The sequence below is a fragment of the Oryx dammah genome, unplaced genomic scaffold, assembly GCF_014754425.2.
Source record: "Oryx dammah isolate SB20612 unplaced genomic scaffold, SCBI_Odam_1.1 HiC_scaffold_5, whole genome shotgun sequence".
Classification (NCBI taxonomy): Eukaryota; Metazoa; Chordata; class Mammalia; order Artiodactyla; family Bovidae; genus Oryx; species Oryx dammah.
This window is the reverse complement of record NW_024070189.1, coordinates 94275187-94340182: the sequence shown is the minus strand read 5'-3', so window position 1 is coordinate 94340182 and position 64996 is coordinate 94275187. Positions and strand designations below refer to the sequence as shown.

The 64996-nt window shown below is 49.3% G+C and overlaps 2 protein-coding genes across 9 annotated transcripts in view; both read left to right on the top strand.

The window, feature by feature from the left end:
* The first annotated feature begins 4293 nt into the window (after window positions 1-4293).
* Window positions 4294-38283, top strand: SLC44A2 (solute carrier family 44 member 2). Of its 4 annotated transcripts, none has more exons than XM_040240711.1 (22): window positions 4294-4432; window positions 23756-23804; window positions 27133-27206; window positions 27328-27412; window positions 27957-28041; window positions 28238-28348; window positions 28436-28496; window positions 28584-28707; window positions 28841-28924; window positions 29009-29121; window positions 31623-31754; window positions 31846-31945; window positions 32031-32123; window positions 32300-32384; window positions 32987-33249; window positions 33336-33430; window positions 34018-34121; window positions 34228-34301; window positions 34391-34461; window positions 34626-34714; window positions 36111-36195; window positions 37070-38283. In XM_040240711.1, the coding sequence occupies exons 1-22, from the start codon at window positions 4402-4404 to the stop codon at window positions 37174-37176; spliced, it is 2115 nt and encodes a 704-aa protein (XP_040096645.1). In that variant the 5' UTR covers window positions 4294-4401; the 3' UTR covers window positions 37177-38283. The 4 variants fall into 4 exon arrangements, with proteins under 4 accessions (XP_040096645.1, XP_040096643.1, XP_040096642.1 ...); XM_040240709.1 differs by having other exon boundaries at window positions 36661-38283; XM_040240708.1 differs by lacking the exon at window positions 4294-4432 and adding an exon at window positions 23197-23296 and having other exon boundaries at window positions 36661-38283.
* Window positions 38284-43850: 5567 nt separating this feature from the next.
* The window catches only part of ILF3 (interleukin enhancer binding factor 3), a 26881-nt gene continuing 5735 nt past the window's right edge, over window positions 43851-64996 (top strand). For 2 of the 5 annotated variants that reach the window (XM_040240703.1, XM_040240706.1), the window contains exons 1-16: window positions 43851-44115; window positions 54958-55057; window positions 55606-55835; window positions 55990-56167; window positions 58286-58433; window positions 59834-59925; window positions 60326-60421; window positions 61147-61258; window positions 61687-61784; window positions 62337-62448; window positions 62552-62662; window positions 63212-63411; window positions 63759-63926; window positions 64289-64426; window positions 64530-64706; window positions 64801-64954. In XM_040240703.1, coding sequence (XP_040096637.1) covers window positions 55055-55057; window positions 55606-55835; window positions 55990-56167; window positions 58286-58433; window positions 59834-59925; window positions 60326-60421; window positions 61147-61258; window positions 61687-61784; window positions 62337-62448; window positions 62552-62662; window positions 63212-63411; window positions 63759-63926; window positions 64289-64426; window positions 64530-64706; window positions 64801-64954 — 2017 coding nt within the window. In that variant the 5' untranslated portion in view covers window positions 43851-44115; window positions 54958-55054. Of the gene's footprint in view, window positions 44116-54850; window positions 55058-55605; window positions 55836-55989; window positions 56168-58285; window positions 58434-59833; window positions 59926-60325; window positions 60422-61146; window positions 61259-61686; window positions 61785-62336; window positions 62449-62551; window positions 62663-63211; window positions 63412-63758; window positions 63927-64288; window positions 64427-64529; window positions 64707-64800; window positions 64955-64996 lie in introns of all 5 variants that reach the window. The other 3 variants (XM_040240707.1, XM_040240704.1, XM_040240705.1) reach the window with 3 other exon arrangements.

Here is a 64996-nt window from a genome sequence, read left to right as displayed (position 1 = left end):
TTTGGCCCTCCCTCACCCTTGCATCAGCCATGGCTCCCCATTGCCCTCAAGCTGTCCTGCGTGGTAAGGTTTGACCCCTATTGACCTCTCCCACGAAGCATGCTTGAACTCACAGACTCAGACACACTGACGTCCTTAATTTCATTTCCCCTCTTTCTTTGTCTTCCTCTAGCCCGTGACAGCTTAATGCATGATGCCTACTGATCTTGCTTTCTCCACTTAGTTCTCACGCAGCTCTTAGGTCTTCCCTTCAGAAGCCCTTCCTGACCTTCTCCCCTAACCCCATCCAGGTCAAGTTCCTCCCTTGCACTTTTCCAAGTCTCCTGTGACTCTCCCAGCATAGCTGTGTCACACTGTATTCTTAACATCTGTTTAAAAACTTTTATTGTGGGGCTTCCCTGGTGGCTCGGTGGTAAAGAATCCACCTGTCAATGCAGGAGACGTGGGTTCCATCCCTGATTCAGGAAGACCCCACATGCGAAGAGCAACTAATCCAGCATCCCAGGGCTATTGAGCCTGTGCTTCAGAGTCTGGAGCCATAAGAAACCACCACAATGAGAAGCCCCATGTGTGAAATAAGAGCAAACCCCGGCTCGCCACAAGCCCATACAGCCAAAATAAATAAGTAAATAAATGAAATAATTTTAAAAACTTCTATGGTGGTTTTATATATATATATACACACATACATATACATATATACATATATATATATCACATAACATCTCATACCTTCTGATTCCACCTACAGGCTGTTGCAAGAGGAGTCAAATTCTTAGAGACAGAAAGTAGAATGGTGAGTGCCAGGGGCAGCTGAAGTGGGTGGGGAGTTATTGCTTATGGATCAGGTGGGGGAGGGTAGAGTTTCCATTTCAAAAAAGAGAAAAAGAGCTCAGGAAATGGATGGCGGTGATGTTGTTGCAACATGTGAATATACTTAATCTCACTGAACTGGACACTTCAAATGATAGATCAGGAAAAAAATCCCTTTGCCTCCTCCCTCCCATCCTGATCCTTCTGATAACCTCTATCTTGTTGAAATCTCTTTCTGTTATTGCCTGCATGTGTATCTGTTTGAGGTGTCTCTATCTCTTTCTCCTCCACATACCATACTAAACACAACTTGGTATTTATACTCTCTGATAGGACCTGAAACCCTCCCCAGCTACTCTGCAGGTTTACAGCTGAGGGGTGTGGAGTGTGTGGACTGAAATTCTTTTCAGCTCAGGGCTCACTAACTTTGTGTCTGTGGGTAAATTACTTACCCTCTCTGTGTCATTTTCTGCAACTGGAAAATGGCTGCTGCTGCTGCTGCTGCTGCTAAGTTGCTTCAGTCGTGTCCGACTCTGTGCGACCCCATAGACGAGAGCCCACCAGGCTCTGCCATCCTTGGGATTCTCCAGGCAAGAACACTGGAGTGGGTTGCCATTTCCTTCTCCAATGGTTGCAAGGAGTAACAAAACACTTCATAAACAGATTGATCTCTCTCTGTCATTTTCTCCTGTCACCCTTCCACCAGGTTTCCCTAATGGTTCAGATGGTAAGGCGTCCTCCTACAATGCAGGAGACCCGGGTTTGACCCCTGGGTTGGGAGGATCCCCTGCAGAAGGCAATGGCAACTCACTCCAGTACTCGTGCCTGTAAAATCCCATGGACAAAGGAGCCTGGTAGGTTACAGTCCATGGGATCGCAAAGAGTCAGACCTGAGTGAGCGTGGGTCACTTTCCCCGGCTGGGGAAAGGTAATAAAGATTTCATGTACATAATACCATGCCTTATACTGACTAAGCTCCACTCTTGTACTAATCTGCAGGGCCACCTCCTTCTTTCTTAAACTGCTGAGATATTTTCCACTTTTAAAATGTAACATCTATTAAGAAAGGGCAAATGTCAAGTAACTGTGAAGAACTGAACCCACCTGGTAAACCTTAGTCCGCAGTCCTGTTTCTGACTCACTCTTTGACCCTTTCTGCCAGTCACTAACAACCACAAAGGCCACCTCTGGTCCATGTTCTGTAGCCATAGGTCGATTAGCTGTGCCTGTCCTAGGACTTCATAGCAAAGTCTCTGGCCTTTTTCACTGGAGCATAATGGTTTTATATGTGTGTGTGTGTGTATTATGTATACATATAATTCTATTCATCTATTTATTTTTGGTTGTTTGGGGTCTTCTTCGCTGTGCAGACTTTTCTCTAGTTGTGGCAAGCAGGAGCTACTCCCCAGTTGTGGTGCCTGGGTTTCTCATTGTGGTGGCTTCTCTTGCTGTGGAACACAGGCTCTAGGTGCACAGGCTTCAGTAGTTGGGGCACATGGGCTCAGTAGTTGTGGCTCCCCAGCTATAGAACACAGGCTTAGTAGTTGAGGCGCACAGGCTTTGTTGCTTCACAGCATGTGGGGTATTCCCCGACCAGAGATCGAACCTGTGTCTCTTGCATTGGCAGGCGAATTCTTTACCACTGAGCCACCAGGAAAGCCTCTCTCCCTCGCCCTTTTTAAAATTCATCCATGATGTTGCACTTTCCAATAATAATTCATTCCTTTTGCTTGCTGAGGAGTCTTCTGTGGTATGGACCATTGGGCTGCTTTAAGCTAGGGGCCAATATGAATAAAGCTATTACAGAGCTCCTGTGAACATTTGCATACACATTTTTGCAGGTCTAGCCTTTCTTTTGTGAGTGGTTTCAGTTTTATTTTTCTTGGGTAAATACTTAGGAGTAGAATAAGTGGATCATACTGTAGGTGCTCATTTATAAGAAACCACCAGGTTTTTTCCCAAGTGGTTGTGCCATTTTACATCCCCACCAGTAGTGCAGGAGAGCCACCGTTTGCTTCAGATACTCACCAACACTTGGTACCATCTCTTTGAGTTTTAGCTATTCTGGTGGGTGTGTAGTTGTGTATTATCAAGTTTTAATTTGCATTTCCCTGACGACCTGTTTCCTTTTCTTTGCTGCCTTTTTTTTTTTAGATCTATTTATTTATTTTTGACTGTGCTGGTTCATGGCTGCTGCACGCAGGCTTTCTCTAGTTGCCCCACACAGGCTTCACGTGAGGTGGATTCTCTTGTTGCAGAGCACGGGCTCTAAATGCTCAGGCTTTAGCAGTTGCAGCGTGTGGGCTCAGTAGTTGTGGTTCCAGGGCTCTAGAGCACTGGCTCAGTAGTTGTGGTGCCCGGGAATGGCTGCTCCAAAACACGTGGGACCTTCCAGGACCAGGGATAGAACTGGGTGTCCCTTGCATTGCAAGGTGGATTCTTAACCACTTGGGAAGCCCGACTGCATTGTTTGTATCCGTTGAATGCTGCCCGCTTCTGTGAGCACACCGCTGGGTTTGCATGCTCTGCTCTACTGGTGGACACACACATTCTCCCCCATTTTATACAAGAATGTTCAAAGCTGCAGGTAATACCTTCCGGCACTAACTGCCTGTGCACATACATGCTATGGTTTCTCTAGGGTCAGTGACAGAGAGGAATTGTACAGGGTGAGCACAGTTTGGATTTAATCTTTTTGCTAGAGCACATTCAGACCCACAGCATCAGATCACCTCCCTTGACGTTGTTGTCGCTCAGTTGTGTCTGACTCTTTTCGACCCCATGGACGCCAGGCTTCCCTGTCCTTCTCGGTCCCTGGGAGCTTGCTCAAACTCATGTCCACTGAGTCTGTGATGCTGTCCAGCCATCTTGTCCCCTTCTCCTCCTGCCCTCAATCTTTCCCAGCATCAGGGTCTTTTCCAATGAGTCGGCTCTTCACATCAGGTGGCCAAAGTATTGGAGCTTCAGCTTCAGCATCAGTCCTTCCAAAGAATAGTCAGTGTTGATTTCCTTTAGGATGGACTGGTTAGATCTCCTTGCAGTCCAAGGGACTCTCAAGAGTCTTCTCTAACACCACAGTTCAAAAGCATCAATTCTTCGGCTCTCAGCCTTCTTGATGGTCCAACTCTCACATCCATACACGACTAGTGGAAAAAGCACAGCTTTGTCTACACACTTGATGTTATCAAACTCTAAAGTTCTTGCCAATCTGATGTATGAAAAACATGCATCTTTTCGTCTGTTCACTGGCACACAGTTGATGTTCAGTATCTATTTGGCGACTGAATGGTTGGATAGGTGATTGCATGAATGACGTCTGCCCCTAGCCCACTAAAGGGACCAAGAGGGTCTCGCAGGATCCCAGATGGAAAACAAAGGTTGGGGCCCCACCCCTTCTCGAGCCCGCCCCCGCCCCGCCCCGGGCCCCGCCCCTCCCTCTCGGGGCTCCTATTGGTGGGAGTGCGAGGGGGGGGCCCGATGGGAGGGGCGGGGCCGGGCCCTGGGCGGGGAGCTGCAGCCAGCGGAGCCTCCAGCCCGACCGGGCTGGGGTCGCGCTGGCCCGGACACCCCTCCCCGCCCGCCGCGGCCATGGTGGACGAGCGGAAGGACGGATCCTATGGTAGGAGTTGTCTCTGGGCCGCGTCCGCTTCTGATGAGTTGGGGGGCCTTGGGAAAGGGACATCCGAGATCTTAAACACCCGCGCTGCAGCTAAGGGCCTCCTCCTGCTTCCCGGCCTTGCATCCTGCTCTGCGCCGAGCCCACACCCCCTCCTCCCGCCTGGTCGCCCCGTGTCCCCTCTCGGGAGCCCCTGCTACCCCTCCGGGTGATCGGCGGGGACGCATGGCGCATGCTCCGCTTGGGGAGGTCCCGTTATCTGGGCGGCTCGGATGCAGGGCGGGGGAGGGGAGGCACGGCGATCGGGGCTCAGAAAAGGACCAGGGCCCCAGCCTCCCCCTAGATCCTCCTCCTCTTCCAATTCCCTTTCTCCACTTCTTCCTCCGGCTCACAGCGCCCTTAGAAGTAACCGTTCTGGGCTTTCTGTCAGATGGGGAAACTGAGGCAGGTCTCGGCGGACCAAGTCCTGGGATGGGAACCCATCGGGTCTCGCCCGCCGTCTGGGAAGGGCGGAAATAGGGGCGCCACCGGCGAAGGGGCAGGAAGGAAGCAGGAAACAATTGAGAAACTTTCCCTGCCCTGTGCCAGCAGCCGGGGGCCTTGCTCGCCTTTGGAAGGGGTCCCCGCTCCCGCCAGCTTCTGAGGGTGGCCTTAGCCTCTGGGTCCGTGGAATGGGGCAATGATGAGGCTTCCTCCGCGCCCACGCCCTGTGGTGCTTCTCTTCCCCGGGTTCCCACGGAGGGGTGTGTAGTCCTCTGTTTCTCTTTTCTCTTCTCCATTTTTGGGTCCCCAGAGCCCAGCTGGTCGCACGCCCCACGTGGCACTGCCCGGGGTAAAGGGGCTCTGCTATCTCTCTTGTGTAACCGAAACTTCCTGGAAACTGAGAGACCCAGGGGCCTTGGGGAGGGGTCCGGAAACCACTTAAAAATAATCGAGAAAAACAAGCCCTGTAGAGCTGTGCCTCCCTCCCCTCAGGGACTGCGGCCTCCAGAGGCTGCACAGACAGACAGATAGACAAGCCTCTCCCTGCCCAGCCCAGCCAAGAGCCTGGCAACTGCCCAGCCACTCCCTTCCCTGCTTGAAGCTGGCAGCCCCGACCTCCTGAGGGGCCCCCTCACTCTTGGTTTTGGCCCAAGCCCCAGACCCCGTGGCTGCCCAGTGCTGTCTGTCCCTTGGGTGTGGCTGGCTTTCTCTGATCTGGAATTCTCCACCTGGGGTCCTGCCTGTCTGTGGGCAGCACCTTTGGTATCTTTGGTCTCTGGGAGGCAAGCCTGGGGACAGAGGGGACAGTAATGTGATTCACCCGGTATTTGGTCAAAGGGAGCCAGCCATAGACCTGCCAGGACCACACGGGAGACAGGGCACTTATGTGTCCAACAGACCTTGTGCTGGGCATCAGAAACACATTCCATCGACAAGTATGTGTTGAGCATCCTTTTTCAGGCAGTGTCTAGACACAGAATACAGCAGTGAACAGAGTGGAAAAATTCTTGAATAAATAAGTAATTTTAGGTTGTTGTATGCTTTGTGAGGCAATGAACAGGACATTGTGGGTATGTCTGTCTTTGTGTGTGTGTCTGTTTGTGTGTGTGTGTTTGTGTGTATCTGGGGCAGAATCATCTGGGATTATTTTAGGTGACCAATGGCTGGAGATTGAGCTAGCCATGGGAAGATTTAAGCAAAGTGTGGTCCAGGCAGAGGGAACAGCAAATTAACCACACAGTTGCTTCATGATTTCTCTCTATGAAGTCCAGGGAAGTGTGAGATGGAGACTTCAGAGTGAGAGACAGGTCTTGCAGCCAGGCCTGCACCTCCTCCAGAGGGGCCACAGGGTTTGACTCCTTGAAGTGGCTGCGAAGGGTGGGCATGATGATGAGGATATCTTGCTTAGTTTGTAAGTCGTTCATTCTCATCAGAACCAAAAATCTAGGGTTCTCGCACTGCCCGGTGAAGTCCCGGCCAGAAAACAGGGAGATTTCCCTTGGGAAATTGTGCTTTGGAAAGAGTGGGTCCCCTATACTTCCCTTGTACTCTGGCATCTTCCTATCAGTCACTGTGAATTTAGGGGGTGATGTCAGACTGATAGAGGCTCAAATCCTGGTTGGTTCTGATACATACAAGCTGTGTGACTGTAGGTGAGTTGGTGACCTCTCTGGGACTCGGTATTTTCATCAGTAGGGCTGGGCAGACTGTATTGGCAGGTGAAAAGTGCTTTGCACAGTGCCTGGTTATCTGGAGACACTCGGGAGGCCTCTGGGACTGGTGATCCTGAGGACGTGGATTTTTCTAGGAGCTGATGTGGAAGCAGCCCTCTTTGTCAGGATGTATACTTAGATAAGACTGGGCAGGACAGAAAGCTTCCTCCCTATTACACATCATACCTAGAGGAAGGCAGCATCTCTGAGGAAGCCAGGAAATGGCTCCTGTCCCGGACGGATGTCAACAAGGCTCACTGCCATCCTTTCCAACCCACCCTTGGCATGAGCAGCATGGAAAAATATTCTAGAACCTAAAACAATAGACTCTGATGGGGGTGCGGGACTAAGAAAGAAGTCACAGTGCTTGTTTGTTTGTTTGTTTGTTTTGTTTGGCCGAGCTGCAAGGCAGGTGGGATTTTAGTTCCTTGACCAGGGATTGAACCTATTCCCCCTGCTTTGGAAGCACAGAGTTTTGACCACTGGACTGCCAGGGAAGGCTGCCCATGGCACTTGTTTTAAAAACAGATTCCAAGGCCCCATTCGCTAAAGAGTTCAACTCAGCCAGTAGGAGGGCTCTGGCATCTGAGCTTTTAAAAATATTGTTGGGAGAGGTTATTGTTAATTATACCTTTTTTGGAAGAAGTGATAATACATTCACGTGGTTCGAAAGACAAAAGATGCAAGCTTTACTAAGAAAATATTCTTCTCCATCCCCCACGTCACACTTCCTTCATGCATCTGTGTTACAAAATCTTGTGTTTTCTTCCAGACAGAGTCTAGGCTTAGGACTTCACATGCAATTATATACAAATTCTTTATTTAGTGATTTTGTTTTAAATGCCTTTTTACAAAAATGTCAGCTAGCTTCATGAGTCAGGAAGACATGTCTGTTTGGTTTGAAAGTATCCACGGTGTCTGGCACATAGCACATAGTAGGTGCTCAACAAATATTTGTTGAATGAAAGGTATTTAACACTGTGTTCCTGTTCTATATCGTGTTCTTAGAAATCCTGCTTAATTGTTGTTGATGGTTGCAATAAGTTGTGTATTTGTGGGTAGACCCCTTATATTAATCAAGGGGACTGTTCTAAACTTTTTTTTTTAAGATGAAATTTTATTTTTATTTCTTTATATTTGGGCCATGTTTACAGCTTGAAGGATCTCAGTTCCTGGACCATGGACTGAAATTGGGCCATGGCAATGACAGCACTGAATCCTAACCACTAGGACACCAGGGCACTCCCTAAAATTTTATTGAGGTTGAAAATCCATACCTAATAGGGTACAGATCCTAAATGTATGAGGCTCGAGGAGTCTTCACAGGTAACCAGCACCCAGATCAGGTGAAAAATGTGACCATCTCACAGAATCTCCTCATGCCCAAGGAAGGCTTATCATTATTAATTAAAAAAAATTTTTTTGGTAAAATACATAGCATGAAATTTAAAATCAAAACCATTTTTAAGGGTTCAGCTCAGTAGTGTTAAGTATTGTTATTGATATTGTTGTCTGTAACCTGTTTTTGTAAAGCCAGTGGACTAAGAAAGGTGGTGGTTCAGTCTCTAAGTTGTGTCCAGCTCTTGCAACCCCATAGACTATAGCCTGCCAGCCTCCTCTGTCCATGGGATTCTCCAGGCAAGAATACTGAAGTGGGGACTTTCCTGGTGGTCCAGTGGCTAAGACTCCATGTTCCCAGTTTAGGATGTCTGGGTTCAATCCCTGGTCAGGGAACTAGATCCCACATGCTGCAACTAAGAGTTCAGAAAGTGAAAGTGAAGTCTGTCAGTCATATCCGACTCTTTGCGACCCCATGGACTGTAGACCGCCAGGCTCCTCTGTCCATTGGATTCTCCAGGCAAGAATACTGGAGTATGGAGTGGGTTGCCATTTCCTTCTCCAGGGGATCTTCCCAACCCAGGGATCGAACCTGGGTCTCCCGCATTGCAGGCAGATGCTTTATCCTCTGAGCCACCAGGGAAGCTGGTTCATAAGCCCCAACTAAAGATCTTGCCTGCGGCAATGAAGATCAAAGATCCTGCAACTAAGAGCCAGCACAACCAAATAAATAAATAAATATTTAAAAAAAAAAAAAGAATACTGGAGTGGATGCCATTTCCTTCTCCAGGGTATCTGCCCAACCCAGGAATCAAACCCTGCCTTGCAGGCAGATTCTTTACCCACTGAGCTACAAGGGAAGCCCAAGGACTAAGAATGGCTCTTATATTTTTAAATAGTTCCCTGGAGAATCCCAGGGACGGCAGAGCCTGGTGGGCTGCCGTCTATGGGGTCGCACAGAGTCGGACACGACTGAAGTGACTTAGCAGCAGCAGCAGCAGCAGCAGAAAGAAGAAGAATCTGTGAGAGAGGCAATATACTAACGAGAAAGACTAAAATCTTTAACACCTTGCCCTTAGGGAAAAATGTGCAGATCTCTGATAAGACTCTTCTTTCCTGATAAGGAAGGTATCTCCTGCCCCTTCCCAGTCAGTCCCCAATGGGAGAATTTTCATTATTTTGACCATACCAGGTGGCCTGTGGGATCTTAGTTCCCTGACCAGGGAATAGAACGTAGGTCCCTGCAGTGAAAGTGCCAAGTCCTAACCACTGGACCCGCCAGGAAAGTCCCAAGGAAAATTATGTTAAAATAAGATTTAAAACTCATATAAGAAAATTAATGTATTCTCTCTACTGGGGTGGGGAGGGCTGAAAATTAAAAATTAGCCCTCAACCACACAGATGATTTTAGGTTTCTGAGTGAAAGAACTCTTCATATGCTCTCAGCTCACTGTCCTTGCCCGGGAGGTAAGGCAGCCAGAAAGACTTTCCAGAGCTTAGACTGTTTATTTCTGTGTGTATATGTGGCATCTGTATCTTTTTAAAGCTCCTCAGGTTGGTTTCATGAGAAAAGGCACTGTTCCTAGAATGGGCTACTATGTTGCCTTGTAAGATGAAGTAGGTCTAACCTTGCTGATGGGGAAACAGTGTCTAATTATGTTAGGCTGTGAAACAGCAAAGTAGGGAATGGAGTGTTTAAGGAAACAAGGGGAGTGAAGAATAAGGGATAAATATAGCTGGAAATCTGCTTGGGTATGCGACCTGTGGACAATGTTCAGAAGGGAAACCAGTGAGAGGAACTGCCCTCTGCACCCCAGAGAGGAAGCAGTGGCTCTAGGCCAGGGGTGAGAGGGAGAGTGGTTTTCCTTTTGTATTTTTTTAATGATTTATTTATTTTAAAAAAATTGTGCTAGGTCTTCATTGCTGCGCACTGGCTTTCTCTAGTTGCATCAAATGGGGACTACTCCTTGTTGTGGTGCGTGGCTTTCTCAAGGCAGTGGCTTCTGCTGCGGAGCACAGGCTTCAGTAGTTGCAGCACGTGGGCTCAGTAGTTGTGGCACCGGGCTTAGTTGCTCGGAGGCATGTGGGATATTCCCGGACCAGGGATCAAACCTGTGTCTACTGCATTGGCAGGTGGGTTCTAATCCACTGTACCACGAGGGAAGAGTGATTTTTCTTAGTCTCAAGGCTCCTGAAGTTTTGTTTTTTTAATCTTGATAAGCATACAGGTTCCTAGCTGTTTCAAATCCTGAAAGATGATGCTGTGAAAGTGCTGCACTCAATATGCCAACAAATTTGGAAAACTCAGCAGTGGCCACAGGACTGGAAAAGGTCAGTTTTCATTCCAATCCCAAAGAAAGGCAATGCCAAAGAATGCTCAAACTACCACCCAGTTGCACTCATCTCACATGCTAGTAAAGTAATGCTCAAAATTCTCCAAGCCAGGCTTCAGCAATACGTGAACCATTAACTTCCTGATGTTCAAGCTGGTTTTAGAAAAGGCAGAGGAACCAGAGATCAAATTGCCAACATCCGCTGGATCATGAAAAAAGCAAGAGAGTTCCAGAAAAACATCTATTTCTGCTTTATTGACTATGCCAAAGCCTTTGACTGTGTGGATCACAATAAACTGTGGAAAATTCTGAAAGAGATGGGAATACCAGACCACCTAACCTGCCTCTTGAGAAATCTGTATGCAGGTCAGGAAGCAACAGTTAGAACTGGACATGGAACAACAGACTGGTTCCAAATAGGAAAAGGAGTCCGTCAAAGCTGTATATTGTCACCCTGCTTATTTAACTATATGCAGAGTACATCATGAGAAACGCTGGACTGGAAGAAACACAAGCTGGAATCAAGATTGTGGAGAGAAATATCAATAACCTCAGATATGCAGATGACACCACCCTTATGGCAGAAAGTGAAGAGGAGCTAAAAAGCCTCTTGATGAAAGTGAAAGAGGAGAGTGAAAAAGTTGGCCTAAAGCTCAACATTCAGAAAACGAAGATCATGGCATCCAGTCCCATCACTTCATGGGAAATAGATGGGGAAACAGTGGAAACAGTGTCAGACTTTATTTTTTTGGGCTCCAGAATCACTGCAGATGGTGACTGTAGCCATGAAATTAAAAGACGCTTACTCCTTGGAAGAAAAGTTATGACCAACCTAGATAGCATATTCAAAAGCAGAGACATTACTTTGCCAACAAAGGTCCATCTAGTCAAGGCTATGGTTTTTCCTGTGGTCATGTATGGATGTGAGAGTTGGACTGTGGAGAAGGCTGAGCGCCAAAGAATTGATGCTTTTGAACTGTGGTATTGGAGAAGACTCTTGAGAGTCCCTTGGACTGCAAGGAGATCCAACCAGTCCATTCTGAAGGAGATCAACCCTGGGATTTCTTTGGAAGGAATGATGCTAAAGCTGAAACTCCAGTACTTTGGCCACCTCATGAGAAGAGTTGACTCATTGGAAAAAACTCTGATGCTGGGAGGGATTTGGGGCAGGAGGAGAAAGGGACGACCGAGGATGAGATGGCTGGATGGCATCACGGACTCAATGGACGTGAGTCTGAGTGAACTCCGGGAGATGGTGATGGACAGGGAGGCCTGGTGTGCTGCGATTCATGGGGTCACAGAGAGTCGGACACGACTGAGTGACTGAACTGAACTGAACTTCCTTCAGCAAACATTTATTGTGCAGGGACCATGGGCCAGGTTTTGTCCTAGACTCTGGAGACCCAGCCCTTGTCCAGCTGACCTTGTCAAGGGATCCCCAGATAAGATACTAAGGCTAAGAGAAGGGCTCTGGAGAAAAGTTTATCAGGAAGAAGGGAGGGCAGTGATCTATTGGGCCTGGAGGCAAGGTTTAATTTCAAATAGAAACAGGTCACTCTTCAGAGGTCACCAGAGGCATAGGAAAGGGAGCCCTGTAGAACTTCTCAGGCGGTAGGCAAGGCTTGTGCAAAGGCCCAGGGGCAGGGTCATGTCTCAAGTTTCTAGAAGGAGCAGTCAGGAGGGCCTGTGGCTGGAGTGAATAGATAAAAGGGTAGACTAGGAAGAGGTGGAGGAAGAGAGGGAGTGGGCAGATTGTATAGGGCTTTGTGCACCGTGGGAGGAGCTGGGCCTCTGTTTTCATTTGTTTGTTTTTATTTATCTATTCGTGGCTGTGCTGGGTCTTTGCTGCTGTGTGGGCTTTTCTCTAGTTGCCGTACAGGGGCTTCTCACTGCAACGGCTTCTTCTATTGCAGAATACAGGCTCTAGGGCTCAGATTTCAGTAGTTGTGGCCTATGGGCTCATTAGTTGCAGTTTCTGGGCTATAGAGCACAGGCTCGGTAGTTTTGGCTCTCGGGCTCAGTTGCTGTGTGGCTTGTACGATCCTCCTGAATCAGGGAATGAACTCGTGTCTCCTGCACTGGCAGGCGAATTCTTCACTGCGGAGCCACCGGGGAAGCCCTGTTTGTTTCTGTTGTTACTGTTGTTTTTGGATGCACAGCATGACTTGAGGGCTTCCCGGTGGCTCCATGGTGAAGAATCCACCTGCCAATGCAGAAGACGCAGGTTCAGTCCCTGGGTTGGGAGGATCCCCTGGAGAAGGAAATGCAACCCACTCCAGTATTCTTGCCTGGGAAATCCCACGGGCAGAGAAGCCTGGCGGGCTACAGTCCACGGGGTCACAAAGAGTCAGACATGACTTAGCTGATTAAACCATATATGTACAACTGAATCACTCTGCTGTACACCTAAAATTAACACAACATTGTAAATCAACTCTACTCCGATGCAAAATAAAAATTGAGGGAATTGCTTGGTACTGTTGTTGTGGATGGAGCACAGGCTGTAAGCGCACAGGCTTCAGGGGTTACAGCACATAGGCTCAATAGTTAGGACTCCACATTTTTACGGCCAAGGGCCTGGTTTCCATTCCCTGGTCAGGGAACTAAGATCCCACCAGCCTCGAGGTGCGACCAAAAAAAAAAAAATTGAAAAAGGTTTGAAGGAAAAAAAAGAAGAGCATGGTATCAGGAGAAGAGTTCAAAATTTCAGCTCCTGCTGGCTCTGTGTCCCTCAGGCAAGTCAGGAAGCATCATTGGGTCTCTGCTTCATTGTGCAATATGCCCTCAGGTCAGGAAGATTCCCCTAGAGGAAGGCACAGCAACCCATTCCAGTAGTCTTGCCTGGAGAATCCCGTGATCAGAGGAGCCTGGTCTGTGGGATCGCAAAACAGTCAGAGACAATTGAGCAACTAAGCACAGCATAGACATGCCCTCAGAGCCTCAATATAAGGATTGTTTTTGTTTTAGGCATGTGGGATCCTAGTTCCCCTATCAGGGATCGAACCCACACCTCCTGCAGTGGAAGCACAAAGTCTTAACCAATGAGCCTCCAGGGAAATCCTTCATCATAAGGATTACATGAGTTCCTAAGGCTTTGCTGGTGGCTCACTGGTAAAGAATTCACCTGTCAGTGCAGGAGACACAGGTTCAATCCCTGATCCGGAAAGACCGCACGGACTGAGGAGCACCTCAACCCGTGTATCACAGCTGTTGAGCCTGTGCTCCAGTCCCCGGGAGGCACAACTACTGAAGCCTGCGCTCCACAAGAGAAGCCACGGAAATGAGAAGCCCACAGCAGCTAGAGAGTAGCTCCCACTCACTGCAGCTAGAGAAAAACCCATGCAGCGATGAAGACTCAGCACAGCTAACAACAAATAAATAAAATAAAATAATAAAGCGAGTTCCTAGAAGGAAATTTCTGTTTTGACGCCTAGCACACAGTAGGCACTCAGTCTTTTGCTCCTAGCCTTTTGGTCAGGAGAATCACTTCTAGTTTTCTTACCCAGCTGCTGTCCTGAAATATTTGTCAAGGGGACTTGTCTGGGCAGCTGGGATGTCCATTACCCAGGCAGAGGTTTCTGGGAAGGCAGGGGAGGGCTGGGCTGGCTGTGTCGGGGAGGCCTTGGGGACTTGGCTTGTCTCCAGAAGCTACAAGGGCTGGGTGGCACTTGATGTCCTGACCACTGGAATTGTGGCTGGGCAGCCTGTTCCCTTATCTCCTACACCCACTGAACTGGGCGGGCTGGCCCTCATGCCCAGCAAGGGAGGGACCCAACAGCCACCTCTCCTCCTGGAGCCTGATCTAACGGTTTGACTCCCCATGCCTTCTCCCCGACCACCGTCACATTTTTAGCTCTGCCTATCCCAGTACTTGCCCCTAAAAGGCCTGGGTTGGAGCCAGAGGACCCTCGGTTTGATTCAGAGCTCCTTCCCTCATCAGCTATGTGGTCTGAGCATGTGGCCTCTGTTTGCCTCCTCTGTCATATGGTACCATGTTCCTGGTTAGCAACTTTTTCGGGCCATGTGGCATGTGGGATTTTAGTCCCCTGACCAGAGATTGAATCTCTGCCCCCCTGCAGTGGAAGCTCAGAATCTTAACCACTGGGCCACCAGGCAAATCCCTAGTTAGCATTTCTTTTCTTTTTTTTTTTTAATGTAAATGTCTTTAGTTATTTTTGGCTGTCCTGGGTCCTCATTACTGCGTGGGCCTTCTCTAGCTGTGGTGAGCGGGGTCCACTGTGTTGTGGTGCTGTGACTTCTTATTACAGTGACTTTTCCTGCTGCGGAGCACAGGCCTGTAGCCAAGAGGGCTTCAGTAGCTATGGTACACGGACTTAGTTGCTCTGCAACATGTGGGATCCTCCTGGATCAGAAATCAAACCCGTGTCTCCTGCGTTGGCAGGTAGATTCTTTACCACTGAGCCACCAGGGAAGCCCCTGCTAAGTGCTTTCTGAGCATCAAGCCCTGGCAACACGTATCAGCAAATGCAAGTATGAGCCCCATTCTCAACACAGGAAAACAGCAGACTGCAAAGGGAAAGGGCTTGTCAATTTCCCCACCTGTATTGCTGGGGAATGAATGGCGTGCCTTTACCACTGTTTTCCATTATAAGCAGAGCACACACAACACGCTGGCACAGACTTGGGCCCAACACCTGTTGGTTCATGGCCTAGAGATCAGGGGGCAGTGAACTTCTGTAAAGGTCCAGAGAGTGGATGTTTTCACATACAATCTATGCCTGCTACTCTAGTCTGCCACAGATAACAGACAACATGAAAGCAAGCAGCCACTGGCCGTATGAAAACGAATGAGAATGGCCGTGTGCCAAGCAAACTTGATTTGTAGTTGGTGACGTTTTAATTTTTAAACATTTTCTTTCTTCCTTTATGTTTGGTTGCGCTGGGTCTTTGTAGCTGCACTTGGGCTTTCTCTAACGGTGACCACTGGGGGCTACTCTTCTGTGTGGTGTTCGGGCTTCTCGTCGTGATGGCTCCTCTTGTTTCAGAGTCGGGGCTTTAGAGGTGGGGGGCTTCAGTAGTTGTGGCTCCCAGGCTCTAGAGCACAGGTTCAGTAGTTGTGGCGCTCGGGCTTGGGTGCTCTGAGGCATGTGAGGTCTTCGCTGACCAGGGATCACACTTGTGTCCCCTGCATTGGCAGATGGATTCTTATCCACCATACCACCAGGGAAGTCTGCTGATATTCAAATTTAATGTGACAAAGTAGTCTCCTTGTGATGTTTGTCAGCTGCTTGAAAACAGAAAGACCGTTCTTAGCCCTGAACCATATCAAAACATGGTGGACTGATTTGCCCAATGGGGAACGGATGGTTTGACAACTCCTGCCCTAAATGGTTAAGACATGAGGACTTCCCTGGCAGTCCAGTGGTTAAGACTCCACGCTTCCACCAGAGGGGGCTTGGGTTCAATCCTTGGTTGGGGAACGCAGATCCTGCATGCGGCATGGTGTGACCAGAAGATAGTAAAAATTATCCTTTTTAAAGTGTGAAAAAAATGGTTAAGACGCCATAGTAGACAGAATAATAGCCCCCCACCCCCACCCCTGAAGATGTCCATGGGCTTCCCAGGATGCTCTAGTGGTAAAGAACCCACCTACCAATGCCAGAACCCTGAGGTGGGGAAGATCCCCTGGAAAAGGAAATGACAACCCTCCCTAGTATTCTTGCCTGGAGGATCCCATGGACAGTGGAGTATGGTGGGCTATAGTCCAGGGGGTCGCAAAGGACTGGACATGTCTGAAGCAACCTGGCACACATGCAAAGATGTCCATGTCCTAATTCCTGGAACCCTGTGGACTTCCCTGGTGGCTCAGTGGTAAAGAGTCTGCTTGCCAATGCAGGAGACTCGGGTTCGATCCCTGGGCCAGGAAGATTCCCCCTTGAGAAGGGAATGGCAACCCTCTCTAGTATTGTTGCCTGAAGAATCCCATGCCCAGAGCAGTCTGGGCAGGCTACAGTACATAGGGTCCCAAAGAGTCTGACCTGACTGAGCAACTAAACAATGTGAATGTGTTACCTTTCACAGCAACAGGGACTTTGCAGATGGGATTAAGTTTAGGATCTTCAGATGGGGAGATTATTCTCAGTTATCCAAATGGGCCCAAGGACAAGAGTCCTCATAAAGAAAAGATGGAGGTAGGGGAGTCAGAGAAGGAGCCGCAGCAATGGAAGCAGATGTAGGCTTGATGGGAATGCTGGCTTTGAGGATGGAGGAGGAGGACATGAGCCAAAAAGCTGGAAAGAGGCGAGGAAACAGATTCTGAGAAACTGCAGAAGGAACATAGCCTGGCCGACTCCCTGATTTTAGCTTAGTGAGATGCACTTTGAACATCTGATCTCTAGAACTGTGATAATAAATTTGTGTGTGTTTTGTTTTCAAAACAAATGAAACAAATGATCCAAATAATGAAGAAACAAACAAATGATCCAAAAAATGTGGATCATTTTTAAAGTCCTTATTAAATTTATTACAATATTGCTTCTGTTTTATGTTTTGGTTTTTTTGGCTGTGAAGCCTGTAGGGTCCTAGCTCCCCAACCAGGGATCAAACCTGTACTCGCTGCACCTGAAGGTGACGTCTTAACCAATAGACCACCAGGAAAGTCCCATAAATTTGTGTCTTGAGCCACCAAGTTGGTGGTAATTGCTTACAGCATCCAAAGGAAACACTAACTCAGGGGCTGGGTGGCCCAGCTCTGTTGCTCGTCATTTTTGTGGCCACTGGCATGTTGTTTTTCTCTGGGCCTCAGTTTCTGCATCTGTCAAATGCGAGCAGTGATGGAATCAACCTCACAGAATTGCTATAAGGGTGAACCAAGGTACACCATGTAACGTTTTAGAAGACTCTCGGGCACACAGTAATATGGGGGCACTGGGGCGTTCTACTGTTCGTATTATCTTGCATCATCGTTGCAAAGATTCACCAAGTTTTTGTCTTGCAGTGTTTGAACCAGGCTCAATTATCAAACCATTAGTATTCGCCTTGCCCCTGCCTCCACCCCACTTGGCTAATGTTAAAACAGAAGCTAATGGAACAGATCAGATGACACTACCAATTGTGCGTGCTCCGTTGCTTGTGTTGTGTCTGACTCTTTGTGACCTCATGGTCTGTGGCCCACCAGGCTCCTCTGTCCATGGAATTTTTCAGGCAAGAATACTGGAGTAGGTTGCCGTTTCCTTCTCCAGAGGATCTTCCCGATCCAAGGACTGAACCCACGTCTCCTGCATTTCCTGCCTTGCAGCTGGATTCTTTACTGCTGAGCCATGGGGGAAGCCCCACAGTACCCATGTTCCTTCTTTTATTTCCTGAGCCACCCACAAGGCAAGGCCCTGAGCCAAGGCTAAACCAGGTGCCTCTCTCTGCATCTTTAATTCCATCTTATGGAAGGATAACTCAAGTTGACACTGCAAGGCTATAGCCCACCTGTCCCATCCATGGCTACCAATTTCCCTGAGAGCTGAGACTTGCCCGCCCATGCATCTTTCCCTCCCTAGCTTGGCCTCATAATGCTCAAACACCCTCAGTGGCTCCCACTCGCCCTTCAAAACTGGAGTAGGAACTGACCACTTGCTTCCTCCCCGTAAAGTGGGTTTTATATATATATATATATGAATGGCACTAGTGGTAAAGAATCGACCTGGCAGTGAAGGAGATGCAAGAAATGTGGGTTCTATCCCTGAGTCAGGAAGATCCCATGGAGTAGGAAATGGCAACCTGATCCAGCATGCTTGCTTGGAAAATTTTATGGACAGAGGAACCTGGCAGGCTACCATCCATGGGGCCACAGACAGTCGGACATGACTGAGCCACTGAACAGCAACATTATATATATATATATATATTTTTTTTTTTTGGCTGCTTCAGGTCTTAGTTGCAGCATGCAGGATCTTCTTTGTATCATGCTGGATCTATTCCTTGTAACTCATGGACTCTCTAGTTGTGGCTCTCAGACTTAGTTGCATGTGGGATCTTAGTTCCCTGACCAGGGATGGAAACCATGTCCTTTGCATTGCAAAGCAGATTCTTAACCACTGGACCACCAGGGAAGTCCTATTTACATATATATATATATATATATATATATATATATATATATATTTTTTTTTTTTTTTTTTGGCTGCGCCAGGTGGCTTGTGGGATCTTAGTTCCCTGACCAGGAATTGAACCTGTGCCCCCTACAGTGGAAGTATGCAGTCTTAGTCACTGGACTGCCAGGGAAGTCCCAGCACCAGCTGTTCTTATCTGACTGTTTCCACTCTGCCGTTCAGGCTGCCATTTGGCTGACATGAGAAAATTCCAGTGCTCCTTTCTCTCTCTCCCACCCACCTTACCAGTTTCACCTGCTTTCAGATGGTAGAAATATGCTCTTTGGTCTTCCCATCATACTTGTTGAAGTTTTGAGTTTTATATATTTGTATGCATGAGTAATCTGTGTGGAATTTGTTTTGCTGTGTGGTGGGAGTGGAATTAACTATTTTCTCCCTAACGCATAGTCAAGGCAATTGACTGATTCATCTTTTCCCTGCCCACTGGATATTTATCATGTATTCAGTTCTTCTATGTGTAAAATTAATGCAAATTAATTTAAAAAAATACATGCATCTGGAAAACTCTAAGCTGCATTTTTTATTTCCAGTCTTAGCTATATATACGTGAATAATATATTGCGGTTGTTCATTGAACAAATCCTGACTAAGTGCCCGTTCCATGTCAGGTACAATGCTGAGTGCTGGGGACAGTGTTACGAAAAAAACAGAAATCCTTGCCCTTGTGCAGCCAACAGACATGGGGAGAGACAGTGAACTGTCAATGTGTAAATAAGTGATGTGGCAGGTGGTAAGACACAAAATAAAATAGGGTAACAGGAGCGGGGGAAAGGGTGCTGTTTTAGATAGGATCATCGGAGAAAGCCTCTCTAAGGAGGTGATGTTTGAGGTTGAAAGAGGTGGAGCAGGACTTTCACTGTGGTCCAGTGGCTAAGACTCCACACTCCCAATGCAGGGATCCTGGGTTTGATCCCTGGTCAGGGAACTAGATCCCACATGCTGCAACTAAGAGTTCACATGCCTCAACCAAGACCTGGCACAGCCAAGTAAATAAATACAAAAAAAGAAATGTGGAGCCAAGTGGCTTTCTCAGGGAAGAGATCTCTAGGGAAAAGGAATAGCCCGTGCAAAGGTCTGATGTAAGAACCATGCCTGGTGTGTTTACAATATAATCAGGGGGACGAGGGCTCATGGTGGCCACTCCACCATCCTCGGCAGGAGATACCCAGCCCAACTTCCCTTGGTTTTTTGTTGTTGTTGTTACTGTTGTTTTGCTGGAATATTTGGGGGGTTGAAATTCAAAAAGGGAACAAATATATATATATATGTCAATCTTTTCTCAAAAAAATTTAACTTTCCACATAAAAGCAATTGCTGTACCAGTGTCTGTCTCCTATTTAGAAGTAGACAGTTCAATAGCAAATAGAGTTTTGTGACATTTTATGAATCCCTCATAGTCACAACCATTGATAAAAGTGAAAAAGTTTTTTAAAAACAGTGTATAGTATAACAGAGTATAGTATAGTATCATGCTCAGTCGCTCTGCTGCTGCTGCTGCTAAGTCACTTCAGTCATGTCTGACTCTGTGCAACCCCAGAGACGGCCACCCACCAGGCTCCCCCGTCCCTGGGATTCTCCAGGCAAGGACACTGGAGTGGGTTGCCATTTCCTTCTCCAATGCATGAAATGAAAAGTGAAAGTGAAGTCACTCAGTCGTATCCGACTCTTAGCGACTCCATAGACTGCAGCCCACCAGGCTCCTCCGTCCATAGGGTTTTCCAGGCTCAGTCGCTCAGTCATGTCCGACTTGCGATCCTGTGGACTATATAGCCCACCAGGCGCCTCTGTCCGTGGGATTTTCCAGGCAAGAATATGGGAGTGGATTGCCATTTGCCATTTCCTCCTCCAGGGGATCTTCCCGACCCAGGAATTGAACCTGCGTCTCCTGCATTGACAGGCGGCTTCTTTACTGCTGAGCCACCTGGAAAGCTGTAACCAGTATAACCTACAGTATAGCCAGGAGGCCAGTGAATGGAATGGAGAAGGAAAGGGGAGCATGAGAGGGGCTGAGGGCAGGGATGGGACAGGGCAGGGTGGGCACAGCCTTGTGGGCCATGGGGAGGACTTGGGCTTTGGCTCAGAGTGAGGTGGGAGCCATAGAGGGTTCAGGGCAGAGGAGGGACATACCCTGAATCGGGTGATCACTGCCTCCGCTGGGCCCTACCAGGGAAACAGACTGGAGTACAAGTGTGAGAGCTCAGAAACCAGGGTGGAGACACCTGCACTCTTCAGGCAGGAAATGACAGCCACGTGACAAGATGGGGGGCCGAGGAGGGGGTGAGAAGCTGTTGGATCCTGGAAGAGAACTGCAAGGTTTCTGGCCTGAGCACCAGGAGGGCAGAGCAGCCTGGGGGACCATGGTGGTTTGATATAGCCGTGCTGAATGGGAGGTGCGCCGTGAGGCCCCTATGTGGGGTGCTGAGGGGGGCACGTGCCACAGGGCCGTGCCACTCAGGGTGAGGCCTTCCCCAGAGACCCACATTTGAGCATCATCAGGGTGGAGCTAGAGTCTGCAGAAGTGTCCCCAGGCGACCTACACATCTGAAAGAGAAGAAGCTTCAGCCTGGGCACCGCTTGCCCTGGGCAGGGTGGGACCAGTTTGCCTTTGAGTTGGCAGGGACCACGAGAACCACAAGGCTCCTTTGAGAGGCCTGGTCACCCAAGGGCATGGCTTGGAGCCTTGGGCCTCGCCTGTTTGCTGAAGGTTGTGGGCCAGGGGGCAAGTGGGGCCTTGACAGCTAGAAGCCACTGGGGAGGAGGTGACATTTCTTTCTTTTTTTTTTCATTGTGTGTTTATTTTTGGCTCTGCTGGGTCTTTGTTGCTGCGCAGGTTTTCTCTAGTTGTGGCAGGCGGGGGCTGCTCTCTAGTTGCATTGTGTGGGCTTCTCATTGTGGTGACTTCTCTTGTTCTAGAGCATGGGCTCTAGGGTGCATGGTAGTTGCGGCTTCAGTAGTTGCCGCTCCTGGGCTCTGGAGCACAGGCTCAGAAGTTGTGGCACTCGGCTTAGTTGCTCGAGGGGTGATCTTCCCAGATCGGGAATCCAACCTGCATCTCTCTCATCGGCAGGGGGATTCTTTACCTCTGAGCCACCTGGGAGTTCCAGGAGGTGATGTTTCTCTAGGGACAAGCTGAGCTGGTGACCAGACTCCCACCAGGGGTTACCTGAACTTGGAGCAACAATTGTTGAACACCAACTGTATATGACCACATTGATAACCCTGTGCTGACTGTGTGCCCCACCCTGGATATCTCTTCCTGTTGCCTACACTCCCATACCAATTGTATCAGGCCATGTCACCTGTAGAGTTGAATGTGGTGTGACGTATGCAACTGGCCTAAGGGCTGTTGGGAGAAGCAGTTTGAACAGGAGCATGATTAAAGGAGCATACTGCTGATGTGGGGGTGGATAGCTGGGGCAGGGGGATGTACCCTACCAGCTTTACAACTCCATGCTGGCCCTATACCCTCCTAATTGTATAGCTCTTGATGGGCTATATACCCCATACCACCAGTACCCCATACCTACTGTATACCTCCACATCAGTTGAATACCCCTGTACTGGCAATACAGTACATCTATGCCAACTGTATACTTGGTGTCTATCCCATGCCTGGTCTTTGGCTGGTTTTTGTTTTATTTATTTGGCTGTATAGGGTTTTAGTTGCAGCACTCAGGATCTTTCACTGAGGCACACAGACTCTCTAGCTATGGCTCAAGGATTCAGTAGTTGCAGCCAGTGGGCTTAGTTGCCCCGAGGCATGTGGGATCTTAGTTCTCTGACCAGGGATCAAATCCACGTCCCTTGCATTGCAAGGCAGATTCTTAACATCTGGACCACCAGGGAAGTCCCCACTGTGGCTGGTTTTGGTTTTACACTTTAGTCCTATTTCACAGATGAGGAAGTTGCGGCTCAGAGAAGATAAGGCACTGACTGAGTATCCTCTGGCTCAGATGGGGCAGGATCATTTGAGTCCAGGCTTACCCTGTAGATGTCAGCTCCCCAAGACTGGGTTTCACAAATGCCACTGTACCCAGGAGGTGCTCAATAAATGCATGTTCTTCAAAGCAAATGCTTCAGGATTATCAATTGTAAGAGGGTGCAAGGATGGTAAGCTGAGGTGTGTAGCCTTGGGGGCCACAAAGGAACCAGCGGGGAGCAGTGCCAGACAGGGATGTGGCATGGGGTAGGGGAAGGGGCTGTCATTTCTAATTTGGGAGTTCTCAGGAGACAGGGGTGTGGATTTTTATATGGACTGTCTCAATATTTAACTGTTGGCACTTATTCTTTAAAAAATGCACCCACAGGTTGGAGAGCATTCACCCAAATGTGCTGAATAATTGGTTGTTTGGGTTCAGTCGTCTGCCTGTTTTGGGGTGCCTGGCCAGACACTGATGCCTCAGTTTCCGTATCTGCAGAATGGGACAATTATTAGGTGCCTTCCAGGGTTGAGAGATGTTTTAGGGCTGTGTCGCCTCGTTGCGGGGCGGGGGGGAGGCTAGCCCAGGCCATTGGGTGAAGCCAGAGTTCCCTGGGTGGCGGGGAGGCGGAGAGGGCTAAATTGGGCGGCGGGTGAGTGGCGGGAGCAGCTGCCGCCCCGCCCTGCTCTCTCCTCCCTCTCTCCCTCCCTCCGTTTCTGGGTCCAGTAGGTCCGAGGCAGCCGCTCCGCTAGGGCCGGTTTGACCGGTTTGGGCCGTCCCGCCTGGCTCTTTGCTGGGAGGAGCCGCCGCCAGTCGGTCCCTCGGTCCCTCCGCTGGGGACGCCCGCGCGTCCGGACCGGAGGGCAGAGGGGAGGCGGCAGCGGGAGCAGGCAGGCGCCGTCGGGCCGGGCGCCCGCAGGGATGGGGAAGGAGCAGCAGCTTTATTACGGGAAGCACGGTAGGCAGCGCCCCCCTCCGCGCACGCGGGCCTGGCAACTTGGAGGGAGCAGCGGGAGGACCCGGGGTAGGGGGGATGAGGGGAGCGCGGAACGGCAGATCTCAGCCTGTACCAGCCTCCCCTCCGCATCACCTGCCAGCACCCCTCAGTCCCTAGGCCCACCCGGAGGTCCCTCCAAAACTCCCGCATCCCAGAGGTCTGGGCTCGTAGCCTGCTTCTCCAGATCCCGTTTTTGGGTCCTACCCCTTCCACCGGACTCCCGGGCAGCCCCTTTTTTAGCCCCGCTCCTAGTCCTTCCAGTGAGTGGTAGCCAGGTGATAAATTGTGCAGTTCACGGAAAATCCAGTTATCTCTGAATCTTACTCCTCTGTGGCTAGAGACATCCCTGGGGACATCTTGGGGAAGGGTGGTCTGCCAACTTCATTTTGGACCACCCGGTTCAATCTTTCTGATTTTCAGGAACACCACAGAAGTATGACCCCGCCTTCAGAGGACCCATTTACAACAGGTAAGGGGTCTGGGTTCCTGGGAGGGGCGGAGTGTCAGCTAACATTGCTTCCACCCCTGTTTCTTTACACCCACACCCACATCTGTTCTCCAACAAACTGGTGATACATATTTGCAACTTAGAGATAAAAGAGTGGTAAAAGAATGATAAAGGAATTTTCTTCATCTATAGAGAGTCTTTACAAATGCATTTTTTTCAATTCAGGCAAAAGACTGGAACAAACCATTTAATAGAACCAGAAATACTATAGACAGTGGAGTTATGGAGAAATGTTCAAACTCACTGGAAAGTAAAGGAATGTAACGTAAAACAGGAACCAAATAGAGTTCCCCCCTCACAGGTTAGCAGAGGTTAAAAACAGACACACTAAAAAAAAAAAAAAAAAGACACACTAGGGTATACACAAGTAGGCATATAATATTGTACACATGAAAATTACATAATGTTATAAAACAATGTTACTTCAATTAAAAATGATTGACACATATTCTGCTCTGAAACTAATTGATACAGTCTTTTTTGGAGGGAATTAGGAAATATGACATTTAAAAAAATGTATAGCTCTTCGTTCCAGAAATTAAAATTATGTGAAAAAATTTCTCTCAGTAAACCTTGCCTGTGCTGTGCTGTGCTTAGTCGCTCAGTCGTGTCTGACTCTTTTCCACCTCATGGAGTGTAGCCCGCCAGGCTTCTCTATCCATGGGGATTCTCCAGGCCAGAAGACTGGAGTGGGTTGCCATGCCTTCCTCCAGGGGGTCTTTAGAACCTAGGGATCAAACCCAGGTCTTCTGAATTGCAGGCAGATTCTTTACCAGCTGAGCTACCAGGGAAGCCCAGACTTTACCTGTGTGTGTTAGTCTCTCAGTAGTGTCCGACTTTTTGTGATCCTGTGGACTGGGTCTCACCAGGCTCTTCTGTCCACGGGATTCTCCAGGTAAGAATCCTGGAGTAAGTTGCCATTTCCTTCTCCACAAACCTTGCCTAGATGGGCAAAAACCAACAATCTGAGTTGCATGTCTGGGAACTAGTTAGATACATTACAGTGCATCCTTAGGTTATTTTATTACACAGCTGCTAAAATGTACAAGCCTGGAGAAGGAAATGGCAACCCACTTGCCTGGAGAATCCCATGGACAGAGGAGCCTGGCGGGCTACTGTCCATGGGGTCACAAGAGTCAGACACGACTGAGTAACTAAACCACCACAACCAAAATGTACAAGAGCCCTTCTGAGTCCTCACATGGATCCCTCTCAATATAATAGTGAAAAAAGCAAGACACAAACTGTGGGTGTATCATAATCATACCTGGGTTAACCAAAAAAACTTTTTTTGGAAAACATTTGTACCAGTAAATTAAAAACTCACAAGAAATCATTAACAGAGGTTTCTCAGGGAGAGGAGGATTATGTGGAAGGTAGTTCTTAATTAAGTAAATCCCTGTATGGTTTACATTTTATCATATTCATATTTAACCTTATGATATTAAAAAATAGTTTAAGGTCTACTCTCTTAACAATTTTCATAATTTATCATGCAACATTATATTTACCGTGTTGTACATTATATCACTAGTAGTTATTTATCTTACAAATGGAAGCTTGTACCTTTTGAATACCTTCATCCAATGCCCCCTTCCACTTCCCAAACCCTACCTCTGGTAATCACATGTCTGATCTCTCTTTCTATGAATTAGTTTCTTTGTTTTTGAAGTATAACTGACCTACATCACTTAATTAATTCTGGGTGCATAACATAGTGATTCAGTATTTCTGTACATTGCAAAATGATCACTACAAAATAGCTTAAATTTTAAAAAACATTAATCCATAATGCTGGTAAGGATGTAGTGAAATGGGCACTTAATCAAAAGAGAACTAAACAATGTTGCAACCTGCATTGAGGATAGTGTAGCATTAGGTATTAAAATTATTTTTTATTTTTTGCTTTTTAAAATTGAGTTATAATTAATAGACAATATTATATTAGTTTCAGGTGGACTATGTAATAATTCAATATTTTTTATATGTTATGAAATGATCACTGCAATAAGACCAGTTACCATCCATTACCATACAGTGTTATTAGAATGTTTTTGACTGCATTCCCTATGTGTATTACATTCCCATGGCTTATTTTGTAGTTGGAAGTTTGTACCTCTTCAGAAGTTTGTAACTTTTAATCCCCTTTACCTGTTCTGTCCATTCCCCCACCGACCTCCGCTCTTGACAACTGCCAGTTTGTGCCCTGCATCTGTGAGTCTGTTTCTGTTTTTTTTTTGTTGTTGTTCATTTGTTTTGTTTTGTAGATTTTACATATAAGTGAAAGCATACATTATTTGTTTTTCTCTGTCTGACTTGTTTCACTTAGCAGAATATCCTCCAGGTCTGTTGCATGTTGTGCAAATGGCAAGATTTCATTCTTTATGGAGGGCTGAGTAATGTTCCATGGCTACCAGGTGGCTCAGCAGTAAAGAATGCACCTGCAAAAATAACATATAAAAAACAAAAGATAAAATTTTAAAAAGAGAGAAAGTATCCACCTACAATGTAGGAGATGTGGGTTCAATCCCTGGGTTGGGAAGACCCCCTAGAGAAGGGAATGGCAATCCTCTCCAGTATTCTTGCCTGGAAAATTCCATGGACAGAGGAGCCTGGTGGGCTACAGTCCATGGGGTCGCCAAGTGTTGGACATGACTGAGTGACTGAGTGCGCGCACACACAGACACACACACAAGTAATATTCCATTGTATACACATATACCACACCTTTATCCACTCAGCTATGGATGGGCACTTAGGTTGCTTCCATATCTTGGCTGTCGTCAATAGTGCTGCAATGAAAGGCATTAATAGTTAAAATTCACAGCATTGGTACCACTCAGGAACATGTGTCCAAATAACACATGGAAAAGGAAATGGCAACCCACTCCAGTGTTTTTGCCTGGAGAGTCCCAGTGACGGTGGAGCCTGGTGGGCTGCCGTCTATGGGGTCACACAGAGTTGAACACAACTGAAGTGACTTAGCAGCAGCAGCAGTGGTACATTTACAAGGCAGGACAAGGCTTCCCAGGTGGCTCAGAGGTAAAGAATCCACCTGCCAATGCAGGAGACTCGGATTCAATCCCTGGGTTGGGAAGATCCCGTGGAGGAAGAAATGGCAAACTATTCCAGTATTTTTGCCTGAAAAATCCCATGGACAGAGGAGCCTGGTGGGCTACAGCCCACGGGATACCAAAGGGTCGGACACAACTGATGACTGAGCATGGACGCGTGCACAAGGCAGGTTGGGTCCAGTACTCCCACGCTGATACGGTCTCTTCCTCCACAGAGGCTGCACAGATATCATTTGCTGTGTCTTCCTCTTCCTGGCTATCGTGGGTTATGTAGCTGTAGGCATCATAGGTAAGCGAAGGAGGGGATGGGATGGCGGTTCCTGGGTCTGTGGGCAGCCCACAGCCTCTGGGGCAGACAGGGAGCTGGTGGTGGCGTCCCATCACCTCAACATTCCTGGATCCCTCCACAGCTTGGACCCACGGAGACCCTCGAAAGGTGATCTACCCCACTGACAGCCGAGGCCAATTCTGTGGGCAGAAGGGCACGAAAAATGAGTGAGTGTGGCTCCTTGGGGCCTACTGGGTCTGGAGAGACTTCCTCAGTACTGGGGAGAAGGTTCTAGGCTTCTCTCACCTCCATCCATCCACCAGTCCAGTCAACAAGTATTTATAAAACTCCCACCATCCCCAGCCTCTGTACTGGGCCTTGGGGACAGGGCTCTAAATGAGACATTCAAAGTCTTGTCCTCTGGTGGCCCACATATTAGGGGAGAGACAGAGAAGAGCAGTCCTAGATCTGATGTCAGGTGAGGCAAATGGGCAAGTTCAAAATGAGCTGTGCCATTCCCTGGCTGTGTGACCTACAGCAAGTGTCTCAGACTCTCTGGGCCTCATCTCTGAAATGGGAATCCTGACATTTCCACTCTTGTGGGACTCTTCTGATGGTTAGATGAGCCAGGACATGTCCAGTGCTTAAACAGCACCTGGCAGGAAGCTGCTGCTGTGGTTATTATGGTTGTTATTTCTATTTTCATTAAGAAATTCTATATAGGCCGATGGAGAAGTCTTGACAGTTTCCGTCTCCCTTCCCCAACCCCAGGAACAAACCCTTCCTGTTTTATTTCAACATCGTGAAGTGTGCTAGCCCCCTGGTCCTGCTGGAATTCCAGTGTCCCACCCCCCAGGTAACTTCCCCCCTCTCCTGTTTTCTCTCCCCGCTTACATCAATCAGGTCCTTTTTCCTCCTCTAGTAGTAGCTTCTCTCCCAGCCCTCTCTCTCCCCTTGATGAATAAGGGGGAGGAGGGTGGGTCCTCTGTCCTAAGAGGGGATCAGGTGTCTGTTCTGACCCTACCCAACCCCTGCCTCCTGCCCCTCCCAAGATTTGTGTGGAGAAATGTCCCAGCCGTTACCTCACCTACCTGAATGCTCATACATCTGAGGACTTTGAGTACTACAAGCAGTACTGTTTACCTGGCTTCCAGAAAAACAAGGTAAGTGGATAACTGCCCAGGGAGCCTGGGCAAAAGCAGGTCCAGAGTACTGGCCCGCAGGATCGACCACATGTTGTCTCTTGGCAGGGTGTGGCTGAAGTCCTTCGAGATGGAGACTGCCCTGCTGTCCTCATTCCCAGCAAACCCTGTGAGTCTGGGGTCCCTTGAGCTCGGGAGGGGCCTGAGGAGGTTTCAGGGGCTCCACCTGACTGGTCCCATCTCCAACTCCGTATAGTTGCCCAGCGATGTTTCCCGGCTGTCCATGCCCACAAGGGGGTCCTCATGGTGGGCAACGAGACTACCTACGAGGATGGGCTTGGCTCTCGGAAAAACATCACGGAGCTGGTAGAAGGCGCCAAGTGAGGACCTCGACCTACCACGCCAGCACTGTGCTTCCCTGGGGGGCAGGGTGGGGTAGGGAACAGGGCATCCCCTGGAGCTGGCCCAGTCATGGATTGGGATCCTACCTAAGCCTTGTCTGCCCTCCCCCAGGAAGGCCAGTGGAGTCCTGGAGGCCCGGCAGCTGGCCATGAGGATATTTGAAGATTACACAGTCTCCTGGTACTGGATTATCATGTAAGTTGAGAGGGAGGGTAAGCTACCCTATCTGAGATTGGTGAGGGGATCAGGATCCATTTATGTCCCTGTTTTCTCTCTCAGAGGCCTGATTATCGCCATGGTGCTGAGCCTCCTGTTCATCATCCTGCTCCGATTCTTGGCTGGCATTATGGTCTGGGTGATGATCGTCATGGTGATCCTGGTCCTAGGCTACGGTAAGTCTCTCCCTCCCTGTGTCCTCCCCTCCCCACTGTCTGCAAAGTGCCTGTGCCCTTGGAGCTGTCATTGCCCATCAAGAATCTTCTCTTGGGACTTCCCTGGTGGTCCAGTGGTTAAGACTTCATGCATCCAATGCAGGGGACGTGGGTTCAATCCCTGGTCAGGGAACTAAGATTGCACATGCAGTGCTAAGTTGCTTCTGTCGTGTCTGACTCTTTGTGACCCTATGGACCATAGCCCACCAGGCTTCTCTGTCCATGGGATTCTCCAGGCAAGAATACTAGAATGGGTTGCTGTGCGCTCCTTCAAGGGATCTTCCCAATCCAGGGATCGAACCCGCGTCTCTTATGTCTCCTGCACCGGCAGGCGGGTTCCTTACCACTAGTGCCACTTGGGAAGCCCAAGATCCCACATATCCCACAGCCAAAACAACCCAGAATCTTCTCTTGAGGAAATTCCCTGGTAGTCCAGTGGCTAGGACTTGCGCTTTCACTGCTGGGCCCTGGGTTTGATCCCTGATCACAGAGCTAAGATTCTGAAGGCTGTAAGGTATGACCAAAAAAAAAAAAAAAAAAATCTCCTGAGCCATCAGACATTCTTTATGTCTTTCACTGGGAATATTTGTGAAGATGTTCATCTCAACATTGTTTATTAGAGCAGACACTTGGAAACAACTTCCATGCTCATTTATGTGCGATGGGTTAGATCATAATGTTCCCAAACAGGGCTGGATCTGTATTTTGTTGACAGCAAAGTCATCGTCAAGAAGGCCATCTAGCACAGTGGTTAAGGCCACATGCTCTGGCACCAGAGAGCCCATGGTCTGAATACAGCCTCTTCCATTTCCTTGCTCTATGACCTTGGGCAAGTGACTCAACCTCCCCATTCCTCAGTGTCCTCCTCCATAAAATGGGAATAATTAGTATTTACCGGTTTAGAGAGTTGATGAGAAGAAGATAGGGTATGATTGAGATGGGGAAGGGCCCTGTGACTCTGAACACATTGCTTCATGTTCTGTTTATTCATTTAAACTTTGCCAGATATGCAACCTAAACTGAGGACACAGATATTAAAATATTCATGTTTTTTTTTTTTTTTTGGCTGCACTGTGCAGCATGCAGGATCTTAGTTTCCCAACTAGAGATCAAACCCATGCCCCCTGAAGTGGAAGCCTAAAGTCCTAACCACTGGGATGCCAGGAATTCCCAAAATATTCATGTTAATAGTGGTTTCTAGCTAGGTGCTGGCAGTTTAGGTGGTTAGCTTTTTGGTTTTGTTTTTTAAATAGTTTTATTGCCTTTGTTACTTGGTGACTCCATGGTAAAGAATCCACCTGCAATGCAGGAGACCTGAGTTTGATCCCTGGGTTGGAAAGATCCCCTGGAGAAGGCAATGGCTACCCATTCCAGCATTCTTGTCTGGGAAATCCCATGGATGGAGGAGCCTGGTGGGTTACAATCCATGAGGCTGCAAGAGTTGGACATGACTTAGCAACTAAATCACCACCATTACATCTTGCTACTCCCCTTGGCTATGCTGGGTCTTAGTTGTGGCACAAGGGATGTTTTAGTTGTGACATGCGAACTCTTACTTGTGGCATGTGGGATCTAGTTTCCTGACCAGGAACTGAACCTGATCCCCCTGTATTGGGAGCTTGGGAGTCTTAACTATTGGACCACCAGGGAAATCTCTGGTGACTAGGTTTTTGTACGTTATCTGTACTTTATAATTTTCTTCTACAGAGAGCTAAAGAGAATGCTGGAAATCCATAATGCTGCCCCACTGGATGTTAGCACCCATGTCCTCCCTCCCCACCCAGGAATCATCATTACAGGGTGGCAGAGGGGTCAGGTTGGAGGAGGAAATGGCAACCTACTCCAGTATTCTTGCCTGGAGAATCCCATGGATAGAGGAGCCTCACGGGCTCCAGTCCCTAGGGTCTCAAAGAATCGGACACGACTGAAGCAACTGAGCATGCAGAGGGGTCAGGAAAGCCTCAGGTCACACAATACCCTGATACCTGCTCACTCATCCATCTTGTATTGAATGACTATGTCCTGGGCAGTCTTCTGGGTCCTGGGCTTACAGCAATGAATACTTCGGGACAAATCTTACTCTTGTGGAGTTTATATTCCAGGGGGGTATGGGCAAGATGGACAAGAAACAAACCAGGTGACCTCTGGGATGTCAAAACAGTGAAGGGGGATAAGAATTTGGAGTATAAGAGTGTATTATTCTAAAGTGGGGAAGGGATCCTAGAAGGTTGCACGAGAAGGTGACTTTAGAGCAGAGACTAGACGATGTAGGGGATCCAGTTGGGGAGAGACTGAACCAGGCAGCAGGAACAGCCAGTGCAAAGGCCCTGAGGCAACAGCAGCCCCCTCTCAGCCTTGGTTTTTGTTTTCTGTTAAATGGGTATCATTGTACCTGCTTTGCAGCATTGGGGGAACAGTGGTTAGGCTGAGGTCAGTGGTAGCACCGTGGTTCCCCTGTGCAGGAATATTGCATTGCTACATGGAATATGCTCGGCTGCGTGGTGAGGCCGGCTCTGACGTCTCCCTGGTGGACCTTGGCTTCCAGACAGACTTCCGTGTGTACCTGCACTTGCGGCAGACCTGGGTGGCCTTCAGTGAGTCCCAGCTCCCCACTTGGTGAGGCCTGGGTGGGATCGGGGAGCCCAGGCAGGTGGCAGGCTTGAATTCACCCTCTGCCTCCCACAGTGATCATTCTGAGCATCATTGAGGTTATTATCATCTTGCTGCTCATCTTTCTACGGAAGAGAATTCTCATTGCCATTGCACTCATCAAAGAAGCCAGCAGGTGGGTGCTGGGGTGCCAGAGGGTCAGGCTGGGGCAGTTGTGGGGGCTGCTTGGGCTTTGATGTCTGTGTCTCTGCTCCTTCCAGGGCTGTGGGATACGTGATGTGCTCCTTGCTGTACCCACTGGTCACCTTCTTCCTGCTGTGCCTTTGCATCGCCTACTGGGCTAGCACCGCTATGTATCCACTGTCAGATCCTGGTCTCTGACCCCAGGGATGGCTAAAAGTGCCCATCTTGCCTGGAGATGACCCACAGCCTGGGGGCAAGGCCAGAACCTGGCGTGGGAATGGATTCTTTTTCTATGCGCCCCTGTGGTCCCTAAGCCCTGAACTTAGATTCCTTAACAAGCTTCTAGCTTCCTGTCCACTTCCAACGAAGCTGTCTATAAGATCTTCAATGACACCAGCTGCCCAGTTGCTGGGAAAACCTGCAACCCCGAGGTGAGTGTCCCCAAATAGAGGGATGGCTGTTTCTCTGATAGCCCACAGATGATCTCTTGTTCCCACTTGGGGACCATTGGAGCAAACATTTGATGCCTGCTGTATGTCCTGTGCCAGATGCAGGGGGAATGAGGGGGAAGAGATCCAGCCTGGCCCCCACTCCCCCCTACTCCCTAAGTGCTGATCCACTCACCCTCCCCCCACCTTTGACTTTGTCTCCTGCTACTGCACCCCTCTTTTTACCCAATGGTGGCCAGTTCTTGCTTCCAGAACCCTGTCCTTGCTTTTCACAAGCCCCTCACCTGCCTGCTGTGGTCTTCATAGTGATCTCTGCCACTTGTGATCTGTCCACATGGCCACTCCATTGATCCTCATGATAGTTTATCCTGTCTTCCTTATGCCCATTGAGACAACGATCTCTGATCCTGCTTTTAGAACCCCCTTTGCAAGCCCTTCTTGTAAACTCCCAGTTCCTTGACTTAACTCAGCTCCTCATGACTCCTATCCCACTCCATGGTCCACCTGACCTGGACCTGACGCCCAGAGCCCACTCTGAACCACAAGGCCCCAAGATATGACCAGGCTCTGCATCCCTCCCACAGACCTTCCCCTCCTCCAATGAATCCCGCCTGTGTCCTGGAGCCCACTGCCAGTTCGCCTTCTATGGTGGTGAATCGACCTACCACCGGGCCCTGTTGGGCCTGCAGATCTTCAACGTCTTCATGTTCTTCTGGCTAGCCAACTTCGTGCTGGCACTGGGCCAAGTCACACTAGCCGGGGCGTTCGCCTCCTACTACTGGGCCATGAACAAGCCGGATGATTTGCCTGCCTTCCCGCTCTTCTCTGCCTTTGGCCGGGCGCTCAGGTGGGGACCCAGGTGGGCTGGGGGTTGGGGGTGAGATGGAGTGGAAGAGGCCTGGCCCGGCCGCTGACCACCCCCTCGGCTCACAGGTATCACACAGGCTCCCTGGCCTTTGGTTCCCTCCTTCTGGCCATCGTGCAGGTCATCCGAGTGATGCTGGAGTACTTGGATCAGCGCTTGAAAGGTATGGCCCACAGGTGGTTGACATGATTCCCACGGTGGGGCGGGGCTACGGGGGTAGATTGGGATTGATTCTTGGAGGGAGGTGGGGCTAAATTGCTGGGACCGAGTTTGGTTGCTGCCTATGGGGCTTTCGTGATTCGTTCCTGTGATGAGGAATGGCTGGAAGAGCCCATTGAAAGTTCTTTCCATTGAAGGGGCGGGAACAAGAGGCGGGGCCGCCATTGGTTCCTGAAGAGACGGTCAGGCTGGGATTGGTTGTACTTTGGGGTGGAGCCAAGGAGGTCTCAAGGATTGGCTTTTGCCTGGGAGGCAGGGCCAGGGTAGCCGTGTGGGTTGTCACTTAACTCCTATCTTCGAGGGTGGGCTGAATGCCTGTTTTGGGGGACTGGGCTGAGGGTCACTGTTGGTTCCTACCAGCTTGCGGGACAGGACCCCAAGGGTCCTGAATCAAGTCTCCCTTTCCTTGTCTATTTGAGAAGGGGGCTCTAAGAGTACTGGACTCTGCCAAGTGTGTGAAACAAGGAAGTAGGGGCTCCTACCAGGCTGAGTGGTGTTTCCTCTCACCTCTGCATCTCTCTCATGTACCAGCGGCAGAGAACAAGTTTGCAAAGTTCCTCATGAGCTGTCTCAAATGCTGCTTTTGGTGTCTAGAGAAATTCATCAAATTCCTCAACAGAAATGCCTACATCATGGTGAGTAGGCCTGGGACCAAGAACTAACCCACCAGCTGCTGCTAGCTGGAGGAGCCCTCATTCCCCGGCCCGGTGGGGCTGATCCATCGCTCCCACCTCCCTCCAGATTGCCATCTACGGCACCAACTTCTGCACCTCAGCCAGAAACGCCTTCTTCCTGCTCATGAGAAACATCATCAGGTCAGGGAAAAACACCCTTCTCTGGCTACCTCCCTCCTCCCCCAGGCCCTGAGCCAGCATTCACATCTGCTTCTTACTGTCCCCTGTAGGGTGGCTGTCCTGGATAAAGTCACCGACTTCCTCTTCCTGTTGGGCAAACTTCTGATAGTCGGTAGCGTGGGTGAGTGCTGTCTGGCTGCAGAGAGACTTGGAGGCCATTAGTGAGCTGCTATCGGCCCCCGTGTCTTCTATGATAACCGTCTTCTCTGGGGTCTTCTTGGTGGTGGGGGAGGCATTTCCTTTATCCAGAACCCTCAGCCATCTCCATTTCCTTCTGCTCTCCAGGGATCCTGGCTTTCTTCTTCTTCACTCACCGAATCAGGATTGTACAGGACACAGCACCACCCCTCCATTATTACTGGGTCCCTATAGTGGTATGAACCTTTGGGGGTGGGCAGGGGTTGGGGAGAAGGAGATGTCAGGACTCGCCTGGCATCCTCTGACTGAACAGATGTGAATGGAAGCAGAGGTGGGGAATGGTTGTTTAACTCAGGCCACAAATGTTTATTAAGTAACAACCATGTTCCAGGGCCTCCCTGGTGACTCAGTGGTAAAGAATCCGCCTGCAGTGCAGGAATTAAAGGAGGTGCAGTTTCAATCCCTGGGTCAGGAAGATCCCCTGGTAGAGGGCCTGGCAACCCACTCCAGTACTCTTGCCTGGAGAATCCCATGGACAGAGGAGTCTGGTGGGCTACAGTCCATAGGGTCACAAAAAGAGTCAGACACAACTGAAGCGACTTAGCACAACCATGTTCCAGGCACGACCTGGGAGGGCTTCCCTTCAAAGGCCTTACAGTTTAGGAGTAAATAGATGTGGCACCTCTCTGGTGGTCCAGTGGTTAAGACTCCATGCTGCCAGTGCCGGAGGCATGGGTTCGATCTCTGCTCAGGGAAGTAAGATCCCACATATTCCACATGCCCATGATGATGCAAATTAGATGTATGCTTGCAAAGCTGTACGTTCCAGAAGAATTACAGGGAACCAAGTGTTAGAGCTTGCAGTGGAGGATGTGGGCAGGTGTGGGAGTCTAGAGGGCTTCCCCATGGAAGTGATGTCATGTCTAAGATCTGAAAGAGATGCAGGCAGTATTGTGGCGGAGGGGACAACCACCTGAGGCAGGTCTGTGCCAGGAAGAGTGAGCAAATGAGTGTGGTTGGTGTGGAGGGAGTGAAGGGATGAGGAGGTGGAGACTGGGCAGGCAGAGGATGGGGCCGGGGCTAGGGGTTTAGGTCATCCCCCAAAGAGCAGTACAGTACCTGAGTGCAGGACTTGGAGCCCAGTGACCTCGATCTTTATTTTCATTCTTTGCTAGTTCTGAGTGGCTCTGGGCAAGTTATTTAATCTGTTCACTTTAGTCAATCAATGTTTATCAAGTACCTACCAAGGCCCTCTGAGTTTCCAGGTTGCTGGGGGATATAAATGGGACAGACACAGTCTAGTAGGGATGTGGGCATTACAGCTGTCATGCACTAGGGACTTCCCTGGCGCTCCAGAGGTTAAGACTCTGTGCTTCCAATTCAGGGGGCATGAGTTCGATCCCTGCTTGGGGACTAAGATCCCACACCCCTTGTAGTGCAGCCAAAAAAGTTAAAAAGAAAAAAGAATACTGTCAAAACCTATCATTCCCTAAAAAATGCAACCAAAGGCCTTAAATGAGGGGCTGGCTTATCAGCAGGGAAATGGCACGCTGCTAGCTGGAAGGGATGAGGTGGTGGGTAGAGGTTGCCCTGGGCAGAAGGGTGGAAAGAGCTTGTCTGTCCTCTGCCCAGACGGTGGTCATCGGCTCCTACCTGATCGCCCACGGCTTCTTCAGTGTCTATGGCATGTGCGTGGACACACTTTTCCTCTGTTTCTGTGAGTAACCTCTCACCCCCGACCCTTGCTGGGCCCTGACTCGCTTCTCCCCTTTGGGCAGAACATCTCCCTGTGATGGGGCTACACATCTGCCCACCTGGTGCCCGCGGCCTCCCCAGAGCCTGGCTGTCCCTAGGGCCCCAGGTTGCCCCACCTCCCACCCCACCCCCAGCTTCTCCCCCGCGTTCAGAGCTGCTCCATCCTCTTGTCCTTTGGTCAGGCTGCAGCTGGAACACTGTCCCTTGGGCCCTCGGCTTCGGAGTTTCTGGCTCTGTGGGGGGCATCTGTGGCTGCCACTAACTCTGGTCTCTCCGTCTATTTTTTGGTTTTTTGTTTTCTTTTTTCTCTTCCTCTCCTCCATGCCTGCTGGCTTCCCTGAAACCTCGCCCCCCCGCCCTGCCTCCCTCATCCCCTCCCTTCCTGACCACCCCATTTCCCCCCTTGCTGGTTCCTGGGGGAGCCCAGGTGAGGACCTGGAAAGAAATGACGGCTCTCAGGAGCGACCCTACTTCATGTCGCCCGAGCTGAGAGACATCCTGTTGAAGGGGAGTGCGGAGGAGGGGAAGCGGGTGGAAGTCGAGGAGTAGAGAGGGAGGCTGGCTTGTAGATCAGGGCGGGTGCATGCGGGGCTTTCGGGCCTGGGACTGGGGATCAGCGTGTGTGTGTGTGTGTGTGTGTGTGTGTGTGTGTGTGTGTGTGTGTGTGTGTGTGCGCCCCCCTGTTCCCACCTCGCTCCAGTCCCAGCGCCTCTTGCTTCCTAACCCTCTGAGGCTTCTCTGTGGCCCACCCCCCTCCCCATCCTCCCACCCAATCCCCGGGTGCCCCCGCCTGTGGGCTCCCCTCATGCCACCTGCTCTGGGGCCTCTCTCCGCAGTGGAGGACTTGGAGAGGAACGATGGGACGCCCGAGAGGCCTTACTTCATGTCTCTCACCCTCAAGAAGATCTTGAACAAAACCAACAAGAGGCAGGCGGAGGCCTAGAGGCCCCGCCCCCACCCTCCCTGGAAGTTTCGTGATGGGTGCTGGGCAGCTGGGTCAGAACCCTCAGCCCATCGGGCTGACCTGAAGTCCTATCACTGCCGCCCCCTTCCTGCCCCACCCATCATCCAGTTACCACCAGGGAGCCTGCAGGATTGGGGGCATCACCTCCCCATGCCAAGGGCCAGTCGGAGTTTTCTGGGCACCCCCCCCCTCACTACTTCACCCCTCACCAGCCAGGATGAGACTCCAGGTGGGGCTTCTTAATATCCAACATGAGGGGCCTCTGTGGGCTGCCCTGTGGTTCCTGCCCCCTCTTATGACAGGACAGTATTTGTGTCTACAACAGTGGTAGCTGCAACAAGGCCACTGTAACCTGCGTCTGCTCTGGCCAGGATGCCAGAACCTTTCTCCAGGCTGAACAACTGGCTACTGGCCACTGCAGGCATTTCTTTAGTTTTAAATCTGGACATGCATTAAAGGGTCTGTTAGCTTTTTCTCTGTCTTCACGGCTGAGATGGGGCCGCTGAATAATGCTTATGTCCCCTCCTCGGGTGTTGCTGTGTGTGCCCAGGTAGGGGTGTCTCCTGGCCAGGGAGGCAGCAGCTGGGGTGTCGATGGGGTGGAAAAGAGGGAAGTAGGTTGTGGGGGCAGGGAGGCTGGGGGGAGGCTGGGGGTAGGCTGGTGGGGAGGAGGTTGGTAATAGCGGCAAAAATGGAAACCGGCTGGCTGGCTGAGTCGGGCCGAATTTCCCCTTTTCTCTGCCACTTATTGACACACCTCTCTTTGTAAGAGATATAAGAAACTGAATCCACCCAAGGGATGATTTCGAAGAAAGGGGAGATGGGGGTAGATGCCTTGGGCAAATGGGCACCCCCCCACCCCCAGTCTCCTCGCTTTGAGGATCCTTTTGCCAAATGTGTTGAATTCAGGGGAACTGGTGTGCCTGTTCTCCCTTCGCCATATCTCAAGGCCCCCCGATCCGGGATCTGGAGAAACCCCAACCTGGGGTTTCTGTCTCCTGTGCCTGCCTGCCCCCCTCCCCCATTCTGTCCACACACCCCTATGTGTAACTGCATTCCAACCACTAATAAAGTGCCTATTGTACAGCGCCTGGGCCTGGAGTGTTTGTAGGGGAGAGTGGGAGGCTGGTGGGGGGAAACCCCAGCTTCAGCCGTCCTGAGATCCTCCAAGCTGGGGCGACTCTCTCCAGGGGGAAGGAGGGAGGGCAGGAAGCCCGCTGTCTGCTGGCCTCCGACTGAATTCTACCATGCAGCCGTTCAGGTTTCTCCTGAACAAATACCCCTTATTAGGCTCTGATCCCCAGACTCCAGAAGGTGGCAGTGACCTACCCACCTCCTCGGCACACTGCCTGGACACGTGCCCCCAGGCAGGCTTTGTCCTGGGCCCAGCAGTTGGGCACCACAATCTAGTTTAAGTGGCTTCAGACCTGCCAAGCCGCTCCACCCTGCTCGCTACTGCCCCCTGGTGCCAGCTCTGTTACTGTCACCTCTGGGCCAACTGCTCCACCTTGTTTTCTTTCTCGCCCCAACGTTGCCTTTTTTTGTAAATAGCTACCATTTTTGGAGTACTCCTTATCTGCACACATACAGTCCCCACTCATTAAGGCAGGGAAGTTTGGCAACGTCTCTGAAGGTCGCCCAGCAGGAAAGGGGCTGAGAAGTTTAAGTCTCATTGCCTCAAAGCCCTCAGCTTCTGTCCTGTACAGACACTCTCTAGGTTTGCTTGTTCACCTCAATCTTTTGGGTTTATTCCTTTCTTACTGCCATCTCTTAACTCTGCCTCCAAAATAGCTCCTAAACCTGCTTGTGTGTTAACTCACTTCAGTCGTGTTTGATTCTTTGCCGGATTCCTCAGTCCATGGAATTCTCCAAGCAAGAATACTGGTGTGGGTTGTCATGCCCTTCTCCAGGGGATCTTCCCAACCCAGGGACTGAACCTGAGTCATATGTCTCCTGCATTGGCAGGCAGGTTCCTTACCACTAGTGCCACATGGAAAGCCCAAACCAGTTTACATCTCTCCATATTTTCAGCTCCCAGCTCTCATTATCAACTCATCTGCCTCCATTCCTTCAGTTTCCCCCACAGGCCCAGAAGGGCACCTGTAAACATCTGAGTTCACACTTCCTCTGCTCAAGAACCCTCCACGGATCCCTTTTACTGAGTGAAAGCCAAAGCAACCCACAGGGCCCTGCCCCATCTGCCCTCTTTAACGCACTCAGGCTGACCTCATCCAACCACCCTGGCCCCAGGGCTTATGCCAGGCACATCATCTGGCTCTTTTCACCTAGCTCCTTATCCTCCTGCTTTCAGCTCAGGTGTTGCCTCCAGGAAGTTTACTTGCTCACTGAAATGTTTTAGCAAACTTGTGGATACCAAGGAGGGAAGTGGGATGGGATGAACTGGGAGATTGGGATTGACAATTACACTTTATTTAGTTCAATTCAGTCCCTCAGTTGTGTCCAACTCTGCGACCCCAAGGTCTGCTGCACACCAGGCTTCCCTGTCCATCACCAACTCCCAGAGCTTGTTCAAACTCATGCCCATCAAGTCGGTGATGCCATCCAACCATCTCATCCTCTGTCATCCCCTTCTCCCGCCTTCAATCTTTCCCAGCATCAGGGTCTTTTACAATGAGTCAGTTCTTCGCATCAGGTGGTCAAAGTATTGGAGCTTCAGCTTCAGTCCTTCCAATGAATATTCAGGACTTATTTACTTTAGGATTGACTGGTTTGATCTCCTTGCAGTCCAAGGGACTCTCAAGAGTCTTCTCCAACACAGTTCAAAAACATCAATTCTTTGGCACTCAGTTTTCTGTATGGTCGAACTCTCACATCCACACATGACTACTGGAAAAACCATAGCTTTGACTATACAGACCTTTGGTGGCAAAGTGATGTCTCTGCTTTTTAATATGCTGTCTAGGTTGGTTGTAGCTTTTCTTCCAAGGAGCAAGCATCTTTTAATTTCATGGCTGCAGTCACCATCTGCAGTGATTTTTGGAGCCCAGAAAAATAAAGTCTGTCACTGTTTCCATTTTTTCCCTATCTATTTGCCATGAAGTGATAGGACCGGATGCCATGATCTTAGTTTTCTGAATGCTCAGTTTAAAGCCAACTTTTTCACTCTCCTCTTTCACTTTCATCAAGAGGCTCTTTAGTTCTTCACTTTCTGCCATAAGGGTGGTGTCATATGCTTATCTGAGGTTATTGATATTTCTCCCTGCAATCTTAATTCCAACTTGTGATTCATCCAGCCCTGCATTTCGCATGATGTACTCTCCATACAAGTTAAATAAGCAGGGTGACAATATACAGCCTTGACATACTACTTTTCCAACTTGGAACCAGTCTGTTGTTCCATGTCTGGTTCTAACTGTTGTTTCTTGACCTGCATACAGATTCCTTAGGAGGTAGGTCAGGTGGTCTGGTATTCCCATCTCTTGAAGAATTTTCCAGTTTGTTGTGATCCACAGTCAAAGGCTTTGGCATAGTCAATAAAGCAAATGTTTTTCTGGAACTCTCTTGCTTTTTTAATGATCCCTGTTTAGCACAGGGAACTCTACTCTATGCTCTGTGGTGACCTAAATGGAAAGGAAATCTAAACAAGAGGATATATATGTGTATATATACACATATACACACACATATATACGTACATAACCTCAGATATGCAGATAACACCACCCTAGTGGCAGAAATCAAGAGGAACTAAAGAGCCTCTTGATGAAGGTAAAAGAGGAGAGTGAAAAAGCTGGCTTAAAACTCAACATTCAAAAAATTAAGATCATGGCATCTGGTCCCATTCCTTCATGGCAAATAGATGGGGAAAAAATGGAAACATTTTTATTTTCTTATTTTCTTTTCTTATTTTCTTGGGCTCCAAAATCACTGCAGATGGTGACTTCAGCCATGAAATTAAAAGATGCTTGCTCTCTAGAAGAAAAGCTATGACAAACCTAGACATCATATTAAAAAGCAGAGACATCACTTTGCTGACAAAGGTCTGTACAGTCAAAGCTATGGTTTTTCCAGTAGTCATGAACCTGAGAGTTGGACCATAAAGAAGGCTGAGTGCTAAAGAACTGATGCTCTCAAACTGTGGTTATAGAGAAGATTCTTGAAAGCCACTTGGACTGCGAAGAGACCAAACTAGTCAATCCTAAAGGAAACCAACCCTGAATATTCATTGGAGGTACTGACGCTGAAGCTCCAGTCCTTTGACTACGTGATTCGAAGAACTGACTCATTGGAAAAGACCCTAATGCTTGCTGGGAAAGATTGAAGGCGGGAGAAGGGGATGACAGAGGATGAGAGGGTTGGATGGCATCATCTAGTCGATGGATATGAGTTTGAGCAAACTCCGGGAGCCAGTGAAGGACAGGGAAGCCTGGTGTGATGCAGTTGATGGAGTTGCAGAGTCAGACACGACTGAGTGACTGAACAGTACATATGTATGTACCTATCACCCTACTGTACAGCAGAAACTAACACTGGAAAGCAACTGCTGTTGCTTAGCCTCTAGGTTGCGTCTGACTCTTCTGTCCATGGGATTTCCCAGGCAAGAATACTGGAGTGGGTTGCCATTTTCCTTCTCCAGATCTTGCCATTTCTTCTGCCAGATCTTCCCCACCCAGGTACCAAATCTAAGTCTCCTGCATTGACAGGTGGATTCTTTACCACTGAGCCACCAGGGAAGCCTAGTCATGATCTTATCTGGCCCTATATCAGAGATTTAATAGGGGCTGCCTTAGAAGAATGAGATACTCAAAAGCCAGTTTTTCAGAAATGTAATCTTGGGAATACCCTGCCTCCTATGAGTTGTTAGGATTCAGTGCTTTCACTGATAGGGGTCCGAGTTCCACCCCTAGTCAGGGAACTAAAACCCTGCAAGCTGAGTGACTTGGCCAAAAAAGAAAATGTAACCTTGGGACCCTTCCGAGAGAGGTCTAAGGACTTGAGGGTCAGAAAACTAGAAATCTTCCTCGTTCTGCCACTTGGTAGCGCTGTTAGCTTGGTCAAGTTGCCCTACCTCTGTGCATCTTCCCTCAAGTGTCATACAGAGGCATAACTGATCTCCAACTTGCGGCTAAAGCCAAATTATCAGCTCTATTTTACTATGCTCTGGAACAATCTCAACTTATTTTAGCTAATTTTGTCTGAATACATGTACCATTAATTTAACCAAAACGTTTTCCAACCTCGAGCTTTATTTAAAAAAGATTTCCAAGTTGGGGAGAGGTGGGGAAGGCAAGATGCTGAATGCCTATCATTTACGTGAAAAACCCTGATAAAAATAAATAAAACATCTCTTTAGATACACCGAAAAACTTCACAGTGGTTGCCAAGGACAGTGTCTGGAAGAGGCAAACTGACTCCGTTTTCTTACATTCTTTTGCACATTTGACATTTTGTTATCATGTGAATAATCATTGGTTCAAGACCCTAAGTGTAAATAAAAATGAAAAGTAATGGGTACAGCATCCATTCATTCTGTAATCATACTTTTACACATTACCTTTTTAACAGTAACTATCATTTTCGGGCATTTGTTCTGCGCAAAGAATTGTGCTAGGTGCTTCTAAGATAAATCATCACCATTTTGAAGATAACGATACGGAGGTCCAGGGACCTGTACTATTCTTGGTCACATTCGGAGACTCAAACTTCGGGGGACACTGGATCTTGCATTCTGAACTAGCTGCTCCCTCCTTACGTTTTTGTAAGGAAGATCCAAAATTAGGGCATTAAGTCTTAAACGACTTCTCGCCTTCTCCAGGAAACTGACGCCAACACTGAAGGGGAACGGGCTTTAGTTTAGTACACTGTCCAACAGGGATCTCACAAAGCGCTCGGGAGGAGACAACGACACCAGGCTTGTAAAGAAAAGGCGCTGGGTCCCGGATAACTACTTATGAGCCCCAAGATGTGGTTGGCCGAGTAACTGTCGCAGCCCTGCGAAAGACAGAGAAGCCTCCAGTCCGATCTTTTTCTGGATCAGGCGTCAGTTTGTCCATCTGCGAAGGGAGGACTGGAAGATCCCGACCGACTCGGCTTTGCTCTTCGGAGGCTCGGCAATCCGGCTGGGCGCTACATCGGATACAGTTTTAACACCAAAGACCCAAGGTGTTCTCTCTGACTAGTCCAGGGACAGCAACGAGGAGCTCGGCGCGGCCGTTGCTCTCACACGCACCTCGAGTCTCCTCGGCCTCTCGTGAAGACGCGGACAGTGTGGACAAAGTTTCGCCGGAATGTCTCGGTTGGAAACGATGAAAGCGCTACCGAGACACAACCGCTACGAGGACGCTGACGCGCCTGCCGCTAAAGGTCGCTTCCGCCAACATAGTTCTAGCGTAAGATGGCGTCCGCGCAGGCGCGTAAACTAGCAGCGGCAGGAGGCTCCGCCCCTCAACCTGCAACACCTGGTAGTGGCTTATCAAAAACCGCCATTGAAAAAAGAGCGCCGATATTGTCACATGACTCAGGTCTACCAATAAGACAAGGGAAAGGCACAAAAGTCCTTGTCACGTGGCCAAGGAGAACTCGGAATTTGCCACTATCACATGATCAATCAGAGGTGTGGAAAGGGGCGGGGAAACCGTTCCAACGCCACGTAACAGCTACGTTTCTGACACGTGACTAGGGCCCTCGCTCCCTTTGTCCCTCCTTCCCTTTCCGGCTGGGCCTGCGTCGAACGGCAACGCAGCGGCGAAGGGGCGGGGCTCCGGCCGGTCACGTGCTCTCGCACCTCCCCGGCGCGCGCCCGCCCGCTCGCCCCCGGCCCCGGCTCCTCCTCCTCCTCTTCTCGCCATTGCAGTTGGACTCAGCAGCCCGGTGCGCACCGCGTGGCTTTTGGGGGGAGACCCCAGTGGGCTCTGGCAGGAGGGCGGCGGCTGCGGTCGGAGAAGGGGACGCGGACGAGGTAAGCGTCAATGTGGCGGCGGCCAGGCCCGCTCCCGCCTCTCCTCCTCCCCCTGTCAGTCCTCCCACTCAGCGCGGGCTCCGCTAAGGAGTAGCCGTGACAAGGCCTGAGGCGCCCCGCGCTCCCCGCCTCCACCCGGTCCTTTCGCCCCGGCCCCTGGCCCATTCCTCCCTTGTCAGCCTCGCTCCCGCGTTCGGCCGTTACTCTCCCCCATTGTGCCGAGGAAACAAAATGGCGGCGGCGGCGGCGAGGGCCCGGTGCGCGCGCATCCGCCCCCCCTCGCGGCCCCTCGGCCGTCGGCGGCGCCTCTCTCGGGGGGTGCGCGCGCACCGGGCCCTCGACCGCCGCCTCCCCCGGGCCGGGCTTTGTCTGTTGCGGCGCACGCGCGCATGTGCCTGGAGCACACACCCCCTCCGGCCCGGAGCATCCTGACCCGCGATGCAAGGAGGACCCCCCTTCCACCTCTCCTCTTTGTCCCAGTCCCGCCCCGAGTTTCAGGAGGGTCCCAGGTTCCCGAGGCGGGAAACATTTCCTTCTTTGTCCTTACGTGGGGCAGAGAGGCAAACCCCTTCCCTGGAACCCCATACTTCGGTGGATTGCAGGGAAAGCTGCTTGGGGTCCCCAAATCTCTGGCTAGCCAGCCCTCCCCTAGATTAGGAACCAAATCTAGCGGAGGATTTAAGCTTTCTCTCTTCAGGCGATTCGTTGACGTTGGATTTTTTTTTTCCCCCGGTCTGTTTAGGACTTGCATTCTCTCCCAAAACTGATCTGGTGCGGTATTTGAGTGTCCTCTGATCTGCAAAATTGGGACCGAAGCATGAGAGCTTGAAACCCGTTTCTGTCTTATTTTCTCAAGTAGTTGAGGGACAGACTCCTAGGGTTGCTCTTGAGGTTCTGTCCCGTAATACTGCGCCTGGGGGGTTTTATCCGGGGTGTATGTACAGTCATGTGTATGCACTCCCCCAGTCATTGTCTAAAAGAGTAAGCCATCTTTTCTTAACATTTCCAGAACTGGTTGAAAGTTGCTTGGGATTCTGCCTAGGGGATTTGATTGATCAGCAAGGAAGCATCAATTAACTTAATGGGCTCAGGTATTCCAGGGATTCTGAATCTTTTGTTATTGTTTAGGATTGTGATCTCTTTAAAATGAGTGGTCTGGTGGCATATTTGGAATCCATGGGAGAACACAAGGTGCTTCCGAAGTTAGTTCTCAAAATTTAGGACTTACTCTTTCCCTCAAGTATCTGTGGTTGGGAATCTTCTGGGGTTGCTCCCAGCGGCTGGCACTATGCTTTGTGTGTGGTCTCGTGGGATGTGGCTACAGCAGCCGCTCAGACTGAATGAACTGTGGGAACCTGAAGCTCATTCACAGCTGGAATAGCGGTGGAAAGGCCCCAGGGCACAGGCAAGTGCTACTGTTCCAGACAGTAGTCCTGAGTTGTTTCTTGGCCATGTGGACAGCTCTTGGTCCCTGGCTTTTGTGAATAGAATCTCTGCAAACCCTAGCGCTGTCTGAGTTGATTGGAGGCTGGCAATTACTGCCAGAGGTGGCCTTGCCAACACTGGGCACTGATTTATCAGAGGCTCCCTACCCTGCTGGAGCTTGGGCCAGCCTGGGAATCGCCCTCTCTCTGGAGTGGAGTGGTACCTAACCCTTTGCAGTTTTTGTTTCCTTTTCCTGATTGGACTTGTCTAGTGCCTATAGGGAAAAATTCCTTTATCTTCTTCCAGGATACTTGAGGAGATGCCCATATTATTGGGAGTGAGAAATCTAAGACTGTCTTTTGTTTTTCTTAAAAAAATAACATTGGTTAGAGTGGCTGGTAATATTAATATTTTGATGTCGCAAATATGATGTCATGCTCCCCTGGTTAAGTTAGCCAGGTAGGGACAAGTGGGGTGAGTCACTGATGAAGAAAGAGCTGTCTACAAGTCCTATAAATCTCTTCTTTTTGGGTAAATACAGGCAGCATCTTGTCTGTCTTTGGGCTTTAGCAGGATGTGAGAGTAGGAAATGTTCTTGCTTTTGAGAAAGGCTTTAGAAGTTTTCTTTGGGCAGAGGCAGCTCCCTCTTAACTTTTCTCATCTTTCTCCCCAGTTCCTCCAGATTTCACCTTTTACATCTTAAAAGAATGATTCTGTTCCCCCAGAAAGTTGGGGTTTTATGTCCTTGGACTTGCCCACGTGCTACATTTTGTCATCAAGTTGCTTTTAACTGTGTGCAGTTCTGAAAGATGTGTAAAATGTCACCACCTAGTATTAGCAGATGTGGCCCACAAAATGGTGATAATTTTATTTGAATATTGCTTTCATTGAATTTTCTGAAGAATTAGATTTTCTAAGCTTTGTATATTGGCATCTTTTTATTTTAGCAAAGACCTGGGCAAGAAAGATTTGATTTCTGCTTCCAGTGGAAGGATTTAGAATTAGAGGCAGTTGGTAATTGACGGGGTTTCCCTGATGTCTCAGCAGTAAAGAATCTGCCTGCAGTGCAGGAGATGTGGGTCGGCTCCCTGGGTTGGAAAGATCCTCTGGAGGAGGAAATGGCAACCCACTCTGGTATTCTTGCCTGGAGAATCCCATGAACAGAGGAGCGTGGCAGATTATAGTCCATGGGGTCACAAAGAGTCAGGACTTAGCAACTAAACAAGTGACTCGACAGGAGTCTACACACTGTGGGTTAGTGAAATGGGCTCAGGGTCCTGAAGGGACAGGGCTGGCTGTAGTGTCTTGCCTAACATTTGAGAGTTTTGGCTGGAACAGCCAGCTCCCCTCTTTGTCACTTAAGGCAGTCTGGTGCTGCCTCAGTAGTGCTAGCACCACAGAAATGCCAGTGAATGCAGGGTGCGCATGTGTTTGCTGTGGAGCCTTGTGAGTGTGCTGACTTTTTAAAATGAATTGGTTTTTGCCACCTTATGTTCTGCTAAATCCCTGTGAGATTTTTCCTAGACATCACTTGATAGGTGATCCCTTTTTTTTTTTCTTACTGTCTGTGTAGTGAAGAAATTGAAAATGTAGCTGCTAGTTTTAATGAGGAAATGAGTTTATTGACCAATGGCTATTCTCTTGTCCATATATGATCACAAAGGATCATTTAGTTACAAAGTTGAATGTGTGTCCCTTTAGTACAGTCTGTAAATTTGCTCCAGATTTTTTTTTTTTTTTTAGTAATCTTAGATGATTCATGAGAAATGGTGCTATTGGCAGTTTGAGGGTCAGGGTAATTTTCCTTGAAACAACCATTCATATTATTTCCATTAGTGTAGTTCATGCTCAAGGATTAGGTCTTATTGGAATAATATTCCAGGCCACTTGGCTTTTTTGCTGCTTTCTTTTGAACTGATTTCTTCCTCTTATCAGAGTGTACATGAGGTATGTGTATGTCTAAAGGATGAATGTTGCAAGTTGGGCTTGCTTTTCCATGGTACATGTAGAGTTTCTGCCATGCAACATGGCAGTGCCTGGTGGCTCAGACAGTAAAGCATCTGCCTGCATCGCGGGAGACCTGAGTTCGAACCCTGGGTTGGGAAGATCCCCTGGAGAAGGAAATGGCAACCCACTCCAGTATTCTTGCCTGGAGAATCCCATGGATGGAGGAGCCTAATAGGCTATAGTTCACGGGTTCACAAAGAGTTGGACACGGCTCAGCAACTTCACTCAACTCACTCACTCAATCCTTACTGCTGCTGCTGCTGCTAAGTTGCTTCAGTCGTGTCCGACTCTGTGTGACCCCATAGACGGTAGCCCACCAGGCTCCCCCGTCCCTGGGATTCTCCAGGCAAGAACACTGGAGTCGGTTGCCATTTTCTTCTCCAATGCATTAAAGTGAAAAGTGAAAGTAAAGTCTCTCAGTCGTGCCCGACTCTTAGCGACCCCATGGACTGCAGCCCACCAGGCTCCTTTGTCCATGGGATTTTCCAGGCAAGAGTACTGGAGTGGGTTGCCATTGCCTTCTCCACAGTCCTTAGTATGTATTCATAATTCCAAAAAAACTTTAAATTTCCCTAATAGAGAAACGGCCAGCCTGGCTCCATGGCTTACAGTGTCACTTAATGTTTATAATAGCCAAGAATTGGAACCGACCCAGTTGTCCTTTCGTGGGTGAATGGTTCCTTATCATGGAATACTATGAGGCAATAAAAAAGAACAAGCTGTCAGTACACACACAACTTGGATGAATCTTGAGGCAGTCATTGCATGAGACAAGCTCATCCTAAAAGGTCATAAGCTCTACAATTCCATTTATATAACATTTTTGGAATGCCAAGATTACCGAAACCTTTAGTGGGTTAGTGGTTGCTAGGGTTTAAGCATGGGTATGGGGCGGTTGACCATACACAGTGTGTTCACTATTACACAGTGAGTATGACTATACACGGTCAACAGGAGTGGTCCTGTGACAGCAGCAGCAGTCTGTGACTGTGTCAGTATCAGTATTGTGATTGTGATAGTGCTCCAGCTCTGGCAAGATGGTGCCATTGGGGGAAACTGAGTGGAGAACATGGGAGATAGTTCTTTTCTTAGAGCTGCATAAGAAGCTACAAGATGAAAAGTTTCATTTAAAGAAACCCTTGGGACGTCCTTGGTGGTCCACTGGTTGGGACTCTTTGCTTCCACTGCAGGGGGCATAGATTCGATCCCTGTTCAGGGAACTAGATCTCACATGCCACAGCTAAGACCCCAGGGCAACCAAATAAATATTTTTAAAAAGAAACCCTTTACTTACCTTTATTTACCCATTAAAATAATTCACAGTCTGCATGTTATGTTAATATTTAACATCCTTTGAGACGCAGTCATTTTGTTATTTTTCCTTAATTAGAAACTGATTTTTAAAAATCTGAGGCTTTCCCTATGGGGAAGTTGTCTCTATTCTCCCCCTCAGGTTTCTGACATGACTGACTTTGCTGCCTGAAGGGCATGTTGCAAAGAGAGTTTGATAATCCCCACTTAGAATCCTGTTAAACCTTTTTTTCTGTGACATTATGTCTTCTCACAGGCAGATTTTCAAAAACATTTCTATTGGTTCATCCAAGAGTAGCTGAAATGACTCCTTCAGCATCTTGCATTTGTAGTTTTATAGCCGATAGGGCTTCCCAGGTGGCGCTAGTGGTAAAGAATCCACCTGCCAATGCAAGAGAGAAGAGTTAGATCACTGGGTTGGAAAGACCCCCTGGAGGAGGAGATGGATGCCCGCTACAGCCCATGGGGTGGCAGAGTCAAAATCGACTAAGCACACAGCTGGCAGGGCATTCTTTCACCTTGTCTCCTGAGACTGAGAGGTGTAGGTGGTGTTTCAATCTCATTTTTGACCCAATTCTGAAAAGATAAGTGATTTGTTGAAGATTCCACAGTGGCCAGATTTGAAAACCCAAGTGGGCACAAACCTGGGCTTGTGTTTCTAAGACCTTTGGGTATTCCACAGTGTCACTGAGCCTGGAGGCCTAGGTCTTGCAGACCAGTGAAGAGTTCCAGAAACATTGGGGGAAACAACTTGCATCTGCCAGTCGATGCAGGTTTTCTTATCAGTTGCCCATTGCCATCACCACCATTTCATAAGCAAAAGGGGTGTTTTAACACTGAACATATAGAAAGAAAATAAGATTAAAGGACACTCCTTTAAATGGAAAATATTTGTGAGATTTCTTTGCCAGTCCAGTGGTTAAGACTCCCAGTTTCCATTGCAAGGGGCATGGGTTCAGTCCCTGGTTGGGGAACTAAGATCCTGAATGCCATGTTACACTGCCAAAGAAAGAAAATATTTGAGAAAAATCTTTACTCCTAACTTCATACCTCCCTGCTTGCTGTGCTCAGTCATGGCCAATTCTTTGCGACCCCATGTACTGTAGCCTGCCTGCTAGACTTCTGTGTCCATGGAATCTTCCAGGCAAGAATCCTGGAGTGGGTTGTCATTTCCTACTGCATTATACCTCCCTATGGACCAGCAAAAACACAGTTGCAGACAGAGCTGGGAACCATCACACTGGATTTAAGGTTTGTCTTGAATTTAAAAATTCTCCGAGTGGCATCTGTGATCAGATTTTAGATTGGCCTCTTCTGGCCGGGCTGCTTTGTTTATTTTCCATATGTCCTTGGTGATGAGAATCTGATAGTTTTTAAGGAGTCACTGAAGAGTTGCATGTGCGTGTTATTTCACTTCCAGTGTAGGATTGTATCTCCAGAGGTCTGGGAACCAGCATCTGAGTTGGGTCCTGTGTCTTTCAAAACCTGATTAGGTTTCTTTAAGAGGAGTATCTAGAGAAGGAAATGGCAACCCAGTCCACTACTCTTGCCTGGAGAATTCCATGGACAGAGGAGCGGGACAGGCTATAGTCCATGGAATCACAAAGAGTAGGACACTACTGTGCAACTAACTTAACTTTCAAGAGGAGTATCTAGTTCCAGACCACTCCCCACAGTGACCGGGACTCTAGTTTTGTGAAATACCCTGGATGGCGGTGAGAGGGTGCAGTTTACTCTGCAAGATAGGTGGGGGCCATACCTGTTAGGGTGTTGTCACCACACCTGTTCATTCAGTTCTACAAACGTTTGTTGATCCACACATGCTGACTTGGGCACATTTCTTTCCCAACGGCCAGCGTCATGATTGGTATATTCCAACTAGTGAGAGGTCAGAAAGATGGTCATCTCACTGCATGTTGTGGTTTAAACCTCTGTAACTGCATGCTGTGGGTGGGCTGCTTTTGAGAACAAAAGAAAGAAACCTGATCGCTGTGTGTTAGAACATCCCAAACCACACAGGTAGTTTAAGATCCTGATTCTTCACACGAAATTTCTTGAGTTTCTTTTCAGAGAAGCTGGGAGCTGGTAAAAATCAGGCTTCATCTTGGACCCGGTTTGAATTCTGTCTGAGGTGGCAAGAGCAGTTCAAAGCCTGTCTTTAAATTTAGATTGTCGGGGCAGTGGAGTGTTGCTTATGGGTGGGTATTGTGGGCTTCTTGACAGCACAATTTTGAAAAGGAGAGATGGATTCTCTGGTATTCAGGACCAGAGCACCTGGCTTCTGATAGGCTGATTTGGATGACAGATCTGGGTTCACACAGAGACAAGCGAGGCCCGATTTGTTGTTTAGCAAAAAAGCATTGACTCCAGTTTTTCATTTTTATGTATTTAAATATTTTTGCCCACGCCTTGCGGTTTATGGGATCTTAGTTCCCCAACCAGGCCTTGAACCCAGGCCCTTGGTGGTTAAAACAGGGTCCTGATGTTCTACACAGTGACTGTCTTGTTCTCCAGTGGTCCAAGGGTGGTTTTCTCTCCGGACTGTCTCAATTCATTAGATAGCATTTTTCGAAGAGATCCCCAGAATCAACTCCTGGTGAACCTTGGTCCCTTCGGATGAGGGAGTTGGGGTGTGGATGTCTCCAGTGGTGTCAAATAAGTATCATTGTGGACTCATGTGTACTGTTCACGTGCTGAACACATTTTAGTCATATATTTGTAACATTTTCTTAGAAGATTCAAACATACAGAAAAGGTGACACCGTTTTACAGTCAACGCTTGCCTGTTTATACACCCGAGTTCTGCCATTGACTTCAGTTGTATTTCACGCTTTTCTCCTGCTCTATTCTCATCTTTCAGCCACTTTATTTTCATTGAAATAGAGCTAATGTGTGTGCGTACGCGTGCTCAGTCCTGCCCAACTCTTTGTGACCCTGTGGACTATAGCCCGCCAGACTCCTCTGTCTGTTGGATTTCCAGGCAAAAACACTGGAGTGGGTTGCCATTTTCCTCCTCCAGGGGATCTTCCCAACCGAGGGGTCAGCCCTGTGTCTTCTGCATTGGCAGGTGGATGCTTGACTACTGCACCACTTGGGAAGCCCTAGAGTTAACAGTATCTGTTTTTATACTTCTTATGGTAGCAGAAAGTTGTGATCTTTCCAGTTACTATCTAAACTGGAGTCCAGTATTTATTTACAGTTTTTTGTCTTTTTTTTCTTTTGAGGTAAATGCACAGATCTTGCATATACCATTCAGTGGATTTTGGTCAGTGCATATCCCCCACAGTATTACCAAGATGCAGACTGTGACCACCACCCCAGAAAGCTCTTGGCACCCTTCCCAGGTGTTCCTGCCACCATCCCACGGAGGCGATTGCCCATTAGTGTGGTTTTCTTGCTGCGTTGGAGTACTTCATACAGGCCTTTTTTTTGTTTTTGATACTCAGTTGCCTCAAATATAGCTAGTGGGAGCTCTCACAAGTCAGCTCCTTTGTCCTTTGGACATGCCATTAGTAGTCACTGAGCACTTCCTTCCCTTTCTTTTCTTTTTTTCTGCAACTCTTTATTTTTTGACTATGCCACACAGCATGTGAGATGTTAGTTCTCTTACCAGGGATCAAACCTGCACCCCCTGCTTTGAAAGTGCAGTCTTAACCACTGGACTGCCAGGAAAGTCTCTTCCTGGCTTTCTCATACTGCATTTTGACCCAGGCTCACCCACCGTAGTTCTGCATCAGGTGCTGAATCAACTACTTCTGGGAGCTCGTTTTAGAAGATTTTAGACAGTATCAGTCCTACAAAGCCCTTAATAAAAAGGTCTTTGGTCCCTGGGATCTTGGTTTAAACCCTCTGTTACTTTTAAGCCTCTGTATCTGATATCTGTGGTGGAGGAAGACTAAGGTGAAGAAGTGGTAAGTATAGAGTGGCGATGTGTTGGCTCCTGGCACCATGTTGAATTTGGACGGAAGGCATTTGTCCTTTAGGGTGGCCAGGTCCACAGGAACGGGGGGCTTGCCTGCTGTGTTCATCACTGTCCCAGCCTCTGACTCAGGGCCTGGTCCAGGGGAGGTGCACACAGAATACTTCTGACTAAGTCAGTGCAGTTTTAAACATCATCCTTCATCAGAATGATGAAGTTTCAGTGTAGATTTGGCCAGGACTGGTGACTGTTTACATGGGCTCCTCACCAGTCAGCTGTGATTTCCAAAGGCCTGTTTCTTGTCTGTTTAGAATTTATTTTCTGAGATTTGGCTTACATTTTAGATTACCTGCCATGGCTGCTCTTTTGTAAGAATTCTTCAGTTTGCTCTGCACTTAAAAAACAACTTTTATGGAAATTTTCAGACACGCACAGTGATCCCCATTCTACCCATCTCCATCTTCAAAAGGTATTAACGTTTTTCAGTGTTGGTTTGTCCTGTTCCCTTCTCCACTCCCCACCTCACCCCTATTTTTCTTTTGACTGCGCTGGGTCTTCGTTGCAGCATGCGAACTCTTGAGTTGTGGCATGTGGGGTCTAGTCCCTGACCAGCGATTGAACGCAGGCGCCCTACATTGGGAGTGCAGTTTTACCTTCTGGATCACCAGGGAAATGCCTCACTGAAGTATTTTAAAACAGGCAAAAACCAGGCTTGTAGTTTAAGCCATAAATTTATCTTTAATGTGTATCTGAGGTGAAGATGTTCTTTTCAAACACAGTCATAGTCTCATTCATTCCTTATCCAGGATGTGCTTTTGCATGTGCTTATTATTGGCCCCCACAACAACCTGATGATGTACTTCTCATAGTAGAAATCAGTACTGCTTTTTTTTTTTTAGGGTCTGTGGGATTTGTGCTCCATGCTTTCCACAGGCCAACTCATCTAATTTTCACACTCTCCTTGAAGAGGTAGAGGGGTAGATTCCATGTTGCAGGTTGAAGGAAGCTCCAAGAACTTGAAGGCCACACAGGTAGTGGCAAAAGCTCCCACTTGGTGACTACTGAGTGGCTTACCAAGGGCTCAGGCACAGCCAGGGCTGAGCCCCGGGACTTGCGGTCCTCTTCCTTCCCTCCCTCCCTGTCATGAAGCATTAGACCCCATCTGTCATCTTACCTGACTCTGCAGGAGTATCACTTCTCATTCCACCCTTAGATTTTCAGGTTTTAGTTGGCAACCCCTAAGTTTTCAATGAGATAGTTAGCTAGTCCTCAAGCATTATGGGAAATTCTCATTTGGGCTAGTCTTGTCAGAGTTTATCCTTGAAGCTAATGCCTTTCTGAGATGAACCTGCTGCGCTGGCTGGTAACAGCCGGTGTGGATGGAAGGGGCTAGCTGTTATGTGGTTGAATGGAATGGGTGGAGTCAGTCTGTTGCCTACTCTGCTGAGGAGGCTTTTTGGGTTGTTTACTCATTTGGAAGATTTCAGTGTGGACCAGACTGTTTGCACAGAGTGGGAATTGAGTAGGTTGTAGTCAGCATGTTATTTAGAGTCCAGAATTGTAATTATAGCTGCGTTTGTCTTGGAGACTTGTGTTGTCCTCTTCAGTTGTCTCGGCCACTCCAGAGCGGAACCCCGGGGGTGGCCATGTGCTGTGGGGCCGCGTCCCCCTGCCGCTTCAGAAGGTCCTGCCTTGCCAGTCTACAGCAGCCATCTGGGGCCCTCCCTTTCCTGCTCTCCTTCCATGTCTTCATGACCCTCAAGGGTCAGAGCTCGCGCCTTCCTTCCTTCTCTTTCCCTTCTCCAGACACCAAGATTTTGCTGAACATTTTAACCCATACCATTTGGGGGAGGCTTGGTAATAGGTTTATTTGTAAAACTTGGCATACTTCATGTTGAGAAATGTTGAAAGGAGATTTTTTAAAAAGTAAAAATCATCTTGAGTGTGGGCCTGAAGTCAAACGTGGCTTCTAGAAACCAGCTGTTTTCATTTTGGGGGAGTTTTATAATTAGTTGTTTGTACCTTGGGTTAGTGAATACTTGGAAATAGAGGTGTGTCCTGCTGTGTTAACAGACTCCTTCCTGAGGCAGCATCGCTTTCCTCCTGCGAGATTATCTGACTGCTCAGACTCCTCCACCGATGAAATACATGAAACTAAAAAAGATTTTCTGATCTTATAGATAGTTGAAGTATTGATAACAGCAAGGAAATCTGACACAATTTGAAAAGATAAGCAAAAATTTGATTTCCAGACACTACAGATAAAGAGAAGTAAAAATGGTAAGAAATTTATTTTCTTAATCATAGATACTGTTTCTTCATTCATGTACAAAGATGTTTGTGGTGTTGCCCCAAAGCATTTGATTCTTTTTTTTTTTTTGAAGTATAGTTGATTTAGAGTATGTTAGTTTCAAGTGTACAACAGTCATTTCATATTTATATTCCATATAAAGTTATAAAATATTGGCTGCATTCCCTATCCTGTACATTTGTCCTTTTAATTTATTTTATACTTGGTAATCTGTACCTCTCAGTAGCTGTCACATGTCTTGCCTCCCCAAAGCATTTGGTTTTATAATCACTTTTCATTAGACTCTGAAGTACGTAGTGTAACAGCTGTAGTAATAGAGAAACGTATAACGGGCCCCCTTCTTCCCACAGCCTAGAGAAAGCACGACTGTTGTGTTTGGTTGTCCTTCTCAAATCTTCAGATGTGTTCATGTAGTCTTACTTTCATGTGTGTAATTGTGAGCTGTACAACTGAACAGATGAAGCATCAAGCTGCTTGGTCTCCTTACAGCGTTTTAACTAAGTTCTCACATCTCTAGCGTCCAGTGAGAATTTTTGTGAATGATGATCGCCATGTGATGGCGAAGCACTCCTCCGTTTACCCCACGCAAGAGGAGCTGGAGGCGGTCCAGAACATGGTGTCCCACACGGAGCGGGCTCTCAAAGCTGTGTCGGACTGGATCGATGAGCAAGAGAAAGGCAGCAGCGACCACGCCGAGTCCGAGAATGTGGACGTGCCCGCGGAAGACGAGGGCAAAGAAGGGGCTGGGTAGGTTGGCTTTGTAAGGTGTTTTTCTTATATCTAGGGAGACTGGCCAGTGCAGGGGTGAGCCTCTCCTTTTTCTAAGAAACTCCAGCCTTTCCAGGGCCCCTGGGTCCTGGCCAGCCTGAATCTCACTGGGCCTGTATTGGGCTGTTCTCAGGGAGCAGAAGACAGAGCACATGACCAGAACCCTGAGGGGAGTGATGCGTGTTGGCCTCGTGGCCAAGGGCCTGCTGCTCAAGGGGGATTTGGACTTGGAGCTGGTGCTGCTGTGTAAGGAGAAGCCCACAACCGCCCTCCTGGACAAGGTGGCCGACAACCTGGCCATCCAGCTCACTGTGAGTTTGCCCACTTCCACCGTGGATGCAGGGTGGTCAGGGGAACACATGACCAACTGCACTGTGCCCCGGGAGGCATGCTCTCCACCCAGCCTGGCCCCTGCCGTTCTCACATTTCTGTAGCTGCCCGGCAGGATGCTGCAGAGCCGCCCGGCAGCCGGGCCGGGCCAGGCACCTACTGTGTACCAGGCGCCACTGGGCATGACCTTCACATCCAGACTCCAGCAATGGATGGATGGGCGGGTGGCTGCAAAGGATATTCAGTTTTCAAGTCTTCCTCCTTAATGCAAACCTGGACTTTAAAAAAAGTTGTTTTTAACCAATTTATTTGCCTCACTACAGAAGTACACATAAATAGTAACTTCTGGCATTTCTTGAGCATTGACTGAACCAGGCCCTAGGCCAGACGAGCTCTGCACACATCATTTCATCATAATGACTGAGGTGGGGCTTGATCATCTTAAGTACTCTAGTAGACGTGACTGAGGTGTGGGGAGCTCAGTAACTGACCCCACGTCCCCGGCTGGTGAGGTGTCTGGGCTTCAGAATGTCTGTGTGTCGCTGCCCTTCCGTGCCTCATGGGGACACTACCCTGGATTCAGCCACAGGATAAGAAAAAAAAGTAGAAATTCTCACCTCATAGATACACTGTTCATTTTCCTGTGTAAATCTGTCATGTGTGACTGACCCCTCGGGATTCAGGACAGAGGTCAGAGTTGAAAATGAGCAACTAGTGCTATGTGGAAAGGCTTCGGGGAGCTGCTGAAAGGGGAGGCAGCCCTGATAATTTTTTAGTTTCTGTTTTTATTTATTAAAAAGTATATTAAGTGTAGAAAATTAAGTTGACATAAATGCTTCTAAAGGGAAAACCATTTTCATAGAGTGTTTATAGAGAGAGACAAAGAAAGGTGTTTGGTTTTTTTTAACCCCCGCTTTTCTCTTTTGGCCACAACACGTGGCGTGCGGGATCTTAGTTCCCCTACCAGGGATCGAACCTACGCCCCCTGCATTGAATGTGTGGAGTCTGTATTAACAGGGAAGTCCCAAGAAAGTATATTTTTATCATGTAGATGAGTGTTTTTTGAGTGGGGCACATTTTGCACCCTGGGGGACACGGAGTGAGTTTAGAGGTAGTTTAAGTTATCTCAACAGAGTGGGTGCGGCGCTACCGGCATCTGTAGGTGGAGGCTGGAGAGGCTTTCTGAGGTCCTCTAGGGCACAGGACGGCCCTGCACAGCCTTGTGCACACCCTTGTTGAGGTTCCTCAGTGACCTTCAGTTCCGATACCGGTTCGCCACCAGAGCCCTCTAGTTTATCAATTCAGGGATGCTGGACCTTTGACCAACAGGACTGACTGTCAAGGGCCACAGAGTGATCTGTGGCACGTCTAATAATGCTGAGGTGGAAAAAGTCTGCTTGGATTCTCTAAAGTTCTCCCCGAAACTTTTTTTTTCTCTTTGACAAAAATCATGTATACTCAAGTTTTCTTGATCAGGGCGTATAAACTGGTATAAAGAAGAAAGCAGAAGTTACAGGCATGAACGTCATTTTATAGACGCTCGTAGCATGTGTTTGCAGCAAGTATGTGCTTTCATAGTTGCCATATGAAACTGTTTGACCACGCAGTTTTCATTCCACGCCCTGTGATAGCTGCTCGTCCATGTGTGGAAACAGCAGTGGCTGGCTGCCCACACCGTGCTGGGTGCTGTGCTTTCTGTGCCGTGTCTGGTTCAGTTCCTTTGCCGCCTTGGGTGTCGGTTGTGTCCCTAAATCCGTTTTACAAATCAGAAACCACAGTCTTGATGAGATAGAGTGATCTGTCGAAAGTTATATGACTCCCAAGTGACACAATGAGGAGTTCACACCACCATCTCCTCCCAGACACTAAACTCTTAACGTTGTATTACAAAGCTTCCTCTGCTAAGTAATCGTCTCCTCCCTGGAGTACCTGGAAAATGGCCAAAGACCTGTCCAGTAAGAGGCCGTTCTGACCCCTAGTGCAAGGTGCTGCTGCCGGTCACAACCCACGAAGCTGGCCTGTAGTTGTAATTAGGAGCTCAAAAGAACTGTTGATGGTCTTGGGAAGCAAGTGTTTGACAGTTGCATTTTCTTTTATAGGCTGTCACAGATGACAAGTATGAAATACTCCAGTCTGTTGATGACGCTGCGATTGTGATAAAAAACACAAAAGAGCCTCCATTGTCCCTGACCATCCACCTGACCTCCCCTGTTGTCAGAGAAGAAATGGAGAAAGTATTAGCTGGAGGTAGGGAGGCTGAGAAAGGCCAGCAGGGCGTTGGCACTGTGGTATCCCCTCACTGTTAAAATGTGCTATGGAGTTTTAGATTGCTCTGATAAAAGGCTAGCGGTGTAGCTTTGACCACCTTTACTCGAGCTCACATCTCCCATTGGGTTTCGGTTCTGGGAGGTTGAAAAAACAATTGCACTAAAAGTGAGTAGTACTTTTCTGAGAGGATTGCACCGTCTTTGTTTGTCTTAATCCTTGGATGTTCTTATCGGTGTTAAAGGTGTTTTTTCGGTTGAGCCAGTCTCTGGCCTTGGAAAAGTGTGTCCCCGGTGACTATAGGCTTTTTAAAGTACGAAAGACAACCAGATGGTTTATGCATGAGTATCATGTTGGACTTGTGCAAACAGCTTGTGTTGCAGTAGAACCAGGGCCTCTTCGTTTGTCTTCTTCCACTGGCTGCTGTTACCTGTGGCTGTGATCGAGATGCAGAGAGCTGGGGCAGAGTTTTGGATAAAGTTTTTTTTTAAACAGTGGAGCCATTTTCAGACCGAATCCTGGAACCTCGGACAGTGCTAATGCTTTCACGATTCCGAGTCCAACCAGGGCCTCTTGTGCATCTCTGGGTGGATGGTTTTCAGTCATGACTGAAAGTCAGGGTGACTGGCCTTATCCAAACCCCTGACGCACAGGTGGTGGGAGTGACAAACACCCCAGTTCTGCTGCAGCACAGGCTTGCGCACACCCTTGTTGAGGTTCCTCAGTGCCCTTTGGTTCCGATACTGGTTCGCCACCAGAGCCCTCTAGTTTATCGATTCAGGGACGCTGGACCTTTGACCAACAGGACTGACTCTGTCAAGGGCTGGGGCTGGGGCAGTCCCGCCTGGTGGGCGGAGGTGGTCCCCTTTGCCATAGTTGCCTCAGGGGATGACCTGTGGGAGGCAGAGAGGGAGTACATTTCTACTCCCCCCACCTTTTTTTTCCCAGTTTTTGTTTTTGTTTTTTTCTTTTTGCTGATGAATTTTTTAGCATAGCTCATTTATTGGGAGATCCTGGGGAGAGGAAGCAAGGTAACCATCTATTAGAAGATAGGGTCCACCTATCTGTCCCCCTCCCCCATGGGATTGTTCCTTTTAGAGTACCTTCCCACTTTGTTTTTGTTTTTCTTTTTGTTGTTTTTTCTTTTTTCTTTTTTTTTTTTTTTTTCTTCTTTTTTTTTGGAGGGGGCCTCTGATTTTTACAATCTCCTCTCGGGGCTGAGTTCAATGTGCTCGAGCATCTCCTTCCCTGGTCAAGGGTGGAGAGGACTTGAGATTCTGGGAGCCTCAGCTGCCCTTTAGGAAGCTGCCACATCCCCTTTCCACCTGACAGAAACCCCTTGGTCAAACTGTACCTTGTCTTCTTATTCCATCCATGAATAGAAACGCTATCAGTCAACGACCCCCCGGACGTTCTGGACAGGCAGAAATGCCTTGCTGCCTTGGCGTCCCTCCGACACGCCAAGTGGTTCCAGGTTTGCATTTTGTTCTTCTATTTGTCTTTCGGTAGAGAATTCCTAAGTTTTAACTTGGCTAACTTTCACCACAAAGTTTTGGTAATGTTGAAGAGCGCTGTGCTGAACTTAGCACCTGCTGGCGTGCGGTTGCTAAAGGAGCACGCATAGACAAATTTGACACCCCCCCCCCCAAGGAGGCTTGTGACCGAGTAGGTGGGGAGCTGCTGCTTTGTGCCAAGAGTAATAACGTTATTACTGTCCACTTGGTGGAATTGCTGCCGACCACACACTTGATGGTCGTGACCATTCACCTTCATTTACCCTTGACAAAGTAGCACCCTGAGACTTGTGTTTTTCATGTTTGCCTCGTGTTCAGGGAGGTGCCCTGGTGTAAAGAGCCTGTGCTTTGTTCCTCTAGGCCAGAGCCAACGGGCTGAAGTCGTGTGTCATTGTCATCCGGGTCCTGAGGGACCTGTGCACCCGAGTGCCCACCTGGGGTCCCCTCAGAGGATGGGTAAGGCACCTTAGAGCTGTAGCCACCTTGGGTCATGTGTGCAGAGACTTCCCAGATCCCAGGACTGTGTTGCTGATCAGCGGGCTGGAGTGGCCCGTTGGGGTGTGGCCGATGCATCCCATCAGAGCTGCTTGTTGAGCTCCTGCTGAGTGCCACACCCCCGGTGGGGCTGAGAGCGAGGCCAGGAACCCAGAGGAGGGTGCACAGCTCAGCCAGCGGTGCACTTACTGGAACAGGCTCCACTCCGTGTAGACGCTTTTGTAGCTGCTCTGAGACAAGGTCAGCAGACTGAGGCTCACAGGCCTGTTTCGGCCAGTTGCCTCTTTCTATAGTCTACGGTGAAGAATGGCGCTTTTTTAAAATTATTTTTTAATTGGAGGATAATTGCTTTACAGTGTTGTATGAGTTTCTGCTGTACAGCAACATGAATCAGCTATAAGTATACATACATCCCCTCCTGGTTTTTAATCTTTCTAAATGCTGCATTTTAAGTACCTAAGTACACAGCTTCAGTTCTTGGCCCCTACAGCCTAAGAGACTTAACAACAGTCCCTTTACGGAAAAGTTGGTGGAGCTCCATTTGAGGTGTGCTGTCTCTGGCTTGTGAGTCTGGCTTGTGGACTTGGAGGGCCCTGACTCTGATACACACACACAGGGTGACACTGCCTCAGAGTCAGCCTGCTCCCTCCTGGGCTTGGTGACTAACTGTCCCTCTTCCCTTTCAGCCCCTCGAGCTTCTCTGTGAGAAGTCCATCGGCACAGCCAACAGACCCATGGGTGCTGGCGAGGCCCTGCGGAGGGTGCTGGAGTGCCTGGCTTCGGGCATCGTCATGCCAGGTTGGGGCCTTGTGCTTTGCAGGTGGCAGGGAAAGGAAAGGACAGGGACCAAGGCCCCGAGGCCACTTCCCGGCGGGTCCCCTGAGTGGGTTAGGGCAGCAGCAGCCCCGTGTCCCCCCAGGGGTGAAGCATGTGACTACCCTCTTGCACCATCATATCCAGCCCTGTGCCGGCTCCGCAGCTGTGACTCCGGGCGGATCCGGGGCAGTAGTGACCCACTCCCACGCGAGCTCCTTGCTCTGAGACACAAGTGGCTTATTTCTCTCACGGGCTGGTCGCCGAGTGGGTCACTGAGCCCGGCGTGTTTTCCAGAGCTGGGTGTGGATGGGGCGCGGGGGGTAACGCACTTGGTTCCCTCAGCCTAGCACCACGCTTCTGAGATGCTAAAAGATAATCCTCTGCATATCTTCCTTGTTTCCTGCCTTCAGATGGTTCTGGCATTTATGACCCTTGTGAAAAAGAAGCCACTGATGCTATTGGGCATCTAGACAGACAGCAACGGGAAGATATCACACAGAGTGCGCAGGTATAGTCGTCGCCATTGCCACGTGAGCCCTTACCCAGTCTGTAATCGCTGGCTTCCAGTTCCGTTACTGGGTATTCTCAGGGTAGGCTCAGCTCGGGGCCCGAAGGTCAGGGGCTCGGGCCTGATACAGGGAGCCCCAACCTGGGCTGCTTCTTTCCCCTGGCGCCACGCGAGGTCACCTGCCCCCCTTGGCCTGCTGGAGTGCCGTTTTCAGACACTCGAGTTCAGCGGGGAGACGTATTTGCTGTGTGGACTGCTCCAGGGGTCCTTCCCTTGCAGGCCCACCCCGTGGCTCCGTGTGGCAACCAGTCCCCAGGTTGGGGTCTCCTGTATTCTTTTGAGGGGGGTGGTCACAGGCTGGCCTTCCCCCACAGCAAGGCTAGGCCCTGGCAATCAGGCCCTCTCCTGGCTGGCGGAGGACCCCTTGCTGTTACAGGGGAGACCATTAGCAACCCCCTCAGCTCCCACCCCTTCCAGGAGGCATTAGTGAGAGCACACATGAGGGCTGGGAGTGCAGGGCGCCTGAGTCAGATTCCTCTTCCCCTTCTCCAGCACGCGCTGCGACTAGCTGCGTTTGGCCAGCTCCATAAAGTACTGGGTATGGACCCTCTGCCATCTAAGATGCCCAAGAAACCAAAGAATGAAAACCCAGTGGACTATACGGGTAAGGAGGCCGCAGGGCCTGGGCCCAGGCGGTGATGTCATCATGGGCTCCTGGCAGAGGACAGGCTAGAGTCTCAGCTGCTGTCATCCTCATCTCGTTTCAGTTCAAATACCCCCCAGCACCACCTACGCCATTACACCCATGAAACGCCCAATGGAGGAAGATGGGGAGGAAAAGTCTCCTAGCAAAAAGAAGAAGAAGATTCAGAAGAAAGGTACAAGCATTCATGCATAGTCCTTGTTTTACCTGCTATCTCGCTTCATTGAAGATTTAGCCCAAAGTGGTGACATACCTGCTTTTGTTCTGTTTTTCTCGGATGTGATGTGGAAGTCCTTTTAAGAATGATTGGTTATGGGATTCTCACAGCAGGAATGCTAGAGTGGTTTGCCAGTCTCTCCTCCAGTGGACCACATTTTGTCAGAACTCCACTATGACCCATCAATCTTGGGTGGCCCTGCATGGCATGGCTCATAGCTTCCTTGAGCTATGCAAGCCCCTTCGCTATGAGAAGGCTGTGATCCATAAAGGGGATTGATTAAACTTAGCATGGGTGTGGAACACAATTAAGATGGATACACCTCAGCTGGTGACCACAATCAGGGTATGTGTCTGGATAGCAGGGCAGGCAGGGCTTCAGCACATTTGGCCGCCCGGTCTCCTGCCCAGTCCACCACGTGGTATGTCGGGGGCCAGTCAGGAGAGTGTCCCTGTCAGGGTCAGAATTGACTGGCATTCTAGAGCAGCATTGCTGTGTTCTCTCTAGAGGAGAAGGCAGAGCCTCCACAAGCGATGAACGCCCTGATGAGACTGAACCAGCTCAAACCAGGGCTGCAGTACAAACTGATCTCCCAGACCGGTCCAGTGCACGCCCCCATTTTCACCATGTCAGTTGAGGTGGACGGGAGCTCCTTCGAGGCCTCTGGGCCCTCCAAAAAGACGGCTAAGCTGCACGTGGCTGTGAAGGTGAGTGTGGCCGGCAGTGCGGTGGAACGGCGAAGTGCCTCCCTCAGCTTTGCGCCCATTGAGAGCCCCTGCCCCCTGTTGAAGCACGAGGCTGAGGGAGGGAATGGGAACCCTGAAACAGAGGCCTGACTAGTGGCCAAGTCCCACACGGCCAGAGAGCTGCCTCTGATGGGCGCAGGGCCTCCAAATGTGGGCGGGCATTTGGTGCTCTTGGGAGCTTCAGGAAAGTGCCTCCAGTTGGCTGGATGCTTCCCTAAGAGCTGCTGATTCAGGATGCTGGATGTGGGAGAGTTCCTGTCTGGGTGAGCCCTTCCTCACTGGGGACATGGGGTCTCCCCCTGCTGCAGGTGTTACAGGACATGGGCTTGCCCACGGGTGCTGAAGGCAGAGACTCCAGCAAGGGGGAGGACTCCGCTGAGGAGACGGAGGCAAAGCCCGCCGTGGTGGCCCCTCCACCCGTGGTGGAGGCCGTCTCAACCCCCAGTGCTGCCTTCCCCTCTGATCCCACCACCGAGGTGAGCACAGGGTGGGTGCTGTGAGGCCCCACAGGAGTGGCCCGGGGTCCCCTGAACAAGGACAGTCATTGGTCCTCCAGAAGCGTAACAGCCTTCCAGTCCAGGGCACTGGGCTGGGGGGTTGCAGTGTGAGCTGTGAAGGCCTGTACTGGCGTTGACCCAACATCGGGGGCTGTTTCCCTGAGAGAGAGATGGTATGGGTGGAGGTGGTCCCATTGCTGACAAGCCCACGGATGGTTTCCAGAGTGGTGGGCAGCAGAGTGAGTGGAGCGGAGGGCCTCAGACCCTTAACACGGGGGGGCTGCCACCTGTTGGAAAGACCTTAGCTGAGTTTGTTGGTGTTCTTTTCTGTTTTCCCTGAGAACGTAAAACAGCAGGGGCCGATCCTGACCAAGCATGGCAAGAACCCTGTTATGGAACTGAATGAGAAGAGGCGTGGCCTCAAGTACGAACTCATCTCAGAGACGGGGGGCAGCCACGACAAACGCTTTGTCATGGAGGTGAGTGGTCCCAGGGGTGGTTCCCATGGGGACCTGGGGTCTTTGGAGAGGTCCCCGCCCCAAGGGCGGTGTTGGGTCACCCCTGACACACTGTTCTCCCCAGGTCGAGGTGGATGGCCAGAAGTTTCAGGGTGCTGGCTCAAATAAAAAGGTGGCCAAAGCATATGCTGCCCTGGCTGCATTAGAAAAGCTGTTCCCTGACGCTCCTCTCTCCCTGGAGGCCAACAAGAAGAAGAGAGCCCCTGTGCCTGTGAGAGGCGGCCCCAAATTTGCTGCTAAGGTGGGTGTTCAGCCCTGAGCTCTCTGGGTGTGGTCTCCTTGGCGGGTGACAAGTGGGAGGTGAATGTAAGCTGTCTGTCTTCCTTCCCATCCAGCCACATAACCCTGGGTTCGGCATGGGGGGTCCCATGCACAATGAAGTGCCCCCACCCCCCAACCTCCGAGGACGGGGAAGAGGAGGGAACATCCGTGGTCGAGGGAGAGGGAGAGGATTCGGTGGTGCCAACCATGGAGGCTACATGAATGCTGGTGAGGATCCTGTCCTGCGCTGTCCCCAGGGGCCTGGCCTGC

Bases quoted from the DNA above. Each gene is read 5' to 3' on its own strand.
- SLC44A2 (XM_040240708.1), top strand. From the start codon at position 23,260: ATGGGGAAGGAGCAGCAGCTTTATTACGGGAAGCACG. The intron at 27,413-27,956 runs GTGAGTGTGGCT...CCCCAACCCCAG, and splicing joins CAGAAGGGCACGAAAAATGA to GAACAAACCCTTCCTGTTTT. The intron at 34,715-36,110 runs GTATGAACCTTT...TCCTCTGCCCAG, and splicing joins ATTACTGGGTCCCTATAGTG to ACGGTGGTCATCGGCTCCTA.